The following is a 61,170-nucleotide window of genomic DNA, read 5'->3' on the forward strand; positions in this document are numbered from 1 at the left end:
ACAGTTCCATGAAAATAAAGCATTTCCTTTTAAAAACGTACAGAAGACTTTTACCTGTTTTTCAACCCCGAGACTACATTGTGGCAGAACGCTGAAGACTAAAATATAAATGCTCTCCCAAGTGGCTCAGATAGTAAAAAGCACATTTTCAGAACTCACGTTGAGCCAGTCAGCACTGGATTGACCTATGTTACTATGTGACTGCACCTACAATGAACTAAAAATGAACTGAACTGTTGTATCCTTGGTTTGCTGTGCAACAATGCCCTCTTGAGGGCTGTCTTAGAGTTCACGGTCATTATAAGTGAGAGCTGCATCACTCTTCCAATTGATGCCAACTGCACTGCAGGTGCTGCGTGGCTCTGAGTGTGAAGCACAGTGCTCAAACGTCCATCTTTTGGTGCTTTTCACACTCTCTCTGCAACAGTACAAAGGTACCAGTGGTGCAGAAACAAGTTGACTAACAATTTAAAAATCCACATCAAGCTGCTATGAAATTGGGGACAATTCCAAACTGGAAAAAAAGAACAAAATTCTAATTAAATATATGTATTATATTTTTAGTTTTAGATTACTTTTCAGAAGGTAGTGATACAGTAGATTAAAAGAGAGCTCTAGTGAAGAAAGTAAAGATAGCTTGAAGATTCAGAATAGAAGTAAATAAAAACAAACAGAATAAGAATTATTGATTATGACTTCATCAAGAGTAAAATGGTTTTCCAAACACAAAGAGCTGAATTTCTGACATCTGAAAAAGACTATTCACCACAAACCACGCTTACCGGTAACTGGGTGGCACTTTCTTATGATAGTTACATTTCTCAGCTATCAGACAGTCAAACAGTTTTCCTTTCCTTATTGTCCCCAGATCAGTCAGTAAACCAATTTCCTGAGGTAGGAAGAATGCAGATAGAGCCTGGGAATGATCCAAAACTTAACAGCCACTTCACCAATCAGTGAAGCACAGTCCAGAGCCATAGTTGCAGAAATCCAAAGTTCCAAAACAGGATGACACTAGCAGAGTTACATAGAGGACATCCAAAGACAAAGTCAAGGTAACATGCAAAGCTGGGAAATCCAAACAAACCAACATAGGAGAACAAAACACAAAAACAAAAGACTGAGCAGGGAGGTACTTCGGATGAGACGTAAAACCGAGGTCCTCTGTGGTCATTAAAAATCCCAGGGTGTTTCTCAAAAAGAGTAGGGGTGTAACATCGGCGTCCTGGCCAAAATTTCCCATTGGCCCTTACCAATCATGGCCTCCTAATAATCCTCATCTATGAATTGGCTTCATTACTCTGCTCTCCTCCCCACTAATAGCTGATGTGTGGTGAGCGTTCTGGCGCACTATGGCTGCCGTCGCATCATCCAGGTGGGGCTGCACACTGGTGGTGGTGGAGAGGAGTCCCCATTACCTGTAAAGCTCTTTGAGTGGAGTGTCCAGAAAAGCGCTATATAAGAGTAAGCAATTATTATTATTATTATTTTTATTATTATTACTACTGTTGTGGCAGATCCTAAATATCCAGTTAGAGAAGGGAAGTGATAATTTAACAGCGCACAGGTGGGATCGATCTGCTCGATTGAGTCATCACAGCAGTTGGTTGGTGGAATCTGTTGGAACTCGACAGTTGTCATCACGTTTCGAGTGCGCTGCCTGGCAGGTGTGACACCCAATAAATAGATCAGCACCCTAGTTCAGGCCAGCTGAGTGGGTGTCTCAGTGAGGACAAAGGGAAAGACAATATTCACATGACACTGGGGTGAACATTTTCTAGAAGCACAAAAGTAAGCTGGTGCACTATACTGCACTTAAAAACACCTGGATGCTTCAGCACAAAAATCATAGATGCAACAACTGCACAAACACAGTTGACGGAAATGGTTGTGTTTTTTCTGCTGAGTCCAAAAACTTTGTGTCCAAACAAAACACAGCACTGAGACACCACAGACTTTCTGCTCCAGGTCAGGAAGTGAGGTAGCAAGACTAAAAGAACTAATTTGTAGTATCCTGTGAATCAAACCCATATGTAACTGGTAGGAGGAGACTGGAGCATTGAGTGAAAACCCTCACAAATGCCAGCAACATGCAAACTCCTCACAGACTGAAGCTGAATTCCATAATCAAACACAGGAGCTAACCCTCACACCATTAAAAGCAACTGCTGTAGATAAAATAGGAATAGCATTTATAATAACAATAACAAGTGTAATACCTTTGGAGCAGACAGATTACCTTCTATCTGAAACCATATTTATATCACGACCTGAAGAGGTGGAGTGTTTTATATGTAGATCCTCACATAAAACATTTTTATTTTCTCCCCCACTAAATGTGCTGCTGCATAATTCATTTCACTGAACCCACAGGATAAAAAACAGAAATAGACCTTTTATTTTCAAATGTGTTTTGAGTAAAGATGGTTCATTTTCCCCTGAGAGCTGACTTTCTGTCAGGATTACAAATGGAACAAGAAAGTGTTTCAATATACACATCAAACACTGAATCATTTTACATTTCATGTTTTTTCCATATTGTGTTCTTTATGTGTGGAAGACCTCTTCCAGACATCTCATAAATGGAACTGGAAGGGATTGTAGTTTGACATCTGTTCAAAGTGGACCCAGTATGTGGCATGTCACACGGCCCACGAACACTGTAAAGCTGATCAGACCTTAGTGTGCTTTGCTAAGGGAAATACTGATGTACAGTAAGAGACCTGGTTAGAGGAAAGCATGGATATTGTGTAAGACAACAGCACACCTGGCTAATGTGGTGTTCTTTTAAGGTAGTAACTGGTAGATAAACAAAATAACAGCCACAAGAAACACAATTTGGGTCTCAAGAAGCTGTTGTACTGCCAGCTATGTCTCATTCAGATCTGCATCAACCCGTTTTGGTTGAGAGGTCCCATCTCTCCAATGGTATCTAGTGAAAAATACTTCAAAATACTGTGATTTTAATCACCTCTGCAAGTAGGTCAACCTGTTGTTAGAGGTATTCTCTATTATGTTTGGTAGAGCAGTATATATTGTTATATGCATTTATGGTGCTGTGGTAGTCTGGAACATGCTACACAACCACATTATTGAAGCCTATATCCTGGTTTCTTATAAGAAACAACTAGATGTGATTCTTCAATCAATCTAACTACAATCTGCCAAAGGGGCTAGATGGCACAAATAGCCTGCTGTCATTTCTAGTTTTTTCTTATGTCCTTACTACAGTTTACAGGCTACCATTCCTTTCTGGCAGGGCCTGTCTCACAGGAATTAAGGCATTACACAATCAAGCTAGCCTTAGTAGTGCTCTGTGAGAGTGAATGGCTGCTGAACTTCATTTGGAAACAGAGATAATAGTCTAGTGCGACTAGAATGCCCTTTTCCTAGGAGACGCATGGCTCAGCTATGCAGCTCTGGTAATCCAATCATATAAACAATGGAGGAACGATTTTTGTCTAGCATCCCTGCCAAATGACACAGCAACAACAAATATCTACAAAACAGCTTTTCAATTTCAGACCCAAACTTACTGAACGCATGCAATCATTTGCTTACTTATAACAAAATGATAGAAAATCCAAGACTTTCTCTGATAACCTTTCCAGACAGAAACATCATCAGTGGGTTGCAATGCATTTTTGCTAGAAGTGTCTTCTGAGGGGCGTGAGATGCAGCACATTAATTCAAGCTACTGGAGTAGGGCTCGATCCAGCCAACATCTTTAATCAATAGGGAAAAATTCTTTCCCAGACTGGTCTGTGGGGAATATCAGAGACTATTTAAAGAACGCCTGTATCGGGTTTCACTTAATGGGAAGGTCATTAGAACTGACTGTACCAGTGTGTGTGAGACTGAGGACTGAAGATGTGGAGTGGTATCTTAGCACACCAGGAATTGCTCAGAAGAAACATACAGGGAGACTGCGGGATCTGGGACTGATCCTGGGACTGATACCTATATGGGACTGCAACCCACCGTTGCAGGATCATGACCATCACCATCATGACCATCAGGATCATGTTTTACTCATTTGAATGTGAAGAGCTGCAAAATAATGTACTGAAACTGATTTCTGTAGTTCAGTCCAATTCTAATTAAAGCTAAACAAGCTGATGAATATAAAAGGACAGTGGACATATAAACGTGTTTCGTGTTAACACACCTGGCTGAGGAAAAAAAAACAGCACTGTTACAACCCTCCTCACTAGAGAGGAATGAGCCAGGGAGGCAGCTCAAGGGTGAAGATGGGGTAAAGGGAAGGGGGGCTAGAAAAGATGTGCAGTTGTGGACAGCAGGCTAGTATTTATATGTAGGAGTGTGTCTCCTAGGAGTAGGAGAGCAGAAGTGTAAGTATTTAACAACATGTTTCAGTTTCACACCCAAGGCCTTTGGAATTTTTTCATTTCCAAGGTTTTAACAATTTTAAGATCAGTGATGGAGGGTCGAATCCTGGATCATTTTCTTCCTGTTTCAGTAAATAATGATCATTTTTGTTTTTACCTAAAAGTCTGAAAGTACAAAAAAAAGGCAACACAAGCTTTTGTCAATGGAAATGTGCCATTTTGCTCATGTCAAAGTGCAAAGAATCAAGATTGTGCATGTACAGGCCGGTGTTTCACATCTTTTTATTAACACCTCCTTACCAGAGTCAGATTCAAGGTCTCACACAAGTCCTAAATTACATTGTTAAGAAGGCTCGGTTACTTCAGCCTTGAGGAATCAATTACTATCGATTTTGTTATAAAGTTCGTGATGGCCTCTCTCAGATTATGTCAAAAGGGGACCAAAGAGATAAAACCACAGGTAAATTGCTTTAAGTTGTCCCCTGTTTACTACTGGAGCTAAAATTATGGAGTATAAAAATCACTGACTTCTATTGTGGGGAGATGAGTTTGACAGCATCTATACAGTATGTAGATAACACTTAAAATGATCAGATCCCCCAGAATTCAGAAATCAGACTAATCAATCCAGGCTGCATTTCTGAGATCTTTGCTGGAAGTTATGATCTGGGGAAATATCTCATGGGTTGCATGTTCTCCTGTCCTACAGGGGGTGACTAGTTGGACTGAAACTGGATGTTTTAAAACACCTCATTGAAAAGCCAAGGCTGTTATAGAAAATACATCACATGGCAACCAGTGAAACAGGAATCTGACAGATATAGATTGTGCAAGAAAGCAAAAAAGAAATAATTACAGGAGACATGCAAATGAAATTGCTGTCACCATTTCATAATGCAAGAATCAGAACCACCTCAAAAGCCTTTTTCTTAAATTCTATTGCACATAAGTTTTGTTAAGGCAAACATCCACAGGCAGTTGTTTCACCCTAATTAGTCAAGTTACTATACCACAATAACGAATTCTAAACAGATGTCTGTAGTTGGTCATCTAGACTACATGAAGTATACGTGTAGCAAAATTAAAAGTCCTTTTAGCCTAGCAATTTCATTTTCATATCACTCAGGATTAATAGATAGAAGATGTCTGTATAAATATATGTCAGATCCATTTTTTAATCTTTTGCAATGTAGCAGAAAGTCTTTCATTGATCACAGAGCCTAATCATTTGGCCAACAGGTGTTTCTTTGTTTAGGTTATTTATTAATGCAATTATTTTTTTCATCCTATTTTAATTTTTCTCTTTTGTGGATAGGCCTGTAAATGTGTTAAGATTTGATTAATCTTACCCTGGGAAAGTTAACAGAGCGTGTTCAATTTGCTTGCATTTCAATGAATGGCAAATGGCTCAATTAATGAAACCTGACTTGGAGCTAAACTGTACAGAATTAAATTCTCCCAACTGCTATTCTCTATAGACATGTTCATCTGAACGCTTAAAGGGTTCAAATAGAGATCTACAGGGACTTTGCTCATATGGTACATTGAGAAGCCACATCAATTGCACAATATAATGACAAATAAAGGGCTGCTATCCTGGACGATTTCAAAGGGATTCAGAGCTGGTATGACTTTGGTAAAACATGTTATCTTTATTATAACTGAATTTCTACTGCAAAAAATAACTCAGAGGCCATCCTTGTAATTTTCTTAACAAATCACCATTTAATATCATGTTAACTGTACTGAAACATTTTAGAAACTTTGCCCCACGTTCAAGGTCAACATTAGGAACGTTAGGCGAAATAAACAGATTCATTCCATAGATTTGGTGGTAGCAGCATTCCATCATGTTAACGACCAGATTCAGAGGAAAAAAACAAAGTTGAGAAATCATGGCAACATGGGTCACACATTGCTTTCAGGTCAGACATGGGCTCCTGGAGGTGCTCCTCTCTCCAATCTGTAAAGACAGGGCAACATCAGTGAAGGTATTTTTCATATTCAGGTATTATCAGATACAAAACAAATGGACCAAGGATGGAACCCTGAGAAACGCCAAACCCCACAGTACCCACCTCAGAATTACAATTGTCACATGTCATTCTCTTATACTGACCTCAGCAAACCTGTTTCTCTTGTATACAAGGTCTCTGCAGTCACCTAATTAATCCTCTACACAAAACCTTTTGTACCAACACTGGGTCTACTTTAGTATTGCAGAGCAGGGATTTTAAGTCACAATGATACTAAGGGCAACCCAGTATGTAGGGGCACCAAATGATGGTTGTACCATTTATGAATCTTCCTTGTCGGCCAGTTGTTTTTGCAGTAACTGCAGTGCATAAATAAGGTGGTGCTTCTGAGTCTAGCATTTTCTTGCACAGAGTTAACCAGGTTTGGAAAAAGAACAAGTGCTTATTTGCAGTCAGGGGCACAGCTGGAGTCTCATGATATAGGTTAACAGGTTAGCATGGCACAAGTCATAATTAGGGGTAAAATTGTTATGTGTTAAGTGTTTCAGTAAAGCTCAGAAAGTTCAGTTCAGATAACTGTGGATCTCACCTTTTACGAGGAACCATTTTGATTCCTTTGATTGTATTAGTGCTAAGAAGAATAATTCTGAATATCCAGACAATGATTCATTCACATGCTGAGAAATCACAATTTGCCAAAATGCTTTAGTGAACTACTGTACTAAACAAAGGAACAGCAAATAGTTTCTTTGCACTTAATGATCGTATTAACAAATTAATCAAATTAACATAATAATAAACATAATTAGCATAATTATACACACCCACACATACCTTGCTCTAATGCAACCTAACTTATTGTTCTGTTGTCAAACTTGTTATATTGCTCTACAATGTAGAAGCTTGGCATTATGTTAATCTTTCAAAAATATCTTTGTACCAGATAAAAACGTCATCTAAACAAATTAAGAATAATGGTGATATTTAAGGCTGAAGAATGAATAACGGTGATATTTAAAAATTTGATAATGACCATTTAGTGCCAGAATTGTAAGTGATCTACCTCATTTCTAAATACTGTAGGTGTATCTGTTTGGATATCAACATAATTTTGCGTTAATAAAAGAAATACAAGAAATTTCAAATTCTGTTATTTTTTAACTCCAATGGAAAAATGTCCATGGTAAGATATCTTCCAATAATAATGTAAAATAATAAAAGAAATTGTATGCCCTTTGAAGTAATATATGATTTTGATGAGAGGGACAGTAACTCACCTGACAACAGATAATGTATCCCTCTAGTGGTTATTTGTGGTACCTACATTCAAACCACTCTGCAAACTAAGACCAAGAAGCTCTGCATTTAAACACCGTAAGACAAATAATGCACTACAACATACATCTCTCCAGCAAATCCTTATATTGAGTTTTTACACAGTTCGGGAAGTCTTAAGATTGGCCAGTCATTCTCTGAATTAGACTTGCATTCCTTATTTTCTCTGAAATCTTAGAAGATTAACGCAATTCAAAGCAAACATTAAACTGCAGCATTATATTATTAATATAAAAGTAGTATTCTCTTAGTGTTGTTTTCATCTGTTCAAAACTGTAAGAGACATGTGCAAGAATCATACATAAACAGAACTACAGTAGTTCCATGCTCATCCTTTTAGAAATTTAAAAACAATGTAAGTTAGGTAATATTTTAAGATGTGTTTTAAAGGGAAAATTGAGGGTTTTCCGTGAGAACTCAATGTCACTGAATCAGTGCGAAGCAGAAATAATGTTACTGAGATGTGAAAAGGGTTAATGTTGATTTGCTCTGAGGAAAACCTCTAATGGATGGCATTGGTATCTACAGTTTCAGGTACTTGAGCCAAGAAAAAAAATCCACAGATGCAACTGGCAGTTGACTACCCCTGCAGAATCAGAAATAGGTTGATTTTTATGTTTTAAAGAACTGTCTTTCACAGAAAATTTTAGGTCACAGCCTAATCTGTGCCTTCGGTTAAATGTAAACCGCTGTCAATAAGAAGCCAGGTAAAATCAAGAAGTCAGTGTGGACTATTTACAGCACCCTGAAGTGACTAAAGACCAGGGATTGAAAATGCCCTGAGTGGCCAAGTACAAAGGAAGATTATAGCTCCAGAGCAGAACAACATTATTACTGTTCCCTGCAGGAGTAATCACTGCCTAATAGCTAGCACTATCACAGAGCAATCTGTATTGCATCACCTGCTGTTACGGCCTGCCTTCAGCCCAGCTGCACTGCTAGACTGGACACAAGGAAGACATAATAGGATTGGTACTGTATGTTGTAGGAGAGCAAAAATCAGGAATATCAGCACGAGCAGTACATTTCAGGTGTCTGTAGGATGCTCTCTGTGTCTGTATTAAATACAGCATTTAGAAAAAAATCTTTATGGGAGTCATATTGCTTGGGCTGTGGCACAAGCTGCAGGTGAAGGAGATCAGCTATTATCCCCTTCCCAGGACTGAACAATCCTCAAATCTCAATCCCATTCCAAACTGGTGGCAACAGTAGAGCTCAGTCCCTCACACTATCCCCACACCATAATCTTAGCTGAAGAATGAGGTGGGTCCTGCGCTGCAACTGTTTCAAACACCTCCTGACACACAGGGGACATCCTGTTGAGTCATACTTGAGGGTCACAGAAACCATCTCTTCTGGGGCTCCTAATATTTCAGACAGTGTGTATTCACATATGGTGCATGCACATTTAAGAACTGGCACAGTGGATGCAGACATCTTAAGACAGAAGCAGGGAAGACCTATATCCTGGAGCAGTTTGATCAAAGTTGATGACAATAATAATGACTTATTTTGAGAAGATTAGGAAGTAAATTGGTACTGATGGGATGGAAAGCAATGGAGCTTTGGAAGTGTTTTAATACTGTGGCAATGCAACTGCATATACAGCTCTTCATTCTTGCCCAATTTCAAGACTATTAAAAGGTTTGTGTTCATCGAGGGACGACATTTTTGTACTTTGTACTAAATTTTTAGCAAGGGGTTAATATTTAGTTATTTACTATCTGCCAAATAGTAAATAATGTAAAGTAAATAGTGTATTATACTACACCACATCTATAATGTGGACTTTAGTTATTAGTGGTACAGACTGTGAGTGGGATTCAAACCCAGTAGCCCTACATCCTTTTGTACTGATGTCCCTTTTCCTCTGCTATAGCCACCTCCTGGCATCACTGTCGCTTAATGTATCATACCTCCTTTCGGTTCCTTCTGGACGGCCCATAACCCTGCCAGCTGTACGGTCCACTTCCCCTGCATTGCCACACACTACCCCTTCCCTGCAGCCTGAAATCTATACTCATCTTTAACGCTCAGATATGTCTCTTTACAGTGAAGTCAGATGATTTTCTTTTTTGTATTTAGAGACAAAGAGGCTTTGCAAATGTTCCCAGAACCATATACAGAGCAAAAAAAAATAAAATTCATCACAATATTCTTATTTCCTACCAGAGTCTGTACCTTTTTTCATAGGTCAGTTGGATTTGCAGTGGGCAACCGTGTAACTGGAATCGGCCAGTTCACACAGCTCTAGCATTGTGGTCAGCCCACATTGTACAGTATGTACAGTTTGCAGCCTTCTCTCTAGAGTGGCTACTGAAGGGCTCCATCAGTATTCTTGAGAGCACAGGTCAATGTATGGAGATCAGTCACTCCAGTGAAGCATGATCTGTTATTCAGTGGCACGCCAATTCCCAGAAGGGGTCTGTCAGAACAGGACGAGTATTACTGGAGGTCTTCTCATCTTGAGACGCCACAGCAATTCCTCAGTCTTGCCGAGCACCTGGAGACTTGCAGTGAGGTCAGCGAGGGATGTGCCACTCTTCCTGTCAGTGCTAACTGTACTGCCAGGCACAGTGGAGCCTGCAGCATTTTGAAAGATGAACAGCGTGGACAGGTAGAGAGCATCTTCCTTCCTTCCACCCAATACAAGCATTGCAGTGATGAACTGAACAGCTGAAGAACCAGTGGAATTCCAGGGACATCTAATTGGGGTGGGGGTGTACAAAGCTAAATTTAATAAGAAATTTAATTTTTAGAAGCTGCCAGCTGTAGTACAGTACATGTGTCCAAGAAACCGAGAAAATTCACAAATCTTCCGATACAGAGTGCAGATCTGACTATCACTTAATTTGCACCATCTGACACCACTAGGAATTGCAATTCCTGTTAAAAGCAATTTACAAATCATCTCTGGTGTTACGCCATTGTTGCTACCCTAAAAGGGCTTTATGAATGCTTTTTTTCCCCTAAAAGCATAAAGGATATCTGAAATTTCAATTCTGAGCCAGCTGCATTTGGATATACGCGGCAGGTCAATGCACGAGGCACCAGTTGTCTCGATTCACATAGAACACGAATATGATTATAAGAAGGTCAGACAGATGTCCTGAGAGAAGAATAAAACTTCCATTCTCGAATTCAGCCGATCTGCTGAACTGAACTATACTATTCAACAAGCAAAACAGACAAGAAGGGGTGTGTTTGTTACCAAGAAAATGGCTCAAACGCTTAAGTACAAACATCCCATAGTAAGGGGATCAATAAGTGGGACTTTTCCCTTCCAGTGAGATTTAAAAAGAAAAGAAGCCAGCAAGGAAATAAACAGCAAAAAATTGAGTGGTTCAAGCCTGGAACATCTGAAATCTATTGCCAATCCTAATTGCATTCTAGAAACAATGCCCTACAACGCTGGCAGCACTCACAACTGTGAATAACTTCAGGCAAGAGCAATATCTTGCAATTGTACTTGTCCAAAAGTTAAAGGAGGACATTACAAATAACTCCTGATCTCACCATGGGATTGTGATTTTCAGGTAGGGGGCGAATATTCAAAAACAATTTACAAAGGCTGATTATTTTAAAATTCTTTCCAGCCATGTTTGAGACTGCCTCATGCAGCTCACTGATAAGCTCCTACATGGAAATGCTTCAGCTCTGATGGGTTGCTTTGTTTAAATGTAAATTCTGATGGGCAGGTTGATACAGTGAAACCCATTGACGTCAGTGTGGTAGCTGGTGCTTTTGACTAAAATCGAGCCCATTCCATTCTCATTTCTTGTACAGCATTCAAATTGAGACACTACATGAGGAGAAGGAGGCCTTCAAACAAGACTAAAATTCAGAACCGTAAATCTCTCAAGTATTCCAACAATATTGAAGTGGAAGTGTGCCAAGAAGTACATACAGTATAGCACAATCTGCAGGTACCAAGAGAAGAAGTCCACTTGAACTATGAACTCAACACCAGGACACTGGATAAGGCAAGGACAACTTCAATACCGGTCTTGATTAATGACCCCACTAAGGAAGATAAGCGGCCATTAAAAACATAAATTTGTAAAAACATTTTAGTAAGATAAAACAGAATTTTATGATTATCTATGAGCCATTCATTTGATTTGTAAAAAATAAAATAAAGTGTGTCCTACTGTCCACTAAGTACAAATCACTGAAAGTGATCAAAACAATTGAAATGTTCTTCATCACTGGTCCAGTTTTCCTTTCCAGTTGATTGTTTTCCACTCCCAACACTTTAAAAGTATAAAAGTTTAAGTTAAACGTTTTAGTGGACACATCTTAGTTATGTCTCATCTATTCTGAAAGGCAAATAGCTTAACCCAAGGTCATCCCAAGGAAACTAAACAACTAATTTCCTGGTTGTGGAACTTGTCACCATCAGTTCCTCTTGATGACACAAAGCTACAACAGCAAACCGGTGAGCATTACAAACAGCAGGATCCAGGCTGAAGACTTCTGTGAGATGATGGCAAGATTGGTGCCCATCTTTAGAACACACATTTTTGGGTACCCATCACAAGAGAATGGGGACAGAAAAGACTTCTCTTCAGGGCTTGGGTGTGGGTGTTGGGTCACCCAAGAAGAGGTGCTCCTGAGTCAAATCAGCTTCATGTGGGAGCTGACTCACTCCCACAATAGAGTTGGCCTTCTTGCTAACCAACAATGTGGTGCTCCATCACCATATAGAATCCACCCTCCTTGTGCAAAAAACGGCTCACTTCACTTTACCAGCTGCTCTCCAGCCAGGAAAAGAATCGGCAAGTTATTTTTTAAAAGAACTTTAAAATGAACAAGATTTCAACCGAGTTAGGAACCAAAGTGCTGTGATTAATTTCGTTTACGAACTTACCCATTCTTACTTTTCAATGTCGAACTAATTGTTCCTGTAAAAAAACAAGACAACTGCGCCCTCTAGTGGATACAAATAAAAAAGGATATGGTTTATGAAAAAAGCGCCCACAATATAAGAAACAATCCACGATTAAAATAAATAAAATGAAGAGATCAACGTTCTGCATTTTATTGTGTTGTTCATTGTTTCTTGCATTGGTAAACCATGTATACAAACTTTTTTCTCTTCCAAACAAATGCATTCTTTCAGACATAAAAAACAAAAATAAAAAAATTGCATATTAAAAGTGCATACTCTTCAGTTATTAAAACCCACGAATAAATTAACAAAAAATGAAAAAGGCATTAACACAGTCTCATGCATTTACTCCAGAATAAGTTAAAATTTACATTTACATTTTTTATTTAACTTTTATTAGTAATATTAATGCATTTTTAAACAACCTTGTGGAAGACCTGCTTTTTCGTACTACTACTGTACAGGTTTAATAACAGTAAAATATAACCTAGAAAAAGACTACAACAAATAAGTGACCCAAATCATTTTATGTACTACTGTCTTTATTAAAAACTCAGGATTTAAAGTCCAGTGTGTTCACCCCTAAAAACTGACATAAAAAGCATTTCCTTTGAAAACGATATCAATTAGGTCTGGGTCGAAATTCTTTAAAAAAAAGTTTGCAAAAAAATTACCTAATCGGCAATAGGGACCTTTCAATATTTAACACCCTCCAATTTTCAAGGTTACAATTTGTACATGAGGAAAAAAGAACATTTGCAAACCCTCCTCAAGAACACATGAAAAAGCAATGAACTTCTTAAAAATGACCAGAACTGATCAGCTCTGAAGCCTACACGCAGGTGCTACGCCATCACAGCGCACCGATCGCGCAGGATGCGAGACGGTTCCACGCGTGCTGCTCCCACAGCTTCATTCTGAGAACAAGATCATCGCAGACACCTACCAGCTCGCCCCGGGCTCATCGGGAAGCTACTGCAAGTCTTTTCACACGTCGAGTGCAGTAAACAGGAGCAGAGACGCAAGGGGGAGATATTACACGGAGGTACAGGAAACACTGAAAACACTAATGTGGACCCGATGTGCCAAGTTTTGTGTTTCAAATATGGAGTACACTTTTGATTCTAAAATCAAGAGGATGTCGATGTGGTGGAAGTGTTAATCATTAAGACAGCAAAGGGCCGCTCTAATGCTCCGCAAGCTGCCGGTTTTGGTTTTGTACAAGAGATCAATCAGTAAAAGAAATCCCGATATGTTTGCATTATTAAAGGGTTAAAATGCAAGGAAAACTTCCACGATAAAAAATGAGCCTATCGCTTGCAAAAAAAAAGAAGAAATAACACTGTTTTCCCAGGAATTCTTTTTTCCTGTGCTTGCACGCAGATTAGCAATACACCCAGACTCACGTGACAATCTTACAGCAAAGGTCTCCCTTCAAGAATGTGCAAATAAAGCATTAGACAGAAAAAAAGGCGCTATACATGCACTCCCTCACTTGGATTTAAAAAAATACAGTAAAAATATAGTCTAGACTTCTACGTTAGCAGTTTCATAATTCAGTGCAGCCAGTATTAGCAACGGACACTTGCATAGTTAAGTACTGTACATGCAACAGCAGCCTACATGCAGTTTCCCCTCCATTAATTCTCCCACGTGAATTTGTTCCACTTTGAAGTCAGTGCAGTGCCAAGCGGACAGCTCTGCTGTTGAAATGCCAAACCCTAAAACAGTGGTCTGCAAAGATTTCCTACTTCCAGGAATGCAAATAACTTTCTGGAGATGTGGGCCGAAAGCAGTCCTCGTGTGTGAACGCAACTTTAAAGATGGCGTTGCAGCGCGTGGAGTTTATGATGGGGATCTCTGGCCAGCATGACCGGCCTGCAGCAAATCGACATGTTGTAAGCTGGCATCTTGGGTCGGGGGGGGGGGGGGGGCTTAAATTCAGCAACGCCTGTGGAACATATTAATGGTTGGCCACTGGCAACACTGAGGTTATCAACTTGTTAAACCCTGATCTGTTTTTTTTTGTATTCCAGCATTGTTGTCGACCCGAAAAAATCTAAGTAGATCATGGCTCTGATGTGTAAAAATCACTTTGTGCGAGACTGCCAAAGGAAATCACTAAGGAACAGTGCGTGGCAGAGTAGTTACAATGCAGTTCAAAGGGCAATACTTCACAATTGGCTGTGCTTACAATGAATGATAACCTTAGAATGGATACTTAAGCCTTCCAAGTGGGGTGTCACTGGCATCCAGCAAATTCAACTATCACTGCTTGCGTCTGTCTGCTTTTCTGACCCTTTTCTGACCAGATAAACAGGAGATAAGTGGATTTTTTTTTTCTGCTATGAAAGGAAAGAGTACAGGTTTTGAATGCACTGACCACTTGTGCATGGTGATCAGAACAACTAAGACAAAATTAGCTTTTTTCTTAAGAACTGGGGCTCCTCAATCATCTTTCTCATTACCTGCCGCCTCGGGCAGTGGCCACCATCACTACCCTTGCCCTATGTGGAGACGTGAGCTTTCTTGATGTCTACGGTCAAGTTGCACGGCTCTCAAGTGGCATGCGAGCTCCTGCAGGCCTTGAAGGAGGAAAAGCATCATCCAGAGGAAAGACTCCTCTCTCTATAGCAATGCTGCAAGCTTGCAGGAGTGGGTCAAGTGCATAGGACCACCGCTTGTGCCCTGAGGGCGTTCGGCCCACCTGTATGCCACCACATGGGGAATTCCCTGCCATAGCGGGCTGATGCCACAGCAGGATGAACCGGCTTAACTGCCTAACAAATGTTTTCGCTGAAAAGACAGGCAAAGAATCCTTTGAACATTTATTAAAATATTTGATGCAGATTCATTTTAAGACAACAACATAAAAGACAAAATAAGGTCCCTCGGTTACAACTTTTATATTTTAACTGCCGTATGTTGGATCTCAGCATCTGGAATGTGTAATTTCAGAGGATATTGCACAAAGTGCTCTCTTCTGACCCTGAACTATTTAAAACTGCAAGTGAAACCAAAAAAAAATTGCCATCTGCAGCAGAACTTGATACAGAATTTATAGGATAGTGTCTGCTTTAGAGAATAATGTTAATGCATCCACACATGAGAGTCTGGTGTGTCACAGTTCTTCCTATACCCTGTGCATTTGAGAACTTGTTCTCATCACTTCAGTACAGTCCTGCTGGGCTCGTGTGTGGCTGAAGCATGCATCCCCTAACTCTGTCCAGAGGGAGTCATTTATCTGGCTGCAGGGTTACAGAGACACTCCCTCAGCTGCCCAGTCCCTCTTCATTAACCGATAGTTCAGTAAAGTGCTGGGAGAGCTCACCTGCAATACTGTTGCCTATCAGAATACACAAGAAAGCACAAATGGAGCATTGGAACATCTAATACCAAGGCACACTTGGGAGCAGTTTATGAAAGAAGCCACATGTATAGCACTGCCAGTCGTCAGAGCAAGAGAGCTATAATGACACGCGCAGTGTTTCCAATCTATAAAAAGTGTCTGCAAGCATTTCAGCAGAAGCACTAGTGATCTCACCTACACCACTTGCCAAAATATTGGGAACTCCACTCCGTCTCGTAGGGGTTCTGCTAATCCTATCAGCAGGCAATGCAAATCTGTCACATGACAGAGTCCAGTAATCACTGCTAAGGATAACTAGGCAAATTGTAATCAAATGATATTAGGAGGAAAACGACTAAATCTGTGCAAGATGACGACCCCTGTTTCAAACAAAGTATCCACCTGCATGGAACCACATGGTTAGAAAGACCAGTTGCAGGACAGGGACAAGTGACCCTTGGCTCACCAAGTGCAAAAGAACAGGCAGCCCACAGTTTAGCAACAGGAGGAGGCCAGGTGTAGTCCTTTTCCACCCATTTCAACGTCAGCCCTGCATAAGGAACAGCAGTACACAGGGGTTCCCAATAATTTGGCCAGTCAGTGTAAAATCCATCTGAGAAATTGAAAGTCAGACTCTTCAAAAAAAAACCTTGTTCAACATGTTTTACGCAAAGATGGACTGGCTTCTTGCTCTGAAAGAAGCTGGCATTACATGGAGCAAGAGGCTGCTGTGCATTTCTGCGTTACCTAGCAAAGCCACCTTGTTTATTCACAGATCAGCAGCAGGCACAGCATGCACCAGGTACATAGGAATAGAAACCTCACCCACCTGACACAGTTCACAGGAATGAACAGGAGGTGGGTCATTGCAAAACAAAATTAGGGATACAGACACATTAGGAAATAATCTTGATTAGATAAGTATCACCATTTTTTCTGTACAGATTAAAATAATTAAAATACAGAATATTAAATTAAAATATGTATCTATATCAATACTTTTAAGGCAATATTCCCAGAAGTAGTACAAAAACGTAGGAAAATAACACTTTATACTGAATTTAAGAGATCCATAGTGTCCAAAAGCTAAAACTAGTAACATTTAGAAAATGCTGAAAGCTTTAGTGTTTTATTAAACTAAAGTAACAGTTAAAAAATTCAGGTTCTGAATGGTTTTGCTTTGAAGTCCAAAGTTACAGTAATATACATAATACCTTATCTATACTAATGTATTTGTGTTGTAAGATAACATTTGCTCACTGCTGTTAACACTTTACTGAAGCTAAATCTGCAAATTCCTTAAAAGGCAGATAAGACCACAGGTACAAAAATAACCAAGTGTTATCTCTGGAAAAAAGAGAGAGAAGGACATTAGTGACATTAGTAAACTGAGACTACACTCTGGAATGCAGGGTTCATAAGAACCTATATTGGCACAAGACAAGGGCAGGTCATTTAGCCACCGTGCTCCTTGTTTTCCTGCACACTAAATCAGTGGCTTCCAACCCCGGTCCAGGAGGAACATGCTGTCTGCTGGTTTTCAGTCCATCTACATCTCCAAGGCTCACTGATGACTTAATTGATCTGCCTCCTGGTTTAGACTTTTTTCTTTGGTCAGTCTTCAGGAACAACAATACCCTGCTTGAAGGGTTCTGTTTCCAACAGCTTCAGCACACTGGATTTACAACTCTGCTCAACCTGCTTGCTGTTATTCCTGGTTAATCAGTTAATAAGGAACTGACACAGGTGGAAATAACACCGTATGTGACATACTCACTGTGGGAGTGACACTGTCAGACATGCCTACAAAGAATGTTTTTTTTTCCTTTTGCAGAGATCCAATGGGTTACTTTTCAGGCAACACGCCTGAATGAGGGCAGTTCAGAAATTCCGAAATCGGTACAGGATTTATACTAACCCTATCACAATTGTCATTTGATCTTTTCAGAGCTGAAAGCAATTTCATAAAAATACCCCAGACAAAAAAATGGAAATCGGCTACCACATGATTAAGAACTTGGCTCGTGCAAATCTTAGAAGAGACAGTGTTTCTCCAGGACCAGGATTGGGAACCACTGCACTAAGTGGTTCTACCCTAGAACCAAGCCTGGACCTGAAAGCTCTCCAGGTATCTGCCTTCACCGTGTGCGCTTGTATTGTATTGGTGCAAAACTGTCCCTTAACAAGTTTCAAGTTAACATCAATTGACATAATGCCCAGAAGACTAGGAACTGCTTATAGCTTTCTAAGCAAAATCAACTTCGCAATAAAAGCACAGCAAGAATGTGGTGTATTTAAAGAATATAATTTCAAACTCTACCATCCTCCTTGTTGAGCAGGCTTAAGAACATAAAATCAAGGTGCAGAACGGGAAGATTTACAAATAGAGTTGGAGAAAAAAACTTTCAGATAAAAACACTGAGAGTCTAAATTAATCACAAACGTAACCAACATCTAACTTAACCAAGCTGGCATTTTAAAAGGTTTTTGTTTTTACCAAATGGAAACTTTCAAGCACTCTTTTTGTAATTTGTGACAGACGGGAGTGTTGTGGTTTTGATTTATACATGGCTTTGTCTGCTGACGAGTGAATTTTTTAAAAAACATTCTCTATATCACTGAAGGAGAGGACTGCTGAAGTGAAGAGTAAAATGCAAAAATAATAGTGGCAGTTTAAAAGCTTTGCAATAACAATTAATCAGCATAGAGTAATTCCAATAAAGAATCCTCTTGCATAACTTCAACATTTTATGAAGTAGTATGATAATAAAAAAACAAAACAAAAGATCTATTTAGATTTACATACTGAGCTGCACATTTGGTCACTTAAATAGGTGGCATAAATAACAATGACAGTTTACCTACTTGCTCCTTTTAAATGTAATATCACAGTGCAAATGAGTGGCTCTCCATCTGAAGTTCATTTTGAACAGTTTGAGCACTATCCTGTGTCATTTTGGGGGGGGGGGGAGGTTCTGGAGAAAATGAGCTATTTTCAGCTTTCAGGGAGGACTGTTTTTAGGTGGTATGAAATAACATTTGAGACCCATGTTAGTCATTAGCTGAACCTCTAACTAATGTGTCATCTTTAAAAAACACAGCTGTAAGATATTGCCCTTTAAACTGCAGATATCAGAAAGTAAAAGTGACTTCTCAGTAAGTTAGATTGCACTGTAAAATGTACTGTACAAATGTGACACCATCATACAAACATATTTCCCTCACCTACTAATGTTAGAAACTGGCCCCAAAACTTACCTCATCCAAGCATGCTACTGTAACAGGAGTTTAAAAATGACTTTGTAATCAAATATATCATTCAGTACATTATATAGCATTCTCTTGCAAAAAAACAACTAAATTCAATATATACAAAGTGCTCTGTTAAGACAATCCTATACAACAATTCAGTTTTGTGTACAGTAGTAGACTTTTGTACCACACTTTGCCATTATTTTAATGGCAAATATTTGGTTCGATGGCAGGGTAAAAGGCGCTTAATTTACAGTAAGTTTTCTTTAAGAAAAGGAAAATATATGTAATATATTAGGCACGTCAAAAAAAAAGGTAGCTGCATTACAAAAAACTAAAACTGCTAGGTCAAATATCACTGAGGCTTCTGTGTGGAACGTGCAGACTTTTGCATGCTGGAAGAAAGCTTTCTGGAGGAGGATGTCTTTTCAAGTGGCTTTTTCCCATTTGCAGGAGATTGAGCACCTATATCGGATGTGGAAGACTTAGATTTGCCTGTGGATAAAATTGAGCGTTTGACTGGGGTGGAGGTCTTAGAAGACTCCTTGTCTTTCACAGCAGTCTTGCTGGTTTTAGGCTCAGGAGACACTTGCCGAAGAGGCTTACCTGTCCCCTCGGTTGGCCCCGTGTCACTGCCTTTATTCCCGCTACCCGACCTCAAAGTTCCCTCAGAGGCCTTCTTGGCCAGCATCGTGGTCTTCCCAAAATCAGCTGACCTGCGCGTCTCCTTTTGCCGCAGCGCCGACTTGAAGAAGGACAGCCCCTTGTCTTCGGACTTGCTGTTTCGCCTGAGGTCCATCTTTGAAGACACGCTGGGAGATCTCAGGCTGGTCACGGAGGAGCTACTGCTGGAGCTCCTCACCGTCCGTCCCTCCACTCGCCCTCCCTCGCTTGTTTTGGGCAGAGGTGACCTGGCGGGGGTGCCGGTTCTGGAGGGGGCAGATCCAGGGGGCTTGTCCGTGAGTGGGCTGGTCCGAGTGGACTCCCTGCTCGCGCTCCTCTCGGCCAGCTTGCTCTTCCCACTGGACGAGCTCCTCTCTATCCCTGTGGAGGTCTTCCTCCCAGTTGGCGAGGGAGAGGTGGAGGACTGTGGTGTGGAGGATATCCTTTGCTTCTGTTGAGCCACTCCTGAAAGAGTCCCCTCCTGAGCTTGAGATGGTTCCTTCTTGGGCTGCGTTGTGGATGAGGACATTTTGCTGCTCCCAGGCTTGGTAGAGCTGACCTTCTCCTTTGAGCTGGACGCCTTTGAGGAGCTCTTAACCTGAGGGCTGGAGGACACCTGAGAGGCAGGAGACTCGTGAGCAGACGAGATGGTTTGCCTTTTCTTGGAGCTCTTCTCCGGCTCCAAGACTGCCTTTGTGGAGCTCCTCTTTGTCGCCATGCTCTCGAGCTTCTGCGCCGACGCTCCAGAGCCACTCCTGTTCTTAAGGTCCTTCGTCGAAGAGCTGCAGCCAAAGCCACCCTGGTCAGCAGAGGAGATCTGGTTGTTATTGTCGGTGGGCTCGGCTTTAGAGCTTCTCTTTTCCGTCTGGGCTGGGATTTTGCAGTACGGCTCCTCCAGACTCACGACGGACCTCTTGTGACCGTTTTCATCACTTGTTATGCCCTCCATTACCGCCAGGGGAGCTTTTCCGCTTGGCTTGTGTTCGTGTTTGCTGTAGCTTCCAAAACAGGATGTCGATACTTTGTCATCGGACGCCTCACCTATCCTTTCTAAAGTAGGAGAGGAGTGTGAATCTAAGGAGAAATGCGAGGGAGAGTTGGATCTTCTCTGCAGTTTAGCCGAGAGGGACCAGGAGGGCTTTATCCCATTTTCGATCACAGCCAGGGGGCTGGCAATGGATGATCTGGAAGATAAACTCTGCCGTTGGACACTTCTTACAAAGGGCCGAGTTGAGAATCCTCCTTAACAAAAAAAGAGAAACATTAAACTAATGCACTGACACAGGGTAGAATGGGTTACCCGCTATACAAATTTGATAAAGTTTCGAGTCATTCACTGCCACATTAAGGGGTCCTCTTATTCTTATCCAGCAATAAGTATCCAGTTTAGTTTACTAATCATGCATTTAAAAATAAAACGTGTGTTTTCACTAAATAATACTTTAGTGTAAAGACAAGCTGGCAGCACGTGTATCTCACCCAGGTCCGGGTCTGGAAGCAATCAAAAAAGTCCGTACTTGGATGTCCACATGACAGTGCATGAAGCAGTTCTGCTCTAAAAGGATATTTCATAAGCTTCTGATGAATTAAGGCATTCAAAAACACAGTGGTGCGCAGTCCTTTCAATTTTACTTGATAAGTATGAATACCACTAATCGTCTGAGAGTTTTTTAGATTTTTTCTCAGGAAATATCACCTTCAGTATTTCCCCAAACTCAGTCTGAAACCGAAGCTATACTGCTGATTATGTGCCTGTGAATCTTTCTCATCCCACGCATCAGGCACCAACTCCCATTTTTGTTAGGTTCCATGGGGTTTTCATTTGAACAAAATATTTGTCATGATCTAACCTTTCAGAATTAGAGAGTATTACTGCAATAATACTCACACTATATAGAAATCAGGTCAATGCTGAATGTATATAGAGAATAACGGCACTGTATTTACATTAACAGTGAAAACGCAGTTTCTAATATTTGTTAGGAGATGTCAGGCCATAGACACCACACTACACAAATATTCTGTCTCTAACCTTCACATCGTAAGATGTTAATACACTGCAAAGATCAAATAAAGATATTTCACAAGGAGTTAGTCAGCTTGACATGTCAGACTTTGTGCAGCATAAAGCTAGATTATGAATTAAAAGGACCAAGAATATTACAAGCATTTGTCTGAAAAACAATTTTTAAATGAAGAGATGAATTCATGGGCCGCAGTTAAGGGCACATTTCAAACCACTGAAAAGACACACAATGCTGGGATAAATAACATGCTTGTAAAAACCTCACCATCGTCTTCGCTGCGGTCCCCAGTGAACTCCACCGACTCGGACAGAGACGCCAGGGACGTGCGCCTTGAGGACGCTGCCGAGGCCACGCTGGGCTGCTTGCTGCCTGAAAGCCTGTTGACCCAGTGCTCACACAGAGAAGAGCTGGTAGAGCCTGCAGGGGGCGACACAGAACACACTCAGACAAGGAGGGCTGCTTTGGTAAAACAAGGCACTGCAGTCGCTCTGTATGAGGAGAGGAGAGGCAAGAGCAAGAGGGCGAATGGGACCCTGATCATCAGCCAAGTAACGATTAGAGGAAAGGAAAAGTCCAGAGCACTCAAAACTAAATCCAGTTCTAAGGAGGATGGACTGAAAGGATCTACATCTTTTAAGTCTCAGCAAAAGAGACAGATTTGACGAAGGTTTTCAATTTTTTTTAAAACAGTAAAGATTAACAACAGTAGTTATTCCACATTAAGTTACAAAAAAGAAAACGGGCATAACTCGTTAAAAAAAGTTAAATTTTGTATCTTCTCTGACATGGAGAACCATCAGAGCTTGGAAAGGGTTATCAGGGCACAACGGGGAAGCAGAATTGCTAAGATCTTTAAAAAAAAGTTACTATAGAAATACTTGGTTGCACATTGACATTTACATTGGAATTAACATTTCTTCCATTCTCCCATTCATTTTGTGAATGTGCATGCAATTGGCCATCTTCTTTTTAATTAGGTATTACTGTAGATTACAGCCAACCAATTTCTGCTACATCTGCGACAATATACAGCTTGGAAAGTTGCCGAGCAAGGGGCTGTACGCTTTAGGTGCTACCTGCCAACAGTGCAGACAGCTAACATGACACTCACAGCATTTGGTTCACAGCATCTTATCATTGCTCGTGCTGTTGGTGCAACAACTGTGATTGTTTTCAAACCTCTTGATGACTGCCTAGGGAAATTAATCCACTTAGTATCTCCCAAAACTCTACAACATGGCATCACATTGGTCCTGGATAACAACTGAGACTGTGCAACTTTACAAATCCAAATATGAGCTACATTTCCTTTCCTCAATCCAGTGCAGAGAATTGGGAAGTGTCATTTATTTGCAATATATCATTCAGATGATGTAATACCACACACAGAAGAGCATTCTGCTTGTAGAGTACATTAGCCTTCACATGAAAGCATAAATATGCATGCACTTGGCCATTTTCTTTTTAAACAGATATTACTGGAGGTTAAAGCACTCCAATACTTAATCCAAAAATCAACGAGGTGCTGTACACAGCAAGAGAACTGTTGCCCACTGTTACCAAAAACTCAGTTAGCAAAGAGGATGGTTACATAATACGATACAACCAGCTACTTAAGACACAGTTGTACCTACCAGCAACTGAACTATTAGCAGACCAAGATGGAATCGTGGTCCTCCTCTGATAAAACAGAATGTAAGCCGTCTGTTTGCAGACTTCGTCTTCAGATATGGGCTGAACATCGCTGTCATCAAAACAGTACCACTGTCCATCTACTGAATTCTTACAATAGGCTGCAAAAAACAAAACGTCTTAGTCTCAAACAGAATATCAGACTCACACTGAAAATAGTAATGAATTACATATTTCTTGTAAATAACTGCAACACAGAGAGGGGTATCTGTCTCACTTCCTACTGCTTCTGAGAAAAACCCCGGGTTCTAGCCTTGGCAGGACAAAACATCAGTCACTTAGAATATAATGAAATAATGCCGAAAGAGAAAGTGAAATAATAAATGGATCAGGTACATTTTTGTTCTAAAAAACCAAACAAATTACATTATTAAAAGGTCGTTCTTAAGCTCAATGTTTCAGAGCATTGTCTTGCTGTAAAAAAAACTGTTTAATGATCATTCATATACTGTCTAGTGACCATGAATTTAAATGCTTTAAAATCACAATTTTGCAGTACAATGTTACACAGACAAGGGTGTAGCACAATCTTTCCCACAGAGACATGAAATATATTGAAACCACAGCACAGTTAAAGACTTCTGTCAGCAAAACTGCAAATAAAAGAAGCAAAATGCTGTAGCTTATACTACTTAATTATTTAATTCAAAACATAAACAAAACATTACTAAAATCTTATTATAAAGAATTTGTACTCTAGCCCAGTCTATGTTTTTACATACAGTAGCTGATTTTTCAAGTAATGCATTTCTGAAACGAATTTGTGAAACATATGTCCTTTTAACACACAATTCTGCACAGAATGCAGAATGTTCTATACCCATGCAGGGAACCCCGAGATGCTCTATACCTGCACAGGGAACCCCAGGAAGCTCCATACTTGCACAGGGGAACCCCTAGACACTCTGTAACTGCGCAGGGGAACCCAGAGACACTCCGTACCTGTGTAGTGGCCCCCATGCATGGTTCCATGGTGATTGCACACAGCATACAGGTCATACAGGTAGTCTTCAGGATCCCTCCCAAGTCCATATGGCCGACGCCAAGGAGACCAGTGGGAAGGCAAACTCCAGCTGCTCTGACTCCTCTTCACCACATGGGGCGTCATGTCCAGACCCATCAGGGGAAACTTCACCATGTTCTGCATCTTCATCCGCCTGTCACCTTCCTGTGCGTGGACACAGCAGCAGTGAACCTGATTCATGCCTCCAATAATGTAGCAGCCTCAGTCCTGCATGCAGTTAACTGACAGCAGTATGCAGGCACAGCGCAGTAGATTCATCCGTCTTTTTAAAGTCATCCTTACAGCAAATTCATAAACCTATTTTTAAGCTAACGTACAATATTTTGTATGTTTAACACGTTACCACTTCAAAAGCCTTTAATTAAAGCATGTAGTATTCAAGGTTGCTGATGTGACAAAACAGTAAAGCAAGCAGTAAACACACACAGCCAAAATATTAGGAACCCCCACCTAATATTGTGTTGACAGTCTGCAAGCAAAAAAAATGTCTGGAAAGGAACACAGAATGTGTTTCACAGGGTTTTCAATTCATGTATTCACCAAGCACCTTTAGCTAAAGATGTAATAAGGAAATAATAAAGGGGACTGAACTATACAATCCATCAGCCTGCTACAGGATTGAGATCTGAGTGCTTTCCACAGTGGAAGTCTGTCATAGCCTCCTGCCACAGGCAGTCTATTCCTTTTGCAAGGTGGTCCTAAAAATACTGGGTGGTGAATGTAAAAGCATTTTCTTTTGTATTACCTGTCTGAACCTCTTCAAGTGTATGATGAGGACGTCGGGGAGGGTCCAGAGAGACAGCTTGATGCTGCCTTGCTGAAGCTGTTTACAGTGAGGGCACCGCCAGGCATCATCAGGAGCTAGCTGCAGTGCACCCAGAAAAGATCCAACAACTAATTTAGTCCTACAGCATGCTTTAATAAATTATTAATACAGTAAGCAACTTTCTTTGCTTCTTGACTGTTTTAACACCAAGGCTATGTCATTGGATTCCTTCCATCAGTTATGGAAATCCAATGCTGTAACCTTGTCAGTTCATTAAACCATGACTATTTTTTCATCTTCATGTGCAGAACATTTAAAATATACATTTATTACAATTAACAAAACGCTTTAGATATACTGTACTACAAATGTACAATAACAACCCAATTGAATAATTGAAACAAACTTGAATGTAGATAAACAGAAATGTAAAGTAATACATTAAGCATTTATTAAATTCATGAAACATCTTAAACAGGCTGCTGCTGTGGGTGGGTGACCAGTAGGTGGTGCTCGTCACCCCAGTATTTACAAACCATTGCTTAATTACAGAGACCAGAGACACTTTGATGCAGGAGACTCTCATGAGACATGAAAACTGGAGTGCTGATTACTTTGCCATTGAAAGTCCCAAGGCACCAAGTGTAACAGCAGGTGTATAATCCTGGAGCTCTGCTTAAATTTCACTCTTAGCCTCAGTGCCACGCTACAGAAATGCATTAAGTGGGTCCACTTTTACAGAAATGCTTTTAAGTCATTATTAATATCTGGGGCTATGAATCAGTTCCGAGTTCAAATCTAAGTGTTCATGATAGAGCATTCCCAAGCGTTAACGTCAGGGCTGCAGCAAATGAAATTCAGCCCATTGTTTTTTTAGTCACAGAGCAAGCACTGCTCATTGCGAAAAGTCACCCCACAAGGATGAGAACCCCCTGCACACACCTCTTGTTAGCAAGAATTCCGTACAGAAAATCAAACCAGCAAGTGTCTGGGAAGTGAGCAGAAACCCACACGAGCACAGGGGCAATATCCCAATATCAGACTCGAACCCAGGGCCTTGGAGCTGTGAGGGAAGAATGCCAACCAGCATGCCATCATGCTAAACTGTACACGTGACCCATCTCAAAAAAGGTTGCAACATAATCTGAGAAATGGGCATGATGAACAAGATGTTCATCAAAGTTTCGTTATGCTTAGAGCATCAAGTAAAAGGTACAAGTCCTTACTACAAATAAAGTCAATCCTTCATGGACTAATAACTAAAATCACTACCTGGAAAGACAGATCTAACTTAAAAGGCTGCCATACATCCTCTACAGTGAAGAAAAGAGCTTATCACACTGCCTAACAGTGGGAGCTATTTTCAAACAGAGTTTGCACTGAAGCTTTTTATCAAGTCAATAAAATGTTGCTCAGCAACCAACACATTTCAAATAAGGAACAACAAACACTGAATAAACTTCAACAAGGTAAAAAATAAATTCATAGAAAGTTTTTATATTTTGCAATAATATTAATAACATTAATGTTCTCGGTTCCAAAGGTCTCAGGTATCATGAAATGGGGGGACTATGTATAAAAAGGGCTGTGATTCCTATATGGTTCACCCAATATACACACATAAATACCCCCAAATTAAAGCTGACTTTCTGCACTTTAACCCCATAGCCATTGTTTTATTTCAAATCCAGTGTGCTGGAGTACAGAGCCAAAACAGAATTGTGTCACTGTCCAAATATGGGCATTATATTCTAATTTCCCACTGGCCTTTACCAATCATGGCTGACTAATAATCTCCATCTATGGACTGGCTTTATCACTCTATTGTCCTCCCCACCAATAGCTGGTGTGTTGCGAGTGTACTGGTCCTCTACAGATGTCGTTGCATCATCCAGGTGGGGCTGCACATTGGTGATGGTGGAGGGGACCTCCATTACCTGTAAAGTGCTTTGAGTGAAGTGTCCAGAAAAGCGCTATTTAAGTGTAAGGAACTTATTACTATTATTCTTATTCTTATGTATTTTGTACATTTTGTCCCATGCATGTGGGACAGAGCAAACGGTAATTCAGACAGTGGATTTGTTACCTTAGGACTGCACCCTTGAAGAGAGAATTTGCCCTGATTGCTCCAGCCCGTTCAGCTGCTTAACCAGACACAAGCACTTTCATGTGATAATGAACTACAGATTCCTTCCAAGCAAAGGTTTTGGACTGTCCGTTTGTTTAACATCATCAAAAGCCAGGATTATCTCGGCTCACTCATGATCATCTTTAATTAATGGAGAACCTGTGCCTTCACAGAGGTGAGATCAGTAGCCTCACTGGCCTCCATCTGCCAGTGTGATCCTACCTGTTCCTCTTTGGTGTACAGCTGGAAACACTGTGTTAGTGTGCAGGCCTGCGGGTGGTGGTGCTGTTCCCTCTGTATCCGCACACTGTCCGCGTCGGGGATGTACTCGTCTTCCGTGTGTCCAAACAGACTGAGGGAAAGCATACATTGCCAAACCTTGAGTGTACATGCAATCTAGAAAAAAGCTCAACTGATCAATTTTTTCTCCCATCAATAATGCTTTTAAGAACCTGAAAGGCCAAAACACTCTACATACAAAAATAGAGCTGTAACCCTTTACAGGCATGTCAACCAAGTTCAACTTCTGGCTAATTAATATTATTAGAAGACAATCTGAGCAAACAGGAACATTTGCCATTAGGTGAAAGTATGGACATCTTAGAAATATGGATGTCCTTCTACATGACTTCACACTGTAGTCTGTTTTTCAGTGTTTTAAGTGGCACATCTGTCATAAAGATATTACGCGCATATATATGCAGGCACACAATAAACAAACAGAATTTAGTTTCATACTGAAAATAACAAGCAGTAAATTGCACAACATTCTGGTTACAGAACCTTCTACACCCTGAATGTATTTCGACAGATGAAACGTTGCATTTATCATCAGCATGGATTGCAACTCCTACTTGTTCCATTTCTAAGAAGAAAGGTTACAATCAAGAGGCCATCAGCCAGGTAAATCATAACTGATTAGTTATTGCTCCTAACTAACCCTATGATCTTGACCAGCCATTTCCTGAAGAAAACCAAGGTGTCAGCTTCAACATGCCTTGGAAAGCTTGTTCCAGACACGCACAGTCCTTTGTGTAAGGAAAGGCCTTATATTCTCATTCATGACCGACCTTCTGCAAATCAGACATTTTTTGCACACTCTAATTCCATGTGTACTGTTTGCTACATCTATGCTGCAGGGATCCGAGACAAACAGATGTTAATTAAAAGTAAGAGCATAAGAAAGGACACAAATGAGGGGAGATCATTCTGCCAATTTGACAGCTAGTAGTTAATTGACCTCATCCAGCCTTCAGGAAAGGAAAGGCTTCAACCACTGGCTGGTAGCTTGTACCATTCTCCCCCACCCCAAAAGTGTAAACCTGAAACGTTGCCAATAGGACTGAAGCATTTTTATTTTTATTTATTTTATTGTATTTTCGTTCTAACAAGCATGATTTTGGAGACAGTGTCACTTACTAATCCTTGGTCTCCTTGTCCCATTCCACAACTATCTTGATGTGTGGAGGTCCCCCTTGTCCACAGGATTTGTACGCCCTGTATGCAGGAGATGAGAGAGTTTTGAGCCTCTTGCTCCACCAGCAGGATGCATGCTACCAGGAAACACATATCGATCAGCCACACCAGCGACACGACTGGAGTGCCATGGGGCACTTAAGAACAATTACAGGGGAGAGGGTACCTAGTGGCACTCTTAACATCTAGCCAGTAGAACTCAGCCTTGATCTTCTCGCAACAAAATGTTTTGCAAAAAGCTCAATAGAGCGCACATTAGCCATTCGCATAGGGTCTTGTGTGTTGTCAGAATCTTCAAGAGCCACAGCCAAATTAAAAAATCCTAAAAGTAAGAAAAATGGGTAAAGGATACCTTTCCACAGTAGGGTGACACAGAGGTTGCTCCTCTTGAGGTAGAAGATATGTAATCCCGACCACACCAACCACACGCAGGCTAAAAGGACCAACCTTTAAGTAAATAAACAGTTACAGGTGCATATAAAGATTCTTCTTAGTACATACTAGAGAATAACAATTAAAAAAGGTGCAAATTTCACAACTTCACAGAGTGAAAAAAAAACAAAATGTACAATTTCTTTCATTTAAATACAGACATTATCGTGAGCAACCCCTTTTGAACACATTTGCCTCATTTTTGCAAAGAAAAATTCAAGTTCAACTAACTTCCTCAAAAGGCAAATGCTTTTTAGGAGACTCCATATACGGCGCAAATAAAATGTCAACTGAAACCACCTATAAAAAGCTAGTAAATTTAAATTGAAGGCTCAACTAAAACATAACATGATCTTATTTCAACCATAATTCTCAAGAAAATTTCCTACACGTTGCAGGTGTTGGAATGCCGTCTTACCTGAATGTACACTCCTGGCCTTAACAAGTGTCGCATCTTTTCCAAAATTTCTTTCTGGAGGACATCCCAGGTCACGGTTCGCTCCAGATAGAGTACAAAAGGATGGCCAAACCTGGCAAATATATCACAGGGATTTATGTCGTCACAATGACACTGTACCCCACAAAAACCTTACTTCTAATAGCTGTAGTCTGTTGTCTGTCTTATCACTTTTTGACATCTGAGTAGGTAACTGCGTCAGCATGCAAAAGCTATGCATTTCCTAAAAGTTTATTCCATGCTGAAAGGGAAAAAAAAAGAAATGCAATATTCTGGCTGGGGAGCCTTCTTCAACTCTTCTACTTTCAGCATGGAATAAATCTTAACGTACTTTATCCATGCTGACGCAGCTATTCAGAGATTAATTCTGCAATATTTACCTCATGGGATTAATAAAGTATCTATTGAGGATTAAGAAAGATCTTTTCCTAAAGGTTTATTCCATGTTGAAAGGAAAAGAAAAGAATCGCAACATTTCAGATGTGGGGCCTTCTTCAGGTCTTTCTAAATCCTTAATCTTTGATTCAGCCAAGTAAAACACGTTGCAGGAGAACTCCAGCAAGGCGTTCCATTCTCCCTTCTCCAGGCCCAGCTACACAAGTGCTGCTCACACACCAGCAGGCAGGTCAAGTTTTAACAACCAGCTAGTCAACAGGAGGCCCATCAGAACACAGGGCAACTGTACCAGTCTCTGAAGGCAGCCGCTGTCTAAATTAACAAGATCACCACAGGAAAGAGTTTTTTTTTTTACTTTTAGTTATCTGAAGAATTCAACTTTTGTATTTTTTTAGGAAGAGGCACTCTGTGACCGCTATTTAGATGCCGAATAATTTATTTTGTGGTAAGACAGGATCTAAAGCCTTCATATACATATGTTATCTTCAACTGAGAGTTACAAACAATTTGCAGGACAATGTGTCGATCTTTGCCAGATTTTAAAATAAGTGCTGCAAAAGCACAGTATAGACTACTCTGTGAAGTAACTATCTAGCAATGTTTGACTAAACAAATTACTACAGATACTTACATGTAAAGAGTATGACACATGCTTTTCATTAAAGCTGATTCAGTAAATTATTCTCCACATTCAGCAGTATGTAATTACAATGTTATAAATTCTATCTCTCACCACTTAATATATTCTTAAGTTCAAGCATATGGTTTTAATGTAACTGAAAACTGCTCTGAGGCATGGACTTGTCACCATCACCGAAAAGGAGCCAAGAAAGCAAAAAACATTAAAGGATTAAATTCAAAGTTTGAATGAAATTCTGAGCGAATCGCCCAAAATTCTCAGGAATTGCTGTCCAAAGAACAAAATGTCTTCAGTAAACAGCTTCTTTGAGAAGCAATCCTTTGTTTTTTGTAAAATCACATTAAAAGATGCATTTTGAACACTGGCCAGTATTCCTCATGATACAAATCCTCCTTTGAATCTTTGACTTAAACACAAGGAATTTTATGTTAAAATGGATTATTTTGAATGTGTTTTCTAAAAGATATAACATCTATGATAGTTCAGAATACACAAAAACAGCATGGCGCTAGTGTATTTCTTTGAAGGCTTGACTATGATGTGTTATCCAACTCAAATTGTACCTGATGTAAAAAACCTGTGTCAAATGCCAAAGATGGCTACTTTAAAAGTTATTATTCTTAATTTATTTGGCTGACACGTTTATCCACCGTTTACATTTATACTCTATACAGCTGGGCATTTCCCTTGGGGAAATCTGAGTGCATCTCCTTTCTCAAGGGTACAGCAGCAGTGTCTCACCTGGAAATCAAACCTACAGCCTTCGAGGTTTGAGTTTAGAGCTCTACACACTACTCTGTACTGATGCAATGAAATTAACAAAATTATGTAACTAAGCGCAGTACTAAATTTCTGATCTGTTATTATGTAACTAAAATCTGACAAACTATCAGAAACTGACAGAAATCCTTTGACTCACCCTAAAAAATCATGTTATTTGGATTTACCAGTAGACCCCCTAGTGATTTTGAAAAAAAATAATTTCCTGACAGGTTACTTAAGCACCAGAAAACTGCTATGTGCATTCATTTTATAAAACTGATTGCCTGAATGTTACTTTTATTAAAAATTCAGAATTTAATGAAATCGTTATACAATTGTTGCGGAATATTCTGTTTATTCCCTGGTAAAAATGGAATAATATACACAAAAAAAGAGTGGAATTAAAGAGCAGATTACTGATCACTTAAGTTCTTCAAAACTCAGCAAAGAAAACAGATGACCAGACCCGTGGAGCAGCAGTCCCCGATCAGGGGGGATATTCATGTTAGAATCCCGAGCTCCACTCGCACATGGAGTTACCTTCTGCCCTGGTGTCCTGTGCACGCTCTGTTGCAGACCAGCAGGATGATCTTGTCACTGCTGGCATTCTTATTGGATGGTAAGACAGGCTTTACTGCTCCTTGCATGAATGAAGACGTTCTGCTGTTGTCGGTGCCAAACTTCAAGTTGTTCTGGTTTAAATTTCCGTGTAGGCCTTGAAAACAGTCATAACTCACTTGAACTGGGACTGAAGTGAAATAGTCATTCTACTTATTGTTTACATTCTGACTCCAGCATTCATTGACAGATTTTGTTACCACACGCATAAAGATTTGCTCGAGTTCTCTCAACATAAATGGAAAATAAAAACTATTCCTGTGTGTCACTGCTTAATAGTTTCTTCACTGTATTCATAAATAATACAGAGTGTTTTTTTAGGTACTCAGCATGATTCACTTGAATTACTTAATGCTACAAAACAATGGTGTAACAGAACATTTTGAATCAAACTGGAGGACAAGCCTTGTCATTCACTCATCGGCTGATCAATACATCTTACAGGGTTTATAGAGGTATGTAGCACTTGGAAAGGTGAAGCACAGTAGGGAAGAACTTAAAAGGTGTACCTCTTTGAGAAATTATGGTTTCTGGTCTAAAGATTTCAGGGGTTTCAAATGCGAAGATGGAATCGCTTTCTTGGATAATCTCAAGATCTTCATCGTCGTCGCAAAATGAGCGATGAAATCCATCATAGTACATCTCTGTCAGAACAATCTGTCAAGTAAAAAAATGTACAATGTTGGGTGGCAGTGCCATATTTCAGAACACCGATGTTAATATGATAATATGTAAACAACGTTGGTGGTTTCCGGCTGGAAGGTTTACAAACGAAAGGCCATTCACTCAGCCTTGCTCATTTTGTTGCTCACAGCTCATCTGTCTTCCTTCCAAAAAATGAGAAAGAAAATACGTAAAATAGGGCTGAAGACTAAAATTCACCAGAGTGATCTCCAATAATGGACGTTTATGACAAGCGTCAATGACAAACAACTAAGCAGATAAAAATAACTTTCTTTCTTTCATCGCAAACCTATTGTTATCCCATGACACCACGAGAGCCCAGTGCTGTGACGAACAGGAACATCAGACACTGAGCTGAATTGTTCATTTCCCACAATGGGCGCGAGAGAACAAAAGGCTCTCTTCATCCGAGTGATCGGAGTGATACTGGCACACATGGCCACAGGACAGGAGAGACCTGTGTCGGTGTTGCAAGAGCAACAGGCCCATGGTGAAAACCTTGCATCATCCCTCTGAGATGATAATACCTTAAAATAGACGCAAGAATCCTCATGTTTTAATTAGCTCAGAGTTCAAATATGTAGAAACGTATAAATCTCAACTGCTAAGAATGGACAAGTTGAGAATACACAGCCTTACAAGGTGCCCAAGAGTTACTTGCAGCAAAAAAACGAACTTGTGAAATTTTGTGGTTCGAGAATGTCATCATCGTGATCATTGTCATTGTAATTATTATTATGTCAGTGTACTGGTACATACCCCCAAAACAGTCAACTGAATGTAAACGTACCTGGTCAGTGGGGATCTTGGTTTCACGCGAAACAGCCTCTCGCAGTCTAGAGACCGTGCTGGACAGAGGCACGGCCACGCCGATTCTCATACAGTGGGAACACTTTCCTTGGTAAACCACAGTGACATACAGAGGCCTGAAGGGGAAGAAGAAACTGATGTTAGCAGACTACAGGCTCCTGTCAAGCTGAGAGGTTTCCAAATAAATCCATTATTATAAAGTATTACTCCACACGTAGTTGTTAAGCAAAGTGCAAGTTTTAAAAAAACACTGCAGACATTCAGATGTCTGTACTAGAAGACACAATTTTTTAACTAATTTAATTTGTCATTTTTAATGCAAACCCTTTGGGTACAAGCATTATGCTCTATTGTTTACTGAGAAAACTGAGTTTAAAAAGTGCTGTCCACATTGTTGAACCAGTACCAAAGCAACAGCTCTTCACACACAGAAAAGCCCAAGCACTTCCTGTGGGTGAAAGGTCACAAAGGACTAAGGTCATACCCCGATCACCAGGCAGAAAGGTACTGAAACAGAAACTCGAGAACTGTGGACTAACTTATTCAATTAAAACTATTAAATTAGTTACGGAATGAAAAAATGACAAGTTCCACAAAATAAAGGAAGAAAAAATGTGGGAACGTGCAGCGCTTTATAAGGAACATACTTAATTCTTAATTTAGACTTAATTCATCCCCTCTGTTTCTGCATGCCTGAAAGAATATCAATTTTCATTTCTTCAGATTAACAGCTGTGTGTGAAAGGGGAAGGTGAGCTTTCTGAGAATGATACTAGTTGAGTCAGGCTGAACTGTAACAAACACAGCACTTCTGGAATCAGGCAGAGATTGGGCGACAACTCCCAGAGACAATAAGATACAGACGGCAGCATTTCAAGCAATCTTTTGCACTCATTAGGCCAGTCGTAGAAAAAGAAAACAGGGATTTCCACAACTTCAAATGGGAGTTAGGATTACTGGTTATAAATATTTCAAAACTATAGAGCTGGAGTTAGCAATAATTAAGGACAGAAGGAGAAAAATTCAGGAAAACTATGAAGAGTGCCCACCTCAGTTCACAATTTACTGCAAGATATCCACAGGTGGCTGATGTTAAAGGGGAACTGCAGTCCCACTTTCTCTAACGTTGGTAACAAAATTAATTAATTGTACATATAGAAAATTTTACAAATTTTGAATTAAGCACAAAATAGTGAACTTTGTGAGAGTACTATATTATCCACATTTTGTCACAAACTTCTGGTCTCGCCACAGGCAAGAGCTAGAGTTCCCATGAATTGTGACTTAAACTTGCCCTTCCTGTTCACTAGTCACTGTAATGACTAATGTAATGTGATGTATGTGCAAATAAGCACAGGTTGTACAGCAGACATTTCATCGCAGAATCGTTCCAACATGATCTGCAAGCAGAGTTAAAAAGTAGTATCTGTCGGCCAAACCATCTCAAATTCGAGAGCAGTACTTCTATTGGGTTGAAAAAGAGATGTATTCACAAGCCTGTTTGTTTACAATGTAATAGTGCCGCTTCATGGTACCAGATGTTTTGTTGCCACGTTCTGAATCACAGAACATGGTGCTGCTGAACATACCTGGGAAATTCATCTATTTTGTGATGTGAATTAGAGGTTTACAAGTTACTGTGTACATTTTATTTTTAACGTGGTTTGAAATGCACTCCTCAACGCCGATTCTTTCTAACCCTGAAATATAAAAAAATCGCATGGCACTTCTTCTTTAAACAAAGAAAACATTGAAGACACACAGTTACAGGAAATGAGCTTCCAGTCACATCCATCCATCTACCACCTTCATTAGACTTCAGAAACACTTCAGTCTCAGGAATTTGGCACTGGAACAGCCATACACACCCAACCAATTCCACATGCCAAGAGATATAAGTGCGGGAGCAATAAACTGAGCGTTCAGAAAATCAGCTGTTGGTTTGGCGACAATTTTTACCTAACACTTTCACCTCCGAAACCTCTGATTTAGCCTTGCAAGATTCCTGTTATTCCAATATTCAGTATTCCACGCAGAATCAGTAACTGCTGGAGCTATCTACTACAGACAGGAGGGTGAAATCGGGAGGCCCAAATGAGGGCCCTGACAGCATTCATCATGAGCTTGTGAGTTTTCACCCAGTTGCCACCCTTGATTCGCCCTCCAAGATGCTCCCACCACTGCCAGCGACAGCAGCGTGGGTGACCGAAAACCTGACCGCTTTTCCACTGCATGAGAATGGCGAGGTCTTTGGAGCGGCGAAATATATGAAAAAAAATGAAACAAAAAAAGCAGATCGTTAAATATAATGGTTTCAAATTAAAATGTTTCTCCAGGCTTGAGCAAGATTACCCGCATACTATGTGTAACTGAACTACGAGGACCGGTGCAACACAACTAAGTAATCCAATTCCTTTGTTCCATTTGGGGCTCAATATCTCAACCACACTCAGAACCAATTTTGTTGCAACTGGTATTCATTTTTTCTAGATCGCTTCTAAAATTTGAGCGCTAGTCATTTAGACAGATCATTTAATGCCTTGATAGTGGGAGCCTTACAGCAATTTCTCTTCAGATCTAATTTTCCAACCCAACGCTTAAGAAGGGGAATTTGATTAAAGAGCATTCCGAGGATCTTTATTACTACAGAATAAAAGGAGCAGATATGACATTTTTCCTTCAACTAAACAAGTCATCTGCCCATAGCCAAATATGTTGCTGAGATCGTAGGAACTTGATTCTGACTTTTAACTTGGAGCACTGCTTACTATGTACTATGGGTCTGGCAGTCTTATTAGATATTAGATAATGCCCACAAACATGTAATAGATTCTAACTGACCCTCACAGAAAAGGCGGCAGAATACCTCACATTGAACTCTTTTCAGAGTTACCCGTATTTTAAAAGCAAACAATAATCACAGCTGTCTGATGAGGAGCGTATTTCTCGCAAGTCCAGGACTATATGGAAGATCCTGTGCAAATGGGGAACAAAGAAACCAAGCCTCGCACACATTTCTCATGGTTGTAACCTGCAGGAAAAGCTTCACACTCTATAAAATTACACATTTTTAACCAACACATTTTCTCTTTTCTCCATGTAGAGTTACTTCATGTAGTACTGGGTTTGATTACAAGTGAAAGACTGAGGAGGCCAACACCAGAGCTCCAATGCTGCTATAAAGGGGAAAATAAAAACAACCAGGAACAATGGTTATAGCAAATGGTTACAGCATTTACAGCTTACACAGCTTTTCCCAAAGAACACACAAAATTGAACTGGGAACCACCGCCTTCCACATACACTTAATCAAGCCGAATTGAGGGCTTAAACTTTAGAGTCAAGGAATTGAATGTAATCTAAGTAATTTAATATCAAAACAATGGAATCTAAATCTATTTGATTTGATATTAAAATAAAGCTTCACAGAAGACTTCCATTCACTGTGGGTTTGATTCTATACGCACACAACAGACAGGCAATTTGATCTTTGCAAATGCTCTTCAGATGTGCTCCAGTTCTGTCACTTTCTGTGGTTTCAATGCTACTTGCAGACAGAAGGGTGGTCACAAATTGCTGACCTTTCTGGAGAGCACTGCGTTCAACATCTCTGTAATGTGCCTTTCTAGCTTGAAATGCTGAATTAAATGCTGCAGCGCCAGTTTGAAAAAATGCTTGACTATGCAAAACGGGGTTTGGATCTCCTGGTGCTCATTGAAGTGAGGTTAAACAAATCTAGCCACGTCTACTTAAGGGAAAACAAAACATACTAACGAATGTTAAAAGGTTTCATAGCACAGCTCAGACTGCACACAGTAAATAAAAGTTATTATTATTTAAGTACAATTCCAAGGTCTATTTGCAGGCATTTTGCAAAGAAATGTGTCATGAACATTAGTCTTTAATGACTGTGCATTAGAAAACTGTATAATTTAATGCTGTAGCACTGAGGAGTCACACTGTGACAGAAACAGAGAGGTGGCTATGGGGCCGAGTCAGCACACAAGTGGCAGGGGAACAAGCAGAGGTTAATTACACACTGTAAAGCAAAAACAATAAAAAACAACTATTCAGCTGTGGAGCCAACTCACATCCAAAGAATGCTCCACTGCTGAGACTTGGTGCATTTCTTCTTCCTTGAGAGCAAACGCACATTCTCAAGGAACATTATCACTTGACAGTGGGTGAAAGCAAACTTTTGATTTCTTCCTGGTCTTATTTATTTTGCATTATGGTAAAAACATATGAAAAAGTACTTGTAAAAGGAAATAAATGTTAAACTACTTTGTTTTCAGTACTCCTGATGTGCCGTGACTTATTATAATCTAAATAAATATAAACTCAATGTTTTAAGATGGTCACAAGTAGTGCAGATTCCCTATGTATTAACATAATGCCAGCCAGCCTCGCATGCCCCTTTTTTAACCAATTGGTCACTACAACATCACTGTTCTTCCATCCAGGCTACATGAACACCAGATGCCATTTACTGTGGTTACCGTAATATCGGCAATAAATGCATGCTTGTACATAAGAAAGGTTACAACAAAAGTTACCATAATATCAGGGATAGATGCAAGCTTGTACATAGGAACAGACGAAAAGGTTACAACGGAGGTTATTGTAATGCCAGGGATTCATGTATGCTTCAGAAACACTACACAGACACCCCCCCCCACACCCTCTTCTGTGCATGAAGATGCCAAGCAAAAACACACCAATGCCACATCCTCTTGTCCGGCCTGGCAAGAACAAGTCTGAGACATAACCCAGAACTCACGGGTGTCACGCATGCATTCTGGTAACAAAACAGGCTTTAGAAAATGCACTATATCACACACATACTCTAGTCACATGAAACAGATGGAGAATATGACTTTTTTTAAAGGTACTTAACACCCCTGAAACTAAAATGAAAGCAACAGATATCAAGCAGCCACAGCAATTCCCTCCAATACTGGTAACACTTGAGGGCCTCTCCATAAAAGTTACATAAGAGCAGCATTATAAACTGACATTTTCCCAAATGCAAAGAAACGTGAGACATCTATTTGTACCACCTCTGTTCTGCCTGTTCTGTATTTTTTTTATTAAAATCTGTATTTCTGAACTTTAATTAATTCTTCCTCCTCATAATTATTCATGAATGATAACAAATTCAGTGGCTTGTCAACATCCCTTTGTTTTCTACCTGAGAAACATTCAAACCTCAGACATTTGAGGCAACTACCCAAAATAGAATCCAAGACAGTTAGAAACAGCACAGCAAGTAAAACCAGTCAGAGATAATCTCATGCATGTGAAAAGAAAGAGACATTTAAGGATACATTCACAGAACACAAAAAATAACAAAATATGCAGAAAATAAAGACATTTCAATCTGAGCTGAAGAAGGTTTTTGCAAACTCTCAAAATATAACACTGCAGACTAAACCTATTCAATGCATATTATCCATTGATTTATTTATTTTATGAGGGCTAATAAGCAGGCTGTCCAATACAAGTCTCTACTCATTGGGAGGTAAATGCCCTACTTTTGGAGGATAAGTATCATGGAGCTCTGCTGGTTTGAATCCAGGCTATGCCACTGTTTGAGTGCACATTGCAGGGGATGGCTAAATATCACCCTGGTGGGTGCGGCTGAAGCCAGCATGGAATTCTGATTTCACAGCACAGTGGTGGGGCTGGTTGGGCCGTAAGAGCTTGTAGCAAGATCAATAAAGACGGAGTGAGTCCTCCCTGTGACACAACAACTCCAGTATTTGCAGTTCAAAACTCACAGTTTGAAAAGGGGCAGGCAGCTTGGTTCAATAACCCAGTTCAATGGAGGCATCTAAGACACCTTCATCTCTTCTGGGCTAGGATGTTGCAGTGACCAAGGCTGAATAAAACTAGTGCATCCCTTCTTAAAATACTGCTTTATATATAAACACCACAATACATATATACACTAAATGGCCACAGTGCCTATTAAATACTTAAATCTACAGCCACCGTGGCCTGGCTTTAATTGAAAAAAGTCTTTTAGGTGTTTTTTTTTCTTGGGAGATACAGTTGGCATTTACTGCATCTGTTTTCCTGCATGTCATGAGCAATAACTGAGTAACAAAAGTAAAACATACAAAGTATGTCCATCACACTTTATAATGTCAGTCCAAGGACACTTAGCTTCACTTCCAGTGCTTCCCACTTTGCACTAATTAAGTTTGTAGTGTGACTGGCAGATGAGAAACTGATCTCCTTCTGGACAAAGCCAAGCTGACACCAGAGCTGGGCAAACCTCTGCCAATCACACACACACACAGAGAGAGAGAGACACGGGAGGGGATCAGTGTGAAGGCTATTATCCCAGTCTGGTCAGCTGAACAGCAGAATCCTTCCAAGTAAACACAGATCCGGCCTCAGGCCAGGGCTAAAAGCAGATTCTCCTTCAGCCTCACACAATCCAATTCATTCCAAGACTTACTCACCGAGTGTGAGGCAAGGGGATGGGCAGGGAGATGCAGAGGAAGGGGTCGAACGTGTTGCTCTGCTTCTGGCAATGAGGGCAGGTTAGCGAAGATCTGCATAAAAACAAATTAGTTCAAGCTCCCATACAGGGACTGAAACAACAAAAGGAAAACTACAATATACTGCTTTGTCACCATGTTATAAATATTTAAGTTTCACATTTATAATTATATAACTTCCAACAGCCAACAATTGTTCTGAAAATGAATTGATCCTTGGCACCTATAACATTGATCTGCATATCATAGCAGATTTTACCGCAATCTACCACCCCAGTATCTGCTAGAAAATATATTTCTTTATTTTTCATTCTTTGTTTTAATTTGGCTGGGGGGATTCGACAGTCTTCTAAAGGATTATTTCATGGTCCACCCTGACCAAGAGTGGCCACAAACATACTTGAATGCAGAACAAAGGGAGAAGATAAACAAAAGTTCAATATAGAAAATGAAGTTGAGAGGGTGAAAATTCACAAGGTGAGCCGGTGAAGCCTGGTACCTGTACTGGGCTTGAAACAGCTCCTGGATAAAAGAACCGGCCAGCGGCAGGGATGGGCCTTCAGGGGCTTCGTCGTCATCCTCTAACGGAGGCTGAAACAGCGGGGATAAACCACACTTAGGCATCACAGGACTCCAAGACAAACTGGGCTGATGGAAAGCCACACACCACTTCGTCAGAACTGCCTCGCATTCCTTTCACCTTGTACTTCTGACCTCATCTCAAACTGCTGTCCTGCAGGCTCTGTTTAAAGTCAATAACTTAAAACAAATAACACACTTTTGCACTATATTAAACTCACAGGGGATCCAACGTTCGACTTTGGAAGCCTGTAGTTCTTTAGGTCCTGTGTTCCAGCAGTTTACTCCAAGAGGACATGATGCTAAATTAGGCACACTACTGACAAAGCTCTGCCTGAACTAGCTCTGCGTGCTCTGAATACCTTCAATGCAGCCCCTTGCAGTGCAAGCATGAGAACGTACAAATAAGAACATTTCTATCTGCAGGACATACATTTGGTCGTCATGTGTGATGTTCGAGCGGGCCAGTGTCACCATCACACTCCACTCCTGCTGCCAGGCAGAGACATTTCCCACAGTAAACTATAAAGGCTGTTTTGCCAGTGAAAGTAAATCTAACAGTAAATCAGCAAGCATTCAAGAGCAGGCCTTTCACATACAGCATTAATGTTCATAGCATTTACCAACTGGACAGCTGTTGCCAACATTATGTCATGGCATACTGTCCCCAGAACAAATGTGAAGACTAAAAATAATTAAAATAAAGCTTTATTTCCCCTTTCAGCTTAAAAGGGGAGCAGCAGTCCCAATTTCATAGACTGGTTATTAAATTTCAGTAAGAAAATTAATTGATGGCATCGCAAACTTTTACGAATTCAGAATTAGGCACAAAATCGTGAACTTTGTGAAAGTACTGTAGCCTCACCATGTTGTCGCAAATTGGTAGTCTCACCACGGGTGACAGCTAGAGTTCATGAGAACTGTGACTTAAACCGGGCCTTCATTCTCACTAGTCACTGTAATGACTAATGTAACCTGATGTACGAGTGAATAAGTACATGTTGCGCAGCAGACATTTCACCACAGAATTGTTCAAATGGAATCTGTATGCAGAGTTAACAAGTAGTTTTTGTCAGCGAAGCAGTCGAGAGCAATATTTCTATTTGACTGAAAGAGATATATTCGCAAGCCTGTCTATTTACAATATAATATGCCACTTCACCTCACCGGATGTTTTGTTGCCTCGTTCTGAATCGCAGAAAATAAAGGCACTATAGTGCTGAGCATACCTGGAAAATTAATCTGTTTTGTGATGTAAATAGGAGGTTCACATTTTACTGTTTACATTTTAATTTAATTGTGGTTTCAAATGATCTCATCGATCTTGATTTTATCTCACCCCGAAAAATAAAAATAGCGCTGCAGTGCTAATAATAATAATAATAATTAAAAAATTAATAATAATTCCTTACACTTATATAGCACTTTTCTGGACACTCCACTCAAAGCACTTTACAGATAATGGGGACTCCCCTCCACCACCACCAATGTGCAGCCCCCCCTGGATGATGTGACAGCAATCATAGTGTGCCAATACGCTCACCACAAATCAGCTATCAGTGGGGAGGAGAAGAGAATAATGAAGCCAATTCAGAGACGGGGATTATTAGGAGGCCATGACTGGTGAAGGACAATGGTCCTTTAAAACACTCTTTTAATCAAGAATCTGGGATTCTTAATGACCACAGAGAACAAGGACCCTCATCTGAAGGACAGCGCCTTTTTACAATATAGTGTCCCAGTCACTATACTGGGGCATTAGGACCCACACACACCGCAGACAGAGCTCCACCTGCTGCTCCCACTAACACCTCTTCAAGCAGAAACCTTAGCTTTCCCAGGAGGTCTCCCATCCAGGTACTGGCAAGGCTCACACCTACTGAGCTTCAGTGGGCTGCCATGTGTCGAGATGCAGCATGATATAGCTGCTGGCATGTAAGAAGGGTATTTCTACTCGTTGTAAACATATTTGTCCTAAAATGTTACACTGAATTAAAAATCAATATGGTTCTGGATCCTTAACTGAGGGGATGTGGGTTTGAATCTGTGGGCACCTGCTGTTGTGCCCCTTCAGCAAGGTACTTCAACCAAACAGCCTCAATAAAATACCCAGCCATATAAATGGGTGCAAATATAAGTCATTTTGTATAAAAGTATCAGCCAGTAAGTAAAAAAAAGTGATCTCTCTACCATTAAAAGTCAATTACATTTTTGAATTGTGCACAGAGGAGGGCTATGAAACTTAAAGTTGAATACTTTCGAGTTCATTTTTTTCCATGAATTCCAGAATTCGATTCCAAGTCAATACGAGAACAGAGAAGCAATAGCAGGGCAGACACTGGTGGGATCAGCCCCCACCGGAGCAGGCTTACCTTGATGGAGGACCTGGCACTGGGGTTTACGATGTTGTTCAGGTCTTCATGCACCCTGTCCAGCAGCCACAAGAGGAACTCCTGGGCATCGTGCTGAGCATTCCCCCTGTACTGCAGAGCATTCTTCGACACCACATTCTGCAACACAAACAACTCCTCTTACACCAGCAGCATGCGTGAGCGACGTCCGCTTATGGGATCTTAACTCCAATCAGGAAAGCCCACTGTGATTGAGAGCTGTTTGAGATGAAATTAGGAAGGTCGAAACACAAAGAACTGAAATTATCCCTGTCCCATGCTTTTATATGAAATACGCAGGACAAAAAAGAAGATTCCCCGAGCATACCACTCTGCTCTATGCATGTGATTTACAGGTGTTGACATGTAACTTAAGACCAGCTCTTGAACAATTCCAAACAATATTAAGTTACTGTCACAAACCAGCAGATGTACTATGTATAATATACTTCACATTGCATTTGTACAGTGTCCTGCAGCTCTTAATATCTTAAATGGGCCAAACTGTTTTACAATCAGTCTTTAATTTCCTGTATCTTAGTGATACCTGCTTAAAAAATCTACCACAGATGAAAGACAGTGGAGACAATAGTTAATGACAAAGACAGAAACAAATCTGTAAAGATTAAGGCCCCCATGTACCCATGATTGCAGAGCAAAGGAATCTCTACTTTAGAATGAGCACTTCCATTCCTGCAAATCATTTAATCAAGCATCTGAAAGCTTAGTTTGAATATGCACATCTTAAAAACTCATTATGCCTCTTAAACCATTTTTTCAGGAATTTAAATATTTCAGAAATGCATTTTTACCACAAACCCTGTAATTAAATGAGCCAATAGCGGAGCGGTGGCTCTGTGGCTAAGGATCTGCGCCTGTGGCTGGAAGGTTGCCGGTTCAAATCCCGCGGCCGGCAGAGGAATCCTACTCTGTTGGGCCCCTGAGCAAGGACCTTAACCCCAACTGCTTCAGGGGTGCCGTACAATGGCTGACCCTGCGCTCTGACCCCAAGCTTCTCTCTGTGTCTGTGTCTCATGGAGAAAAGCTGGGGTAAGTGAAAAGACTAATTCCTAATGCAAGAAATTGTATAGGGCTAATAAAGAAACATTATTATTATCAATAACTACAAATAAAAGCAGCCTTACTTGACAGTATATATTATTAAAGCAGACACTGCATCCTGCAAACATCAGCAATTCTGTCCTTACATATACAGGGAGATAACATAATCAAACGGAGCACCTTAAAAGTGGAACCAAACATTATGAACCACTGATACTCCTCTGTTAAATAATCCAAACCTATAGCATACTTGGCAACATGGACAAAGATTATAATACTGTACATCAAAACAAGAAAATTGTGACCATAAGTCGCTGTCAAGCTGAAAGCCCTTCAGCAGAGTTACAAAATGCGATGGTCTGACGCTGCTGGGGTTGACACAGCTATGCACAAGGAGTGGTGGCTCTGACCTGTTACGATGGGTCGCCCAGAAACCGCAAAGCACAGAACGATTTGATAAAAAAAAGGTCCCAAAAAGTATCCTGCAACAATGACAAGACTGCTTTGTTCACGTTTCAGCAGTTTCCAGATGTCAGAGCAAACAAACATAGAAACTGGATTTGCATCACAGCCTTTAGCATTTTCAAGCCCCTGTCTAACATAAGATCTGTGCTAGAAAGCATAGCTTACCTTGCACTGAACCTGTTAATGTGCTTGATTAAGCACATCTAAAGGTGAACACCTTGCAATGTAATATATAGAGTACAAACACAGGCAGCCTTACTGCCTTATCTAGCTATAGGGAAAAGAAAAAAACAAAACTGTGCACAAACACATGCTGGCTAACCACCAGGGACAGTTACAGCCCGGCGCCCTGCAGCTGGTGAACTGTCACAAGCAGAAGCAGCTCTTTTACTGAGAAACGCTGGGGTGTGAATTCCCTGCAGAAGGGTCATGATTGACACTAATCCTTTAATCCACAGAATGCCAACACAAGGTTCTTTGAAGATAATGAAGGGAAAAGGGTGTCTGACAAGGAAAAGAAACAGCACTTAAGATGGGTGTGTTTCTTAAAAGGGCCATCCATCTAAAGATAAGGAAACTAATGACTTGCAATAATATATATATATATTATTCTACGTTTGAGATGTTTAAATGGTTTTGCTTCTCTAGCACTAAGGTGAAGATCCTGCGATACAAAGGAAAGTAACTATAATTGCACATCATTTGCATGTGGAAACCCATAAGGAATTATACACTCCTATCTGTGTTTACTGTTGCCTGAAGACACTATACAGATCGTAAAAAGGGTGGCCGGTGTTTTACTTAGCCTCTTTTGGCTGTCAAAGAATTAGCTGCACAGTTAATTTTATTTTGCACAATTAAAACCGATATATCAAACACAGATGGTTCCTGACTTTCCTTCCTTGAGGCTTTGATTATTCACACATCAAAGTTAAAATGAAAATGTTTTTTACAAAGGTCTGGCCATTTATTAATTAGGCGAATAATTTTAAAACTTGATTGTGGCTGGAACAACCATCAATATCATACCTTGAAGCACATACTCTTCTTTTACCAGTTTAAGTCTTATCCTTAAACTGGTAAGAGGGGAGCGGTGGCACTGTGGCTAAGGATCTGCGCCAGTGGCTGGAAGGTTGCCGGTTCAAATCCTGCGGCTGGCAGAGGAATCCTACTCTGTTAGGCCCCTTAACCCCAGCTGCTCCAGGGGCGCTGTACAATGGCTGACCCTACACTCTGACCCCAAGCTTCTCTCTCCCTGTCTGTGTGTCTCATGGAGAGCAAGCTGGGGTATGTGACAAATTTAAATCCCTAATGCAAGAAATTGTATATGGCTAATAAAGTGATCTTATCTTACCCCATTGATCTGCTCTGGAACAAAGCCTAACAGACCAAAATCCAGAACCAGCAGAAAAACTCAGTTTCAAAAATAGATCATTTCAATTCATCCTTAGTGCATATCAAACAAACAAAAAGGGTTGATTTTAGAGTAGAATGAACATTCAAATGTCTTTTGAAAAAGAAACACTATTTCCACCAGTTTATCTCAAACCTCAACGACATCAGTGCTACTCTGGTAATCCCAACAACAAAAACATATCCAGCGGCTGTATACTGAAAAATATAATGCATGCATTTTGAATGCATTACAATGAACCTTGCATTTTTTAGTTAAAAAAATATAATTACACCCTTGTAAGATTATGTACACTAAAGTCAGAACCGTCAAAGGACAGAGAGAGAACAGAGGTTACTTTTGTATGACGCTGGTCTTTATTTTTTTTTCCCCAACAGTATTTTATAACATTAAGCACCAAAGTTGGTTGGTGAACGGAAAGAGACAGAACAGAAAGAGAAAAAACAAAACACATTCCATTTTATTTTTTTCATTTCATTTTTTCCAAATGAAAAGAAAGTTGTAGCACATGAAGAACACCAAAATAATTTCAAGGCTTCTCCAATATGTCCAATCTGGATTAAAATTGAAGGCTAATGGAACAAAGACAAAAAGCAGCCATGACCAGCAGCTATATCATCCTGCAACTCACAAATGCCAACCCGCCGAAGCTAAGCAGGTTTAAGCCAGGCCAGTACCTGGATGAGATACATCCTGGAAAAATCTGAGGTTGCTGCTGGAAGGGGTGTTAGTGGGGCAAACAGGGGGTGCTCTCCCTGCAGTCTGTGTGGGTCCTAATGCCCCAGTATATTGACAGGGACACTACAATGTAAAGAGGTGCCATCCTTCGGATGAGACGTAAAACAGAGGTCCTGACTCTCTGTGTTACCCTGGCGTCCTGGCCAAATTTCCCATTGCCTTTACCAATCATGGCCTTCTTATAATCCCCATCTATGAATTGGCTTCATCGCTGTGTTCTCCACACTGATAGCTGGTGTGTGGTAAATGTACTGGCACACTATGGCATTTTCCAGGTGGGGCTGCAAACTGGTGGCGGTGGTGTAGGGGAGTCCCCATTACCTGTGAAGCACTTTTAGTGGGGTGTCCAAAATAGTGTCCTATACAAGTAGAAGGAATTTATTATTATTATTATATGGCTACACTTCATAAACTGTTCAGGCTCCAAAAATAACCTTTCTAGACAAGCAAAGGGAAACCGAGCGACAGCTATCCACCTATTAGAACAGCTAAATTCACTGCAAAAAAAGAAGCACTTCTTTTTTAAAAGACTCCTTTTATTTTGGTTACTATCTGGGCTTAAGTTCAGCCATTGACAAAATCTTTGCAGTTACACAGTAAGGTCATTGGTTATGGCTATTTTGTGATTTGGCAATGTTTTGCTTTTGAAAAAATTATATTTTTACTGTAACAATGGGAAATAATTAGTTTGTGGTCTTTGATTACAGTGCATATTTTTATTCTACATCATCAGGATAACAGTCTTCTAAAAAATGAGCTGCCAAACAGGAATTTGAAATGCACTAGATAGAAGACTTCATCTGGTTTCTTATGATATATTTTGTGGTGCTGTGTTATGATTTTGCTGCTAAGATTTGATGAAAACTACTGGTAGGGCTGGACATGTTTTTATTTCTGAAGCCAGCAATGGGTCACATTTTTTCCTCTAGCACAAAAGTTTCACCGCTGTAAAAACAAATTTGATGATTGCACTCAGAGGATACAAGAGGTCACTTGCATGTGCAATACATCGTGAAACATTTTTAAAATTTTGTTAATGAAACTGTAAAGTGTAAGGCATTGTATAATTCACTGCTTGTCACGCCCGTGTCCAAGATGAACAGAAAAGGTCAAATCAGTTTATTACCGGCTTCACTGGACAGATAATACTTCCACACAGCTCAGGAGCTGCTAGGTTAAAGAGACCAAAAAACATGCAGGAAAACTGGCCTCCCAACACCAAGTGCAAGGATGTCTAATCTAAGAGAATGAAGGTTACAGAATTCAGCTACCAACTTCCTGACAAACCCAAAGGAGATTTTGCATTCTCCCCCCAGTTCTACACCTTCAGACAACAGCACCACAATACAGGAAGTAGGAACATGGCCAGACTTGCACTGGCGAGCGTATAATCTATATTAAAAAAGACAGTTCCAAATCTGGCTGGCACCCAGGGCAGTAAAGAGCACAAAATTAAAGCAAGAGCAAAGTATACTGTAGTAGCAGGCTTGCACTCTTACGACAGGTCCCACAGGAATGAAAGCTGAGAAATGGCACTGGATCAGGAGGAGTGTCCTCAACACCAAGGCAGTTAAAAATCAGTCCTTTTTAACTGTTAGCTTGTCTGACATCTGGCACGCACTGTGAGCCCAATACTAGGTCATCGATACGTCAAGCTCATTTTCTTACATTAAGGAAAGAAGAATATTAATTTTCTGCCTTATGTTTTTAACAACAGCCTGTGTATCTCACAGCCAGAAATGGATCCTTCTCAACCTTTTTAATATTTTTGGATTGGACGTCTCATTTACTAACCTCGCACTTGGAAGACCACTAGAAAGCAAGCTGAGCTCTGCTTTGACACAGCAGAAATCAGACTTCAATAAGCATGTCCCCAAGGCTGAAGTATGTGATGGAGCAGCAACAGAATTAAGTTTCTTAGTACTTTCGGTATGAAGATATCAAGCAAAATAAAATGAAAGATGGCTCAGAGACAAGACAGTTACCAAAACCTGTGGAAGAGGGACAGCTCTGTCTGTGCACAGCTGAATAGCATAGTCCAATCCAGTGCTCAAAAAAGAAAAACACAGAGAAACAGGCAGTACCATCAACCACGCAGTTGTGAGGCACCACAAACTTTAGCCTTCTTACACAACTAACTGAATAACCCTAATATACAGAGAGATTGAGGAATTAACAGAAGAATTTATTAAGTTGGATCTTCAAGGAAAAACATTCAGAGAATCATTCCATCCATTTTAGGATTTATTTCCCCAAACCTGAAGATGATTAGTACGTTTAATTAACTTGTTTTTAAATATATTTATATTATCCATTCTTTCAAAATTACTTGGAATACCTCAAAGAGCCCATGACGTAAATCTGGTGGTTAAAAAAAGAGTTTTGGCGATGTTATCATGCAGTAGCCAGTTCCTGTCCCTCGCACTAGTTTTCCATTTGGGAAGAAGCAGGGAATTTGCAATAATCCAACCAATGGGCCAGGCACATGGGAGGAAAAAGCCAGGAATGGAAAAAAAAGGACAAGAGATAAAAACGGTTTCCTGCCAGAAATCTCAGTGATATTCTGAAACTACTACATAATTACACTAAACCCTATAATGCATGCTTTAGTACTTTTTTGAATAACAGAAAGAGTCTTTTGAGGGGAAAAAAAAGCAATCAGTCCACTTTATACTCCGAATCACTATGAGGGATTGACTACAGTTTTGATTGATTTTCAAAGGATTAAAAACACACAGCTTAATTCCTGCTCTAATCTAAAAGCATGCTTTATCAGCTTTGGAAGATCAGAATATGATGCCCCATTGTACTACCCAAGCATGTCAGGAAGAAAGCTATAACACTAAACGCCTACACAGCGGTTCTTCATATATCACACTGCCTTGTTCTGACAGATATGGTGTAAAAGTTAAGTATAAGTTAATTTCATCCCCACGCTGATGCAAGTACAATGATACAATAATGACACAATTAGAGGCTAATGTGATGTGATGGCTGGCAATTTTCAATAGAGGGGGAGCTGCTAAGCCTATTAGCAAAGCTTTCCAAAAATACAGGTGCATTAATAAATATTATAAAAGAGCAAGATAATATTTTATATAGAGCTGTGAATTACAATCTACCATTGCTAGCAGATGACCACTGTATGATAAACATACTAAACTACAAGAAACAATGAAACAGAAAACTGCTTGTTTATAGACACAGCAACTCAAACAAGGGATTTATTCACAATCACAGGCAGGGTCATGAGTCAAACCGGAAGACAGCAGAGAATATCCATGCTTGAGGTTTAGGCTTAGGATTTTTACATTTGAAAAGACACCAAAAACAAAAATGTCTTCAATACAGATCCAAAGATGCATTATACTGCCAGATCATTGTTGAATCTCTGAATTTAACTGCTCCTCAGCCTCTTCCCCTCAGTAAAACAAAGTCTGAAAACTCCTTGTGACACAGCCCACTACTACGGTCTGTCCTAACATGCAGTACAGGAATTTGGGATTAAATATTTACGTTAGCCATTGCAAACTACACTGTAAATTTCATTGTGTCCCTTTAGTTAGAAAGACAAACTCAACTGGTTTTCTCTTGCATCAACACACATCCTGCACTTATACTGAAATTCCCAACCTGGAAACCAAAACATCTCCCAAAGGAATTTGGAAAAGCCTGAGTGTGCAACTTTACACCTGCAGTCAGCCTCCACCCCAACCCTGCTGATGGCTTCCACTCATGTGAGGGGCCACGTGTTCCAGCGAGCCTCCCCTGCGGAAGTGCCTGGCAGTGTGCCATGTCTTCGCTCTCCCTGGGGCCATTCATCCAGCAGCCAAATCACCCTGCAACTCAGAGCTGGCAGCCCACTGAAGCTCAGCGGGTATGAGCCTGGTCAGTACCTGGACAGGAGACCTCCTGGGTATAACTAATGTTCTGCTGGAAGCAGTGTTAGTGGGGCCAGCAACGGGCACTCACCCTGTGGTCTATGTGGGTCCTAATGCCCCAGTACAGTGACGGGGACACTATACTGTAAAAAGGTGCCATCCTTCAGATGAGACGTAAAACCGAGGTCCTGATGCTCTGTGGTGATTAAAAATTCCAGGGTGTTTCTTGAAAAGAGTAGGGGTGTAACCCCAGCATCCTGGCCAAACTGCCCATTGGCCTTTACCAATCATGCCCTCCTTATTATCCCCATCCATGAACTGGCTTCATCACTCTGCTCTCCTCCCCACTATCATCATCATCATCATCATCCAGGCTGCTCTGTCCCTGTCAGCAGGGCAGGAGGGATGGAGGGGGGCACTTAGTCCTGCAAAGCACAAACCAGCTGACTCAGGCAGAGAGGTTGAGAATGAGGCAGAGAGGGAAAGTGGGACATTGAGCCAGGGGAAGAGAGAGCACAGAGACCATTCTAGGCCTGGAATTTTACTCAGATTTCTGCTTTTCTGATTACACAGGCCTGGAGGCAAACAGTTACAACTGCAACGTAGTATTTGGCAGCGTATAGCTGAGATTAATCCACTTCGGGCGCAAGTGAGTGAACTGTATACATCAGCTGCTCTGACCGGAGAAATCCTACAGAATTTTTGCATCCAGATATATGCACACCTATGATAAATTCCATATACAAAATATGTGTTTATTCCAACTAAAAGTCTAAGACATATGTCTCAAGTGTTCAGCAAAGCTACAATATTGCTATTTCCTCTGAAAGTAATTAGATTTCATGCATAAGGCCTTTGATTTGGCAGGCACATCACAACTATTTTTATCACCTTACATGACAGTTCAAAGACAATTCCAGCTCAATGTGATCTAAAGCAAATCTGCCTCCTTTCTGTGTTTGTATAATAACACTCCTTACTCCTTCAGGATAGGTCAGCCAAAGGTCAAGTTTCAGAAGTAGCATGCAACTGCACACAGCACAGCCTTCACTGGTTATTTCTGAAAACTGGATTAAGAAGCAGAAGGCACCAAGGGCAGATATTTTTGTGCAAAATATTAACGCTCCTAATTATTCCATCTGTCTGTAACAGCTCAACACAGATCTTTCTCTAGCAACTGAAATACCTTATAGGCCAGCACTCCGAATGAAATGATAAAAATGTTGGCAGTCTTGATGGTGTTCATTTCCCAAACATATTGGCTTGACAGTTTTAAAGACCAGAACTACAGCACACAAGGAAGCAATATAAGCAAGAAGTCAGAGTGCGATTAATGGGGGTGTGAATTGCAGACACAGTCGGTCTTCTCCCAGAAATTCAGGCAAGAAAAATCTACTGTTTATTTTCAAAACCAGGGAGAGTTGTTGTGAGTGTGCTCCTAACTTACGCCATTAAAAGGAGCTGCACCAAACGCTAAAAGAAGCCCACACAAGAAGACACAGGAGTTCTCTGTGTCAGTTCAAACTCAACTGGCACAGAATGAGATGAACTTTCAGTGAACCCAGTCGGCAAACGAAAATTGGAACTTATCAAAAATTTAAACAAAAAAATAGGTTTCTTAAAATCCAAACTCAGAAGAAAAGACATTTTAGCAGAAGGCACGGGATTTTTTTAAATATCAGTGTGGAAGTGTAGAAAAAAACAACTTTTCAGAAGTAACACGATCCACAGCACAACATATTGCTCAGCTGCACAAAAGATCTGAAGTAAGTCAACGCTATGTGAGATGATCTGGCATTAAACCGTGCAGCACAGTTGTTTGTTCACTCAACAACCAGCAAGATCTGCAAAACCGTGTAAAAGAAAATCCTTTGTGAAGAGTGAGACAGCCCGGAGGCTGACGACCAGCAGGTTCCTGTCCTGAGGAAAAGAGTTCAAAGGCAGACAGCCCAAACGTTTGAAAGGAAACTCCTGATTTGCACATTATTTACTGTTCTGGAATCATGACAGTGGAAACCATGTGCCAGACAAACACAGTAAAAACAGCTGTGAAAAGCCACCAGGGTCTTTGCAGCCCACTCAGGACACTGAAAACATGTTCCGCAGCTGGCATCAGTGGGCAACAGTTCCACCCACTGCTACTGCTATTCAAGGCAAAGAGAACATACATGACCAGGGTTTGCCAGAATCGGGCCTCAAACTTAAACTATGAGAAACCCGTCCTTCTTTTAAAAAGTGTATTCTCATGAAAATAATTTTTCTCCATTTTTGTAAACCAGATATTTTCATTCTACAATATTCATATCAGAAAATGAGTAATGGAAGCAATGGGCACCGCCAAGCCTGGTGGCCCATCAAGCCAGAGCTTATCCTGATCTCTCTAGCCTTAGGTGCGCTGAGAGCACAGAAGAGCATCCTCCTGCAGGGGAGGATAATTCATCACAGCAGTAGAGCTGGGAGGACCGCAGCAACTGGGACCAGGAACCTAATTTGAGACTACCACAGTACACACCAGGGGACTGATTGATCCTATGCCTACCCAATCAGTCCAAAGCAATTTAAGATTTTTTTTTCCTTGTTTGCATTACATTTGCTTTCGAATGTTACGGGATTTGATTTTTTTTAATGGTATGTAATTTGCTATTGGCTCGCTGTATCTTTTGTGACCAATAAAAAAAAAAATGTCATTGCAGTGGGGCGGTGCACGTGTAGCCCAATTGGCTATCGTCGGCGTCAAGACACTCTTAGAGCTCAGATCGTCCGAACAGCTCGTCTATACTATCATTTGAATGGGAAATTGCCGACTCTCCAGAGAGCGACGAGATTATTCATAGGTGATCACCTAATATTCAATTCCAAGTCCCGACGCCTGCGTCTGGTCTAGAAGGCCGAAATCTCACAACAAAAGTAGGCACTGGAACAAGTAATAGGTTTATTCCATGCTGAAAAGAGAGGAAAGAGTCCCTGTCTGAGGCGGGACAGACGTCAGGTGTCAACCTGACACACCTAAAGAAGGCTCCACGGCCGAAACGTTGTGTTTTCTTTCTTCCCTTTTCAGCATGGAATAAACCTTTTGCTTGTTCCTTTGCAGCCTACGTATGCTGACGCAACTACCCACCTGAAAAAGTAGGCACTGATTGTTTTGTTTCTGTGTTTCCACCGTGGCACAGTAGCATTTGGCAGCCTAGGTAATTGTTGCTTAACGAGTGCGTGTGGGAGTGCGTGTGGGAGTGCGACAGTATGTATATATTGTGGTGCCATCCCTTGGCATTGCGACCGAAGAGCGCCCGGCTGAGGTGCGCGGTGAAGGGCAGGACGGGAGCCACTGGCTAGTGCTGCTGACCATCCAGAACAGGTATACACTGTCTAAAGGTTGCCCAGATACCTGTAAATAGTTATCCCCGGTTTTGCACCCCCTTTAATACCTGTACCCACTTACCACCCTATATCTACGTACCTGTACCCCAAATGACCCTAGTGTGTTGTACCCTTCCTTGTCTGTTGTTGCTGCGCCAGACGCACGTACAACTAATAAAGCGCCAAGTTCTTAAATAAAAGAGTTTATGTTCCTGATTCCATTCTTGCCGACCCCGTCGTGCTACAATATATATCAGGTTCTGCTAATTCTGCTGTTTGATTATACCGCGTGAGGATTGGATTGTAAATTGTTGGAGGGGTGTCCCTGTGTTGGCAGGACAGTCAGTTACAGCTCGGATCACCTACGTTTGCGCAGGCCCACCCAAAAATCAATTCCTGGCTACACCCCTGGTGCCCACAGCCTTTCACTGGAGAGTCCAGCGTCCTGACCGCTACTCTACACTGATTGCCACAGACAAAGACAGAAACAGCTTCAAGCCAGCACAACTAATAATTAATGACTTGGCATTCCTCTGATATTCTAGCAATGAATTTGAATCAACCTGCTTCTTCACAGGCTGCTTCTTATACAGATATAAGCTTTCCAAGAACCCCTCTACAGCAAGCGTGCTCTTCCAAAACAAGTAAAAGTGAATGAAACGCACTGTGCGCCAACAGAAAAAAAAAAAGACCATCGACTTCAATTGATTTCGCAAAGGAGTCTGAGAAAAAAATTTAAAACATTTTGGCCAAAAACAAAAAGCTGGACGCTGTCCCAGAAAAGTCCGGATGTTCATTAGATCACACTCCACAATGCTTAAGATCAAAGAAAGGTCAGTTTTATTTTCTCGCTCATCTTCTCTTCTTTTTTTCTTAAGCGCAACACACCAGAGCACAATGACCAAACAAAAGGAATGAGGTAACACTCCCCAGCTGTTGCTCGCTTCCTGGTTTTGTTGGGGTTTTTTTAATGGGCGGAAGGCGTGTTGCCGAATGTGCGCAGAGGTGGTGAAGGCAGAGGAGCAGCGCAGAGCAACAGGTGGCTCCGAGCCGGCGGCAGCCATGTTCACAGACACAGCAATGAGCAAAGAGGCAGGCGGGACAGTCTGAGACAACCTAAAGACTGGCCCGATGGATTGCAAAACGGTAATTTAATCCCACCCTACAATTAAGGCCCACATGACATGGCCAGGACTACTACCAGGCGCCGCAGTCTTGAATATCTTTGTGTTCCAGCAATCTCGCAGCCTTCTCTGTCATTGTACAGCTGATCATCGCCCACAAACGGCAAAAAGACAAATGCCTGTCAAATCTTCAGGCAGAAGAGCAAAACACCCAGCACTGGCAGAAGACAAGATGCTTTTGCAGTAACACAATCCGGTGCTTGCTGTGCTGAATAGTGCAAACTCCTCATATTTTAATTGGCCTACTGGCTGAATCTTCAATTGGTTGCTGGTAGGAAATTCCAGCAATATTAGACCTCTAACTGCACTGACAATCTCAAAGGACTGCAGGGAAAACAAAAAGATCTGTCACAAAGCAGTTCAAGTCAATCGTGGTTTGAAGGTCTCTGTCCGAGCCAATAAAACAAAACAGCAATGTGTTGAATTTTAACTGCACGTTTACTTGGATATATAAATAACTAAATAAGCTAAAGTACCCACCAGCTGGTGTTGGCTTCTACACTAGAACCTACGACTGATGCCCGCTGAGGGATAGATCCATTTTCCCGGGTCAGTCCGAGATCTCAAACCCCTCCCAGCATTCTGAACACTAAAAAGCCAAAAGATACTTGTAAACTGCTTATCAATGCGAACCTACAGTAAATAAGAAGATTCTCAGATACATGGATACAATTATCCAGGGTGACCAATATGGAGTTATATTTAGCCTTTGAACTCCTGGTAGCAAACTTCATTGGTGCTCATCTTCTTCAACTTCCGATCAGAAGTTTGAAAAGCATCTTGGCTAAACAGTTCAGCCTTGGAGAAGCACTGCAGTCAGTCAAATTCCTCAATGTGAAGATTAAAAATTGGAATACAGAAAGTCCATTAAATTAAGATAGGTTACAACATCCTAATATCCTCTTGCACATGATTCATCAAAGTTGTCAGACACAGATGCATCACGTTAATAAGGTATCAGACGTCCATCAGACATCCCAAATGAATGTGGGCTGCTACAGCAGGCGGCATGAGTTAGCTGTACTGCACAGTTTTGAGTGAATCTGAAAGTTATGTATACTAAAATCTCAGATTCTAAATGCACTTTGATATTTTCTTAACATTAAAATGTAAGAAGACTTAATCCAAGAAGACATTCACATTGGTATGGAATGTTGTCCCTCCAGTGCCATAGTGCTCCAGAGCTCTGCCTATCTTTTCAGGAGCGTTTCATTACCCAACCCAAAACAGTGAGAGAGCCTGAAAACAAGATCCAGGACGTTCCAATACAATTTTTCACCCTTTAGAGTGAGGACAGAACATACAACCCCAACGGCGGCCAGGACGAGACACTGCGAGCCTGCATGTGAAGCTCAGCAGGACTGTAACAAGCCGGGCCTCCGCAGTGCGCGCAGGCGGCGGAGTCCACCTGTGTAACCCCCGACTCATCAAGGACAGCCCGGGCCACACACCTCGTGTTTCTACCCCATCTCTGCAATCACGGCAAACCCGAGACACGTGCCAAAACAAATGAAAAGGGTCGAGATTTAGGGGGGAAATGTGGCAAGTCGTTTGGGAGGAGGCGGCAGTGTTCGCTTACCTTGAAGTCCCGGCTGTGCTGCGGGGTGTACTCGAAGGTCCACAGCGCCCTGACCAGTCCGGACAGCTGCTCCGTGACCTCCCCTCTCTCCTGAGGGCCCCTTTTCTGGAGCAGGACGCTGTTGGCCTTCGCCTGCTCGTCGGCGTCCTCGTCCCCACGGTACTGCTCCAGAGCCAGGTACTCCGCGAACAGCTCCGTGTTGCTCAGGCACTGCAGCACGGCGTTCATGAAGCAGGTGTTCCCGTGGTTTTTCAGCCCCGCCACCCCGGGGACCCTGTCTCCGATAAGGAACCCGCCGCAGTCGCTCTCGTCCGACTGGGTGGAGCTCTTGCCCCCCGACTTAAAGGTCGCGAAGCCCCCGTCGTCTTTCTCGTCCTCCACCGGGTGCTCCTCGGTGCCGAAGTGGGACAGGGTGGACAGGGTCTTGAGGACCCTGCTCATGAAACTCCCCACGGATCGCACCGAGCCCCGGCGGAACAGCTTCTTGCTGAAGGATTTCTTCTCTTTTGTCGCCGCTTTAGACATCGTACCGCGTCTCTAAGGGCATGCCCGTATATCTATCCTTTTTTTTAAAAAAAAAAGAAACAGGTTCGGTAGGGCTCACTGAAACTGGCTGGGGCGACTTTCAGAGTGCCATTGCGTCCGATTTGAGCTCATCCACGCTAATGGCAATGGGAACTCCACGAACTTATATTATCGATCACGAGAGGTGTTATTATGGCCATTTTTAAATGCCCTGAGCTTGTGCCAGGTCGGAATAAATATTCCCTTTTCAGTTTGCACCCATGACAACGCCAGTCAAGAAGAGTTTAAAGTCCCATTCACTTCACCCTTACTTTAGCACTACAGTAGGCAGCGTCAAGCCTTTTCTGGACGCCACTGTTTCTAGATCCTAAAATAACAATATGTACAAATACAACCCCACTGTAATTACCTCAGTTAAAATCTAATGCCGTCCCCTCCTTTTATCGAATGTCATTTATATTCTTCGGTGCCATCTTCGGTTTGTTCATTCCAGTTGACTCAAAAAAGGATTTAAAATTGAATCGCAAATCGCCGACCCATGACGGAAAACCATGCTGAAAACAAAAAAAAATGCAAACCCCGGGGGGGGATCGAACTTCGTCCCCACACTGCTTTCCCGATCTTCACACGGCTCATGTATAATTCAATAAACCGCAGCTCCACCCCACCGAATACATTCCCGGCGATTTCAGGTTGCAGGCAAGGAATTTCCCCTTTCGCAGTGAAATGAAGCAGCTTTTGCTAGCTGCTACTTTGCCGTTTTCCCAGAGAGTAATTACTTCCAATGTCTCCCAGCGCCGGCGCTCTGCACTCTAGCCTCTGCCTGCAGGAAAGCCCCCCGAAAGCCCACAGGAGACGCAGAAGTGCCCCTTCCCCCGAAAAAAACTCCGCTTGCAATCCGGGCATCGGAAGATCATGTTTCCCGAGGCTTCGGCCGCTTCTTTTTCCGGGCTTCCGTCGTCTCAGACCAGGAATCTGCCGAACAGATCCAGCCCCATTGCAACGAAGGCCGCTGCTCCCTTCTCCATCAGCAGAAATCACAGACACTGCAGGGCGGTGGTGACGGCTGACGTCACGGCCAAACAGAAAGGGTGTCCACGGCGCGCAGGTAGCGGCTGATCATGCCTGCGAGGAGCGGGGTGGGCTGGCACAATGCGGTGCAGATCTAAATATAACCTTTATTAATCCATTTCTCTTTCAGCGACGAAAAAGCCCACTGTCGTGCCTTGAAACAGACGTTGTCTGTTACAGGAACTTATAAAAATAAAGTCTGGTTGTTGTATAATAAATTGTTGGTGTTCAGAAGTCGGGGTGCTAATATGGTTTTTGCCTTTAGCGTGCCAAGGGTTTACAAACCGCACACACGGCAGATATTTCTAGTGCGATTTAGTTTTTTTTCTTTTTTTGCGGAGCCACACTGGATAAAATGCACATTTTAAGTGAACTCTTGTTTTTTTCAGTGTTTATATCCCCTGGATATTAATCTATTTTAACCTGTTTAATGGCAGTGCCATTAATGCCAGCTGACTAATGCCGTCGAACTGAAATGTCCTGACCTGAACCTAATTGGAGTCAATAGCAACAGATGTCTGCTAAAAACACGTTGGTTACTGTCACACTGCTTTTATTTTCAACCACGTTTATCAAAATCACACAACTGACTTCTGTTCTTTCACTTCTCGTTCTGTTTTTACTGTTCTGAGTGTTATCTAGTGTTGTGCTCTTTAAATCACTGACAAAAAAGTATTTTAAGCCATTCACGGATCTTAAATAACTTAGATCAAATGGTATAAAGTTGCTCAAGTTTTTTCTTCACACCTGTAAAAATTGTTAGCGAACAATTATAATCACTTTATACGGTCCACAGTGAAAATCCCTCTTCATAGCTGAATGACGACACAAGGTCTTCAATCGGCTTGTTGAACACGTTTAAATATTTGCTTTTTGAAATAGTTGCATCAGATTCATCTGAATTGTGATTGAATATTGCAAAAAAAAATCTTAGTCACATCCTCTGGATAAAACAATTTCGATTTGTAATAGCGCTGCTATGTACATTATCAATAAAGTCATTACCTTAGAACGTCATTAGTCCTTTGAAGCAACATTCAGAGGACTACATTATGGTGAAACATACAGTACAGTACCTTACACTGTTGTGAAATCAACGTTGTAAAGTGTGCGACTTAGCAGGAATCGATTCTGAAGCACAGTAGTCCGTAACTGCTTTAACATTTAACATTAAAAAATACTACGTTATTTTATGGGTTCAATACATGTATTTAAAAATGTAAATTACAATAGGTAGTTTTTGTGTATGGAAACTGGATAATACACATGTATAAATAAGTGCACATATTTACTTACGCGAGTGAACGCGGACTTTTCAGACCAATCTGTGTAAACCGGAGTCCCTTGCAGTACCGTGAGGAAATGTTGTTTTGAGTGGATCAACGTAATGTGGGTGTTTGACTGGCTTTGAGTCAGTTTTGAGTTTTAGAAAGAGCGAGACGGTTAACATGGATGTGTTAAAGAGACGCGCATCCGGAACTTCGCCTTTTCTGTTCCCAGAAATTTTCCTTCTTTAAACCTACGTTATTAGCACGTTTAGAAGTAATCCACGGCCAACAATGACTCAAATGGTTCAAAAGTTTCACAGGAATTTATTGAATTCTCTCTTTTAAGTGGAACTTTAACAAGAAATATGTGTGTATTTTCTACTGTTTTCTCCCCTCTGCCCCCTTGTTTATTCCTGTTTGAATGAACTGTCTCTGTCCAAACCTACTACACAAGACTAGCAAGAATTGGATTAATCTTGGGCTGCAGCTCAGGGAGTCGAAAACAAGTCCCTGCATGACGACCACAGCAGGTTAACGTCCTTACTGCACAGCCCAGGTAGAAGACTAATGAAGGCGAATCAACAAGACAGGACATACTCTTCACCTAAAACTCTCTTTGCTCTTTTCTGTTTATAATGCTTTACATCTAAGGTAAACACTCAATGCCTAGAAGTTGGATCTCTATGTATTACAATGTAATATAATTTACATGTAATTATACTTTTATTTTGTATGGTCAGCTGATCCCCTATTCAGCTGTTTTATAATTGTATAATTGCTTTTACTATGAAAGCTTTTAGCCTTTACTCTTTACCTACAATGGGGAATTGAATTGATGTCTTTGAGTTATTTCTGAAGTAAGTGGGTTCTGCTTCATGTACCAAAAGCAAGAAAACAGATTTTTTTCCATTCCAGTTAATGTTGTTTGTTTGGGGTTTTTTTTTCATCTGAACAATTTCTTGCTTTTCCAGATTGGGCGGTTACAGGAACTACCCATTCATGTAGCTCAAGGATTGAGGAGAGTCAAGACTGACACACAGTAGGAGAGAGAAGGAGTGTAACTAAAAACTAAGTAGTAGGCTTTTTTTTTCCACATCCAATATCAAGCTTAGGTGTTCCAAATTCTCATTTCTTTGAGCAGCACAGAAATTGCAACTTTCTCTTTACTGTCCTACCTTGTATACCTTTGCTTTGTTATTTTAGGGACACCCATGTTGGAAAAGCAACGTTTCTTCCATTCAGGTCTACTCCACTATGCACATTTCACTACAGTAGTTCTACTTGATTTTTACCACCAGGAGAAAATCAGGAGATCAAAGATCACAGTCACATGCCTTTCTGGAATGCAGACGGCAAATGTTGAGTCCATTCTGACAACATAGTTTGCAGACGTTAAAAAGCAATGCAGCAGCATGTTTTGAA

General features: G+C 41.0%; 1 protein-coding gene across 2 annotated transcripts; it reads right to left on the reverse strand.

Annotated features, from left to right (window-relative positions):
* Positions 1-18,397: 18,397 nt before the first annotated feature.
* usp31 (ubiquitin specific peptidase 31) lies at positions 18,398-59,911 on the reverse strand. 2 transcript variants are annotated; one of them, XM_088936832.1, is made up of 16 exons: positions 56,885-59,911; positions 43,187-43,324; positions 40,735-40,826; positions 40,197-40,289; positions 33,708-33,843; positions 32,743-32,890; positions 32,156-32,330; positions 29,779-29,890; positions 29,281-29,375; positions 28,872-28,949; positions 27,675-27,804; positions 25,304-25,423; positions 24,477-24,702; positions 23,477-23,635; positions 22,107-22,259; positions 18,398-21,054 (listed from the first exon to the last, which is right to left on the reverse strand). In XM_088936832.1, exons 1-16 carry the CDS (start codon positions 57,407-57,409, stop codon positions 19,508-19,510), a joined length of 3,927 nt encoding a protein of 1,308 aa, XP_088792958.1. In that variant the 5' UTR covers positions 57,410-59,911; the 3' UTR covers positions 18,398-19,507. The 2 variants fall into 2 exon arrangements, with proteins under 2 accessions (XP_088792958.1, XP_088792957.1); XM_088936831.1 differs by having other exon boundaries at positions 19,456-21,057; positions 56,885-58,451.
* Between the last annotated feature and the right edge of the window lie 1,259 nt (positions 59,912-61,170).

Source organism: Atractosteus spatula, chromosome 18 (genome assembly GCF_055471065.1).
Source record: "Atractosteus spatula isolate fAtrSpa1 chromosome 18, fAtrSpa1.hap1, whole genome shotgun sequence".
In the NCBI taxonomy this organism is placed as follows: Eukaryota; Metazoa; Chordata; class Actinopteri; order Semionotiformes; family Lepisosteidae; genus Atractosteus; species Atractosteus spatula.

Coding starts and splice junctions, on each gene's coding strand:
- usp31 (XM_088936831.1), bottom strand. CDS start 57,409: ATGTCTAAAGCGGCGACAAAAGAGAAGAAATCCTTCAGCAAGAAGCTG. Junction 40,827..43,186: donor GTGCCAGGTCCTCCATCAAG/GTAAGCCTGCTC, acceptor CCGCTGTTTCAG/CCTCCGTTAGAGGATGACGA. Junction 32,891..33,707: donor CCAAGATCCCCACTGACCAG/GTACGTTTACAT, acceptor TTTACTTGACAG/ATTGTTCTGACAGAGATGTA.